Source organism: Benincasa hispida, chromosome 7 (assembly GCF_027475165.1).
Source record: "Benincasa hispida cultivar pf3 chromosome 7, pf3_genome.v1.1, whole genome shotgun sequence".
In the NCBI taxonomy this organism is placed as follows: domain Eukaryota; kingdom Viridiplantae; phylum Streptophyta; class Magnoliopsida; order Cucurbitales; family Cucurbitaceae; genus Benincasa; species Benincasa hispida.
The window spans coordinates 42372512-42433388 of record NC_143484.1 but is presented as its reverse complement, the minus strand read 5'-3'; the positions used below and the strand labels follow the sequence as shown (position 1 = coordinate 42433388).

The following is a 60877-nucleotide window of genomic DNA, read 5'->3' as shown; positions in this document are numbered from 1 at the left end:
TGTGATAAGTTACAACACTTGTGACCATTCCACAAAGTGAGCCGCATCTGTAGCGTTACCAGGATAAGGTTTCCCTCCTATATCCATATACTACAAACCATTTTGGTTATCACTCAAGACATGATCCACTTGTATGTCACCACATACATGCTTGAGCCACATACAGATAACCAGAGATTTTATGTTTATTGGTTCGTGGTAAAGAAAATAAAACAAACAATTGAGCAAAAATTCAAGATGTGAAGTAAATATCATATATTAACAACACAAGCGTTCGTACAAACTATTTACAAACTATAGGACAGGAGATTTTAGGGCATCAACCCCAACAAAAATCATATGTTATAAATATAATCCGATAAATTAGTTATTATATTTATTTATAATAAATTAATTATGAGATAATTGATTTTCGGTTTTCTCCAAATAACCACATTAGTGGGAGGTTTCAATCGGTTTATAGCTACTGTTGGATAAATATGAAAATTGTTTTCATTTTTCATACAACGCACAGAAAGGATCAAGTAATCGGATTACTTGTTAAAAGAGTAAACGATAAGAGTATCAAGTATTCTATACGATAGTTACTCGTTACTAAACGATTGAATACTCAAGTCTACACGATAGGCTTATTACTTCTGCCGCCTACTCAATTGTCTAGTTCCTCTATCCCTCTACCCAAATTCATACAGAGCCCACACTTCCTGGATTCTCACATCAAGAATACAAAGGTAATCGATTGGTGGTGTCGAGTTTCTGTTCGAAGGTCGAGGATCTAGTTTTACTCGATTGTGATCGAGGATTTACCAGTTCGTGTTGTTTGCTGAGTTTACTCGTCGTGTTTGTGTTGATCAACGCGTTCGAGTTTGATTGAGGAAATACTAGAAGAAAGGGTTATTCAAAGGTATACTTACTCAATTTAACTTAGAATCATGTTATAATTTACCTTTTATGTATAACTGTTTTATTTGATTGTAAATGTTATTGTTCTTTTACAATTAGGTTTGGAACGATCTGCTTCCGCTCATTGGTTCTATAGTAGAGTTCCTTCATTGTTGAGGTGAGAGGCTCTTCAACAACTTTCGATGAAGATTTAGTAGTTTCTTTGGAAAGCTCATTCAACACAATTATGCTTTTAGGTTTGTGCTCCCTTATATAATCCCTCTCAAGAAAAGTAGCATTTTTCGATACAAACACTTTGTTTTTTTTAGGATCATAAAAATAACCTCCTCTCGTTCCTTCGGGGTAGTCTACAAATAGGCATAACCTTGAACATGGTTCCAACTTCTTAGAATTAGCCTCAAGCACATGTTATGGCAACCCCAGATACAGAAATGGTGTAAACTAGCTTTACAACCATTCTATAACTCAAAAGATGTTATGGCAACACTCTTGGAGGGAACACAGTTCAGAATATAAGTTGCAGTTCTCTACTGCAAAACCCCAAAATGAGTCAAGTAAGGAAGCGTAACTCATCATTGATCGAACCATGTCCAACATGATTTGATTTCTCCTCTCTAATACACCATTTTGCTGAGGTCTACCATGTGCTGAGAGTTGGAAACTATTCCATATTCTATCATATAGTTTTGGAATTCTGAATCCAAAAACCCTCCACATCGATCAGATCAAAGTGTTTTGATCGTTTTACTTAATGCGTTTTCAACTTCAACCTTGAACTCTTTGAACTTTTCAAAGGACTATGACTTATGTTGCATTAAATAAACGTACTCATACCTAGAATAATCATCAATGAAAGTGATGAAGTATTCATAACTTCCCTTGGCTCGCACATTCATCGGACTACAAAGGTTTGAATGCACGCTTTAGAGGCTTTTTGGCCCTATAACCTTTTCTAGTAAAAGGCCTTATAGTCATCTTGCCTTCAAGGCATGACTTGCACATAGATAAATAATTTTCTTTAACTCGCTTATAAGTCCATTTTTCACCAATGTCTCTATCCTATTGAGATTAATGTGCCCTAAACGTAGGTGTCAAAGTTGGGCATTTTCTTTAGGAGAAATTTTAAGTCGTTTATTTTGAGTTACGACAGTTTTAAACATCTTTATGTTATGGAGGGCATTCGTTGCTAACGACCTTAGCACATACAAATTATTTTCCAGTTAAACTGAAGATACATCAACACCATTTTTCGAAATAAACACTTTATTAACTGAAAAAATAAGTTAATATTTACATTCAAGCAAAGACATTATAGAAATTAAGTTCTTCTTTAACTCGGGAACAACATATACATCATTCAGAATGATAAACCTATTCTGTAAAGTTAACCGAAGACCTCCTACTGCCACAATTGAGATGGCATGCCCGATTCCAATTTGTATCGTCTCATCTCACCAACACCAAGCTACCATTAGGAACTAATTCCCTGAAATGAAGAACAAACATGATCAGTGGCCCTAGACTCAATAATCCAGGCAGAATCACCATTTTTCACTAAACAAGTTTCCAAAACTAGTAAATCACATTTACCTTGTTTGACCTTCTTCTTTTCAGCCAAATAACGTGGATAGTTCCGCTTCGAGTACCTGTCTTGGTTGCAATGGAAACACTTTCCTTTGTCACTGTTATCTGCCCCTTGGAGCAGCAGGTTGTGGGTTAGCAGGCGCTTTCCCCCTACCACCCTTCTTCTTCTTCCACTCTTTGGTGCTGGAAGAAGAAGGTGCAGACTTAGTTCCAGAGGTCGAATCTTTATGGAACTTTTTGGAAGATGAAGCAACATTTGCCTCACCAACCTTTTTCTCCTTGCTCTTCAGCAAAGATTAAAAACTTTGCAACTCATTGAGTAGAGTCGTAAGGTTGTAGTCATCCCTGTTTAGAACAACGTTACTTACAAAGTGAATGAAGTTTTTTGGTAATGACTTCAGAATAATGTTAACCTGGCTAGCCTCGTTGATGTTCGACCCATTAATCTCCACTACATTGAAGTGGACCATCATATTGAAAATATGTTCTTAAACAGATGTTCCCTCCTTAACGTGTGAATTAAAGATGTATCTTAGAGCGTCGTGCCTGAAGGAACTCTTATTCAAGAGTATCTACGAGCGGAAGCGGATTTTTCTAATTTAATGTAACAGAATTTCCACATATACATTCAAACATACAAATATTCATTCATAACGCTAAATTACTGGCATGCTCAAAGGAACAATAAACAAGAGACCGATAGATCATACCAATTGAAGACTTTTTCCTCACGGAAATCTCGCTTTCACTGGAACGACAAGCTATCGTTCAGCAAATCCCAATCGTCTACCTCAAATAGTCTCCACATGAACAGAAGGAAACGAGGATGACACCACAACTTAGAGCCCTCAGTATTCTCAGAAGTGAGAATCAAAAGGGTGGCTTTGTTCGAGTTTGGTAGAGGGGAGGAGATAAAGATATCGTATACAACGATCAAGCAAGTGGGAGAAAGGCTCGTCTATCGTATAGACAAAATGTTTGATCGTTTAGGTGAAGTATACAAACATGTAAGAAAAGGTATGTGATCATCTAAATGATCGTGTAGGAAAAGCTAAGTGATCGTCTATACGATCGTTTAGTAAATATCGGGTGCTAAACGATTGCTTAGAAAAAAGGTAAACGATACGTTTAGTAAATAGCGCACGCGAATGTAAGCATTAAACGATCACTCAGCACTATCGTATAGGTAAGCGATTGTTTAATACTATCGTATATGCATTGATTTTACTAAGCGATGACACATTTCAACATCATGTCGCACATCCAATGCTTAACACGCCGTGAGCTATTTAAACGTCTCAAAACGATTTTTCATATTACTCATCCGTAATGAAAAACAGAAGAGACGCCGACCAATTATCCCTTAACTGTCCAATTAATAGACAATAAATATAATCACATTATATTCATAACTTATGGATTAATATCATATATTAACCATAGTATTTTTCCTCAACTAGATATAAATCACATTTATATCCAATTTCCTCCAAATTAATGTATCTCATACATAAAGTTAATTCTATAATATATAATCAATTAGTTTAATTATATTATATAATCGAACTTCCTCTTGTCAATTTGAACATTTCAAACTGACCCAAAAATGATTCTCAACTTGTATCCAAGCTACCAAAGGGACTTTATGGACCTATGACTCAAAGCTCCAACAGTACATGAATAATTGACTAAACTCTTTAGCCACGATATCCACCATCCGTTAACTGCCAGGCATTCCACTAAAGACCGACAGTTGAACTCTTCTTACCATAGATATATTTCTATGTCCATTGGATATAACCAATCATCAGTACGATGACCTTTCGTAGATGCTTGTAAGTACAGTTGGGCCAATTTATCGTTTTGCCCCTGTAGTTACATCTTACTCCTTAAGTACCACCGATCCCTTTAATGAACAATACAACATAGTCCTACTATGTGTAAACACCTTTCGGGCCATAAGAAGGTGTATGACGTCACATCGTTCAAGCCCCGGGATCAGTCCTTAAGAGAGCAATCTATCTACTTACCCCTGCTTCAGGGAAGGAGTGAATTCCATCTTGTGAAGTTGAGTTCTCAGCTCCCAAATCAGACGAATCCCCAAAGTGGTAGGTTTAAGTCGGCGCTCTGGTTACTCGCACCCATGAAAATCAAATGACCATCCTTAATGGCAGGAGTTTCCAACTTATTCAGGATTGAGGTCATATTATTTAGGTCATCCTAGTGAAGTGAAGTCTCTATCATGAACAAAGTTATATGACGAGATGTTAACACTCTGTGGTTAGGTCTTATACAAACTCTTTGTACAGGACGCCCCCGCTCGTATGTCCTCTACACGAATGATCAGGATCAAACCATCTGTAACATGTCACAACACTTGTAATTATTTCACAAAGTGGCCCGTGTCCGTAATGTTACCAGGATAAGGTTTCCCTCCTATATCCATGTACTACAAACCATTCTGGTTGTCACTTAAGACATGATTCACTTGTATGTCACTACATACATGCTTAAGTTACATAAAGACAACCAGAGATTTTAAGTTTATTGGTTTGTGGTAAAATAAAAATATCTAAATGTGCAAAGTCAAGAAGTGAAGTAAATATCATATATATTATACATCACAAGCGTTTGAACAAAATTTTTTACAAACTACAGGACACGAGACTTTAGGACATTAACCCCAACAGTGCCTGAGCTGCACAAACAGTTGTCCGAACATTCCCCTCAGTGACTCCATGATCTCGCGTGTAGTGATCATGGGCTCATGCTTCTTGGCCAAAACATCGTTAAGGCTAGCCAAGATATACACTCGAACCTTTTTGTTCGTCCATGTCCAACGCTTATACGCGTCTCGAACGTTTCGAGCAGCGGTAGAATATGGAGTAGAAGGACACTCCTCCATGAGGACGAACCTCAGGTCATTGATGATAAGTATCGTGTTAATAGTATTCTTCCAACTAACGTAATTTTCGCCATTCAGTTTGTCGGCGGCAAGTAAAGATAGAGTAGCGGTAGCCATTATTTAAAATTGCTGAAAAATGAACAAACGTAATAAGTCTACTTGTACTAAACCACTTTTAGAAACCAATTAAGTTTTAGCAAAATAGTTCTAGTGTATCCTAAGTGACATCTATTTTGCAATTATGCTCCAGTGAGGCAGAAAAAAGTCATCGTAAGATGATCAAGTGCCCCTTCACTGGAATGAGACAATTTCAACCATTAGACAGAAACAACTCTTTGTAACTGAATCTAACAGTCACCATTATTCAGTCCATAATTTGTTAACATCCTTAACAATTATGTTTAAGTGTAACCCCTCATTTTAGGCCTTAGAGTCCCGCCCTAATAAGCCAACCTTAGAGAAAAGTCGATTAGGACAAGAGACTAAAGCAACCCTATCCATTTATGGAGATCAAATAAAGAGATGTGCAAAACTACCATCCTTTAGGGGGACATTCCCAGGATACCACGAGGCGATGCACTAAAACTTTATCCCAATGAGAGAGATCGAGAGAAATGTTGTCAAACATCCCGCTCCCACTCATTATAAACATTCTCTCCATTCACCTTGGTATTGACCTACCTAAATGCCACCCATAGGGGGACACTCCAGAGGTGCCTCGAGGCCGAGGATAGATCTTACGGTGTGAACTTTTAGGGAGAAACATGTGAAAGTAAAGTGAAGTATCATATACCTCAATTACCTCCCACTAAATGTTCTACCTAGGGTTCATTAACTTAGAAAATCCGGCTATTAATTTTAACTAAGTGGTTTGTTTATTTTGCTAAAAAACAACACTTGATTTTGATGATTAAACAAGTTTGATTCGAGTCTTATTAAATACTTTAATAGACTTTCATCAAATTTGTATGCATGTAACAAATATATCTAATTCACCTTTCTAGGTTGGTTTCCAAGTAGGGGTGCGACGTTTCCATCGACTTAAGTACTCCAACTCAGCCAGAACCAACCTTGGCCAAAAGGTCCCTTATGAAGGAATTTTTAAATAAGAAAACCATTGAGCGGAAGCAAATTGTTCCAAACCCATTATGAAATAATAAAGCATTTACAAACAAAGAACAACAGTTATGCATCATCGAGTAAATTACAGCATGCTTTTAAGTTAAATATACAGGGAATCGAGTGACATACCTCTGAAGAGCTCTTCTTCGAGTATTCCCTCGATCAACAACAATCAAATGTCCAAGCAAACTCGATCAAGTGCATGAACGCAACGAACAACCAGTGAATCACACAAACTGTCCAATCCTCGAACACAATTGAGTAAGACTTGATCCTCGATCCTCGAATCAGCAAACTCGACACCACCAAGTGGCTACCTTGGTATTCTCGGTGTGAGAATCGAGAAGGTGTGGGCTCTATATGAATTTGGTGGAGGGAATGAGGAACTATATGATCGAGTAAGTGGGAGAATGGCTAAGTTTATCGTATAGATTGGGTATTCGATCGTTGAGTATCAAGGAGCCGTCGTCTAGCAAACTCGATGCTTGATTGTTCACTCTCTAAGTGGCTATTGTATAGCTTTTCTTTTTACCCGATTTTTATGTCTTACACCCTGAAAAATGAAAACCATTCTCATTTTTATTGTTCAATTATTAAAACCGACAGTAACTTCCCACTCAAACAGTTAAAAGAGAAAAAATGAACTAACCAACAATTATCTCATAATTGTTTTATTATAAATAAATATAATAACTAATTTATCATTATATTTATAACCTATAGTTTTAATATCACATCATATGTAATATTTAAACCATACTTCTTTTTCTCCTTTATTGCGTTTAATATAAATCATATTTATATTAGTTCCTCCAATTAATGTATCTAATACATCAAATCAATTATATCATATATAATTGAATCAATTTAATTATATCATATATAATCAAATACCCTCATGTTGATTTGAACACTTCAAACTTACCCAAAAACTAATTCTTAACATGAATCCATTGAGCTACCAAGGGGACCTTATGGACCTGTAGCTTAAAGCTCCAATGGTACGTGAATAATTGACTAAACTCTTTAATCACGATATCCACCATCCGTTAATTGTCAGGCATTCCACTAAAGATAGACAATTGCATTATTCGCACTACATATATGTTTATGTATCCATTGGATATAACCAATCAATAGTACGATGACCCTTCACAAATTGCTTGTAAGTATACCTGGGCCAATTTACCGTTTTGCCATTGTAGTTACATCTAATTCCTTAAGTACCACTGATTCCTCTAATGAACAATACATCATAGTCCCACTATGAGTGAACATTTCTCAGGCCATGAGAAGGTGTGGCGCCACATTTTTCAAGCCTCAGAATCAGCCCTTAAGGGAGCAATTTATCTACTTACCCCTGTTTCGGATCCCACAAACGAGTGAATTCCGTCTTATGTAGTTGAGTTCTTAGCTCCCCAATCAAACGAATCCCTAAAATGGTAGGTTTGAGTCGGTAATCTGGCCCTTCGCACCCATGCAAATCAAAGAACCGCCCTCATAGGTAGGAGTTCCCAATACATTAAGGATTAAAGTCAAGTTACCTATGGTCATCCTAGTGAAATGAAAGTCTCTGTCATGAACGGCGTTATATAACGAGACTAAACATTTCGTGATCTGGTCTTATACAAACTATTTTGTACAGGATAGCCCTACTCGCATGTCTCCACATGAATGACCAGAATCAGATCATTTGTAGTACTTTACAACACTTGTAACGTCTATAGAGTAGGCCGTATCCGTAGTGTCACCATGATAAGGTTTCCCTCCTTTATCCATATACTACAGACCATTTAGGTTATCACTTAAGGCACAATCCACTTGTATGTCACCACATACATGCTTAAGTTATAACGATAACCAGGGACCTTAGTTTATTGGTTTGTGGTTAATGCATCTAAAATATCTCATATTTCATAGGCAGTAGTGAATAAAAATATCTCATATTATCACAAATGTTTGTTCATACAGGTGTTTACAAACTACAGGACCCTACGAGATTTAGGGCATCAACCCCAACACCTTATAGATACATTTGTTACATATTTAATCTTTTATTGGTCAATTTAATCTTATCAAACCAAATTAAAAGATTAAACTTAGTTTTCTAATCTCATTAGAAATAAGATCTTAGGTATATCTCAATCAAATTTTAAAACATTTTTAAAAGATGATTAAAGCCTAAGATGTGCATGCAACTTTTTCCTATTGATTTTAATTCTAATTTCATTAATTATAACTCTTATAACAAATGAAACAATTAAAACCATTCACATTGCTAGCTAGATATGCAAAAGGTGTTTATAACATTTATAAATAAACCTAAGTGTCATGCTTTGTGCAATGTTCATTCATTACTAATATATAACTTTTATATTTAAGGAAATCAGACATGAGGATTTCCATGAGCAGCAGAATGATCGTTCCAAATTCCATTCGAAATTGAACATACACAATTACAGTACACAAAGAGAAACTAACTGGTCATGCAACATATGAAATTACACCATGCTTTAGTTAATCAAGGGATAACAAATACATACCTTTGAAGACTCATTCTAAACTCCCTCGATCACGAATGCTCGTTCAGTCTCCAAGACAGCAGTACATGAACGCTTGAACACAATGACCGCAACACAACACGATCAATAGCAACCACCACATGAACACTGCAAACACACAACGAACGACCTCCAAAACCTCGAACTCAGTTGAGTTGAGTGAGGACACCACCAAAAAAGTTACATTGGTATTCTCGGTGTGAGAATCCATAAGTGTGGGCTATGTGTGGACTTGGTTATAGGCAGAGATTGGAGGATCAACCATCGTGTAGACGATTGAGCAAGTGGGAGATGAGAAGTGTCTATCGTATAGACGAATGCTCAATTGTGTAGAATAAGGCAACCTATCTTATTAATAATGCCCTACGATCGTTTAGCTATGACCAACTAAGTGAACTATCGCATAGCAACACTCCACGATCGTTTAGTCTCTCTGTGAGCTATTGTTTAGTAAAACAATTTCACTTGACAGTAATCCGTGAGTTCCTTTCCGAATTAAGCAACTCTTCTAAATTTAAGAAAATATTTTTCCTTTTATGTCACAGGTACCATAAAAGCACCAATAACTTCCCATTAAATTAGTTATTAGAGAAAAATAGATAATTATCCAAGAATTAATATTATCATAAATAAATATGATAACTAACTTACCATATTATATTTATAACCTATAATTTTAATATTTTATCTCATGAAACATATAAACCATAACTATTTTTCTATTTTATGGTATTTAATGTAAATCACATTTACATTAATCCCCTATTTAATGTATCTCATACATCACACCGATTATATCATATATAATCAAATTTCTTCTCGTCAATTTGAACACTTCAAATCAACACCAATGACTGATTCTCAACTTGAATCTATTAAGCTACCAAGGGGACCTTATGGACCTGTAGTTTGAAGCTCCTACGTGAATAACTAACTAAACTCTTTAGTCATGAGATCTACCATCTGTTAACTGTCAACACTCTACTAAAAATTGACAACTGTGCTCTCCTCACTACAGATATATTTTATGTCCATATCAATCAATCAACAGTGTGATAACCCTTCACAGATCGCTCGTAGTACAACTTGACCAATTATTGTTATGCCCATGTAGTTACATCTAACTCCTTAAGTACCATTGATCCCTCTAATGAACATAAGTCATAGTCTTACTATGATTGAGTCCTCTCTTCCAAAGAGAAGTTTTGGCCACTATGTTCAAAACCTAGAATCAACCCTTAAGGGAGCAATCTATTTACTTACCCTTACTTCGGGGAAGAAGTGAATTCCATATTGTGTAACTGAGTTCCCAACTCCTAAATCAGACAAATCCCTAGAAAGGTAGGCTTGTTAAGTTGGCAATCTGGCCACTCTCACTCATACTGATCAAAGGACCGCCCTAAAATGCAGGAATTCTCAAAACACTCAGGATTAAGGTCATGTCACCTATGGTCGTTTAGGTGAGATGTAAGTTTCAAGTATCAACGGCATTATATAAAGAGACTATTCATCTCGTGGTCCGATCTTATAAAAACTCTTTGTATAGGATATCTCCACTCACATGTCTCCACATGAATGGTCAGGATCTACCATCTGTAGTAGTTCATAACACTTATAAAACCTCTTCAAAGCGGGTCGTATCCGTAGTGTCACCAGGATCATGTATCCCTCATTGATCCTCATACTACAAACTAGGTTATCACTTAAGGCATGTCCACTTGTATATCTCATATACATGCTTAAGTTTACATACAATAACCATGGAACTTTGTTTATTGAATATGAGTAAATGCAAAATAAAACAAATATTATTTTATTTATAACAATGTGTATAGTTCACAAATTACGAGACTCTAGGAGAATTAGGACCCAATCCCAACAATCTCCCACTTGTCCTAATGCCTTGGGAGACTAATGTACAATACATGAAAAATACAAGTACAATATACAATAATCTAAGGCATACTCAATACCCCAGTATCATCTCCCACTTGCCTTAGATAAGATGTCGCATGTCCCGTAGACCTAGACTCTCCAGATGTGATCTTCGTGACTATCACATCACCACGATACACAATCTCCCTAATCAAGTGGCATTTCTGTTCGATATGCTTGTCTCTATGATGACTCTAAGGTTCCTTCGAATTTGCCACAACCCCACTATTGTCACAATAAAGAGTGATTGGCAAATCCATATTTGGAACAACTTCCAGATCTGTAAGGAATTTCCTCAGCCAAACAGCCTTCTTAGTTTCTTCACAAGTGGCTACGTATTTGGCTTCCATAGTGGAGTCTGCGATGCATTCTTACATGATGCTTCGCCACACTACAACCCTTCCATTCAGAGTGAAACTGTCTCTAATGTCGATTTACGAGAATCTCTATTAGTCTAAAAGTCAGAGTCTGTGTATTCTGTAAGGATCAAATTCTTATCTCCATACATGAGCATGTAGTCCCTCGTTCTCTGAAGATACTTAAGGATCGTCTTGACCGCCGTCTAGTGATCTAATCCTGGATTGGATTGATAACGACTGACAATCTCTACTGCATAGCAAATGTCAGGTCTGGTACACAACATTGCATACATTAAGCTTCCAAAAATGTAGAACTACTGACTGCAGTTAAAAACTAGCTAGCGACCCAATTCCAAATGAAAGATTTGGGAGAGGCTCAGTTTGTTCTTGGTATTCAGATCTTTCAGGATCGTAAGAACAAAATACTAGCACTGTCTCAGGCATTGTACATTAACAAGATGTTGCTCAAATACTCGATGTAGAAGTCCAAAATGGGCCTACTGTTTTTCAAGCATGGAGTTAATTTGTCTAAGGAAATGTGCCCTAAGATGCCTCAAGAGGTTGAGGAGATGAGACGGGTCCCATATGCATCTGTCGTTGGCAGTTTGATATATGCGATGCTTTGTACTAGACCAAACATCTGCTATGATGTGGGAATAGTTAGAAGGTATTAGTCTAACTCAGGACAAGGTCACTGGATCGTAGTCAAGAACATCCTCAAGTATCTTCGGAGAATGAGGGACTACATGCTTGTGTATAGAACTAGGGATTTGATCCTTACTAGATACACGGATTATGACTTTCAAATTGATAAGGACTTTCGGAAGTCCACTTCAGGGTCAGTTTTCACTCTTAACGGAGGCGAAGCACTAAGCAGGGGTGCATCGCCGCTTGTGAAGTTGCTAAGGAGGCCATTTGGATCAGGAAGTTCATGACGGATCTAGAAGTTATTCCAGACATGTTTAGACTTATTATCCTCTATTGTGACAATAGTGGTGCTGTGGTGAACTCCAGGGAGCCCATGAGTCACAAGCGCGACAAACATATATAGCGGAATATCATTTCATCCATGAGATAGTGCATTGAGGGACGTGCTAGTCACAAGATCACTTCAGAGCACAACGTTGCTGATCCGTTTACAAAGGCTCTCACGACTACAGTTTATTAGGATCACCTTCAGAGCATGGGTCTACGGGACCGTCCGCGTCTGGATTAGGACAAGTGGGAGATTTTTGTACTGGGTCTTAGTGCCCTAGTTTATTGTTTTGTACTAGTTGTTTGTACACCCTACTTACTTTGGGACGATCGGGAGATTGTTGGGGTTGATGCCCTAAACTCTCGTTGGGTCTTGTAGTTTGTAAATGATGTATTGAACAAACATTTGTGATGTAATAATATATGATATTTTCTTCACTATTGTCTATGGAATATTGGATGTTTTATTTGCTTTGCCATAAACCAATAAACTAAGATCCATAGTTGTCGTTGTAACTTAAACATGTATGTGGAGACATACAAGTGGATCATGTATTAAGTGATAACCAAAATAGTTTATAGTATACGGATATAAGAGGGAAACCTTATCCTGGTACTATGGATGCGGTCCACTTTGTATAATAGTTACAAATGTTGTGACTTGCTATAGATGGTCTGATCCTGATCATTCATATGGAGACATGCGAGCGGGGGCGTCCTATATAAAGAAGTTTGTATAAGACCGGACCACGAAGTATTATAGTCTCCTTATATAATGTTGTTCATGATAAAGACTTCACTTCACTAGGATGATCATGGGTAACATGACCTCAATCCTGAGTGAGTTGGGAACTCTTGCCTTTGAGGGCGGTCCTTTGATTTACATGGGTACGAGTGGCTAGATCGCCGGTTCAAAGCTACCACTTTGGGAGCTGGGAACTCAGCTACACAAGATGGAATTCACTCCTTCCCCGAAGCAAGGGTAAGTAGATAGATTGCTCCCTTAAAGGCTGATTCCGGAGCTTGAACGATATGGTGCCATACACTTTCTCATGGCCCAAGAGATGTCCACACATAGTAGGACTATGTTGTATTGTTTGTTAGATGGATCAATGGTACTTAAGAAGTTAGATGTAACTACAGGGGCAAAATGATAAATTGGCCCAGCTGTACTTACGAGCATCGGTGAAGGGTTTATTGGTTATATCCAATGGACACATAAATATATATGTGGTGAGAAGAGTATAGCTGTCGGTCTTTAGTGGAATGTCTGGCAATTAATGGATGGTGGATCTCGTGGCTAAAGAGTTTAGCCAGCTACCTCTTGGTAGCTCAATGGATTCAAGTTGATAATCAATTTTTGGGTCAGTTTGAAATGTTCAAATTGATAAGAGGGAGTTCGATTATTTATGATATGATTAAACTGGTCAATTATATATGATATAGTTGACATGATGTATAAGATACATTAATTGGAGGAAAATGATATAAATATGATTTTACATCTAGTGGAGGAGAAAATGACTATGGTTCATATGTTGCATATGATGTGATATTAAACCATAAGTTATAAATGTAATATGATAATATATATATATATATATATATATATATATATTAAACAATTATAAGATAATTGTAACGATTTTTCTCTGTAACCGAATGAGATAGTGGGAGGTTACATTAAGTTTTCGTAACTGAAGGATAAAATGAAAATGGTTTTCATTTTGCAAGAGATCAGATATTCGCTCACCGAATTAGTACACTGCTCATAGCCTAGTAAACTGAGAGCATACACGACAGCTTAAAGTTACTAAACGATTGTGTACATGCGCGCTTTTCCTAAACGATCGTCTAGCTTATTCTAAGCGATCGCACGCCTAAGTGTTTTACTAAATGATCGTCTATACGATCAGCTCTAGTTTACTATATGATCGTGTACCTTTATCTAAACAATCAAGCATTCGTCTATACGATAGACTTCCGATATCTCCTACTTACTTGGTCGTGGCAAACGATCGTTCCTTCCTCCTTCCCTCTACCAAATGCAACAGAGCCTACACCTTCTGGATTCTCACTCCGATAATACTGGGGTTTTCGAGTGGTAGTGTCTTCCCTTATTACCTTGTTCGTGATGAGTCCATTCGTGGGTACACAACAACGAGATTTTGTGGACGATTGCCTGGACGATTTCAACGACAACAAGATTTGTTTCCTTGACGAGAGCGAGATTTGAAAGGCGAAGAAGAGTTCTTCAACTAGTATGTATATTGCTCTTTTGTTGTTTAAAGTTTCAAAACATGCCGTAATTTGTTGTGAATGCGGTATTTCGGTCACAATGAGTTTGAAACGATCTTACTTCCGCTTAGAGGTACTATTTGATCAAAGTTCCTTCAAATTATAGATCACATCTATAATTAAACATATTATATTAATCTCATTAACATGTAATTGATTTAAACAATTCAAACCATTCATCTTATATATCATTTAGTGGGAGCTTCGATGATATAAGATTAATTAATTAACTCTTTAATTAAATCAATTGATTTTAATTAACTACCGGTCATTTCACTAAAGACTGATGGCTGCACTATTCGCATTGTAAATTTTTTATGGGTCCACAGATATAACTAATCAACAGTGAGTCGACCCTTCACAAATTGCTCATAACTATAGTTGGGTCAAAATACCGTTTTACCCCTGTAGTTACATTTAACTTCTTATATACCACTGATCTCTTTAATGAACAAACAATTTATAGTCCAACTATAAACTAACACCTCTTAGGTCAATGAGAAGTCAGGTCTCGATGTTCAAGACCCGAAATCAACTATTAAGAGCGGAATTTATCTACTTTCCCTAAGGTCGAGAAAGGAATGATTTTCATCTTGTGTAGTTGTGTTTCCAACTCCCTTTTTAGACAAGTCCCAAAATGGTAGGCTTGTCGAGTCAACTGACAAGGTCACTCTCACCCATACAAATAAAAGGATTGCCCTCGTAGATAAGAGTTTACAACTCACTTAAGATTAAGGTCAAGTCACCTATGGTCATCATAGTGTAATGTAAGTCTCTTTTAGCAATGATGTTATATAGTTAATTGATCAATAAATAATGTAAATTGGAGGTAATAAATATATGATATTTATGATAATGAATTAACTGTATATTAAATGTGATTTAATATATGTTTATTTAATTAATGTGCTAATTAATCAAATAATGTGCCAATTAATTAAATAAGAGTTATTTAATTAATTAGCACTAATGGTATAAAGTGAAATACTTGGAGAAGGGGTTAACCCTTCTCCAATATATCCTTATAGTCCATTTAGGACAAGGGTTTTTATTACCAAAAAAAAAAAAAAAAAAAACTCCAAACCTCCATCTTCTCTCTAACTTTTAGAAAATTCTCTACCCTTTTCCTCCTCAAAAGTTATTGGAGATCACTCTTCCAAGTTTTTTTGAAATCTTAGAGAATAGCAAGGTAACTTTGTTGGTGGTATACTTCTTTATTGGAGAAATTCGAGATCATTGATAACACTAGAATAGGAAATCTAGAAGAATCAACAAATATGAGTTTTTATTTATTTTCTTCTTCATTTTTTTCTGGCATGCTTATAGTCTTGTTTGAATGTTTATCCTACAAATGCATATTTTATTTTACTATTTTTGTTTCCAAAAAAATCGAATGTCTAAATGCAAGGTGTTCACACGCTTCTGCGAGAATTTGATTCCTTCACTCTTCATGTTAAGGTTGGTGATTTACTCCACCTTAATGAGACTTCGGGCGAGCCTTCTAACTTTATAGAGCTAGTTGACCTATTCGAGCAAGTACAATAGATTGTGGTTGAGGTTGGAGGGGATGATCTAGTGACTTGACTCCATTGTCATTATCGAGCGTTTTTTTTATAGCTAGTGCCTGATGGTATTTGTGCCATAATCATCCTGTGTGCTTCAGTCTAGCCTTTCTCAGTTTGGAAGCAATATATATATTTTTTAAATTCTCTTTCATTGTCTGACTCACTACTCGGAATCAGTTACAAATGTGTGGTTGTACTAGGCAATCGTGTTTCGATATCCTTAGTGTATGTGCACTAGTGGAGTTGAGTCTAGGAGCCTTTATTTTTTTATTGCTCGATTATTTTGGTGCAACATGCTATTAGGGAAGGGTGTTCCCATAGAGTAGTCTCACATTATGATATTGAGCTCAATTGATTTTGTTACCACATGCATGTCATCAATTGAAGCACAAAATCTAGAGAGTCGCTTGTTGTGTTATTATCTATCATATTTGGCATGTACAATCTTTGTGTCTATGAAGCTACCTTTGTCCTTCTCACTTAATTAGTTAGATTATGTTATTTGAGGTTTTTCTTCGTTGTTATTAAAGGGATTAAATCACAAGCGGAAGCGTGTGAATGTCGTATGATTCAATACCAATTTGAAATCAATATAAAAAATATAGAGAAAAACAAGTTTATAGGATAAACAACAATAGTAATAATAATAAACACAATATGCTTGAGAGAAGAAAAGGAAGAAAGATCTACTTATCCATGTCGAATTCGCAAACTTCACGTACTCCTCTCCGTTGGTCATTGTAAGATCACGAATGGCCACGTTTCCGGCGTCACCTCCTCAAGCGTAAAAATCACATCAACAAATCATACACCATCATTAAAGCTTTCTCGTTATTCTCTAGGATGAAAGTCAAAAATGGAGTTGTGGGCTCACTCTATGATCAATTTTGGGAGAGGGGAGTAGAGATTTTTAGAGAGAAAATTACAGAGAGAATTTTTATAAGGACCTAGAGAGTGAAGCATTGGAGAAGATGATTGAATCCACTATCTGTAAAAAACATGGAACCTTTTCACGTATGGTGTGAATTGTAAATAAAAAATATTTTGAAATTTAAATAAAAAAATATAATAACTAATTGTATTATATTTAATAAAACTATATTATATCACATATAACATATAACTTATAGTTTATATTATATCATATATAACATAACCTATAGTTTATTAATCAATCATATAACCTATAGAATTAATATGAATCACATTCATATTAATTTTAATCTATAGTTTTTATATAAATCATATTCATATAATTAATATTTGAATCATATTCAAGTATTTCTTCCCCTATTAAAACTTAACATATACATTATATTAATTGTCTTATATGAATCATATTTGTATAATTAATATTTGAATAATTTCAAATATTTATTTCTCTCATTCAAACTTTATATTATAATGTATCATATACATTATGTTAGTTATATCTTATGTAATCGATTCCCTTCAATTAATTTTAACAAGTCAAATTAATCTAAAATTCGATTCTCATTATTCCTAATTGAGCTAATGAGAGGACCTTATGAACCTATAGATTAAAGCTCAAACGGTACTTGATTAATTAATTCAACTTTTCAATTAAATTAATCAGCTTCTATTAACTACCGATCACTCCACTAGAGACTGGCAGCTTCCCACTATAGATATATTTATACGTCAATTTAATATAATCAATCAACAATATGTTGACCCTTCATAAATTGTTCGTAAGTACAACTAGGCCAAAATTACCGTTTTATCTCTGTAGTTACATTTAACTCTCTAAGTACCATTGATCCTTCTAATGAACACTTAGTTGTAGTCCAACTATAACTGAACCCACCTTTGATCAGGAAAGGGTATGACGTCACATTGTTAAAGCCCCAGAATCAGCTCTCAAAGGAGAAATTTCTCTACTTACCCTAACAATAGAGAATCAATTAATTCCTTCGTCTGTAGTTGCGTTCCCAACTCCCCAATTAGAAGAATCCTCAAAATGGTAGGCATATTGAGTCGGCGAAATTGGCCACTCTCACCCATGCAAATCAAAGGGCCACCTTCATAAACAAGAGTTCACAACTCACTCAAGATTCAAGTCAAGTCACTCATGGTCATCTTGGTGAAATGTAAGCCTATTTTAGCAACAGTGTTATAAAGAGAGGCTATTCATTTTGTGGTCCGGTCTTATACAAACTCTTTGTATAGGATACCACTGCTCACATGTCTTCATATGAATGATCATGGTCAGATCATTTGTAGCACCTTACAACACTTGTTACAACTATGAAATGGGTCGTATCCATAATGTTAATAGGATAAGGTACCCTACCTTATCCATCTACTACATACTGTTTAGGTTACTACTTAAATATCATCCATCCGTATGTCTTCATATACATGTTTAAGTTACATAAAATAACATATGATCCTAGTTTACTAGATTGCGTAAATACACACGAAATCACAATTGTTTTATTGATAAAAAATTGTTTACAAAGGTTTGTAAACTACGAGAATACAAGAGATTTAAGACACCAATCCCAACAGTTATATGTAATTCGTGACTTATATTAAGAGGACTCAAGAGAACTTTTATGTTTGGGACATTTTTTTTTTCGTGTGTGTGTGTTTTGGTTTTTGGTTTTTCCCCTCAATGTGGGTTTAGTTGGTTTTTGTCGATGTTCTTTTGTTGGGATTTTTGGCTATGATGTTTTCCTGCCTTGACCTCTAACGAGACCATTAATGGATTTAGTATAGGCTTAAGGGAGACCCAAATCCCCACTCAACTTTATGTTTATATATATATCTAAGCTAACATAGTTACCATTAGCTAACCCAGTGGTAAATTTGTCTTCCAGTCCCCTCCAAACCCAGATTCAAGCTCCACTCCTTATATTTGTCTTTTCATATTTTCATTCAACAACCTTCAATCTTCGAAAAAACCAAACAATAATTACACACTAATTTTCATCAAATACATATGAAAATTAAGAAAGAAGTCATCAACTATTTAACTTCAAATTCAATCGATCTTTAGCTTTTTAATTTTTTTCTTGAACTTCTCATTGGCTTCTTCTCCAACTTATTCTCCTAGTTTGTGAGGTGAGTGCTTTTTTTTTTTTTTAATTTATTTTCTTCTTCTATCTAAGATTTATATGCATTTGGTTTTAATATTTCTATCATTTTTATTTTTTGTTTTAGTTTTTAAAATTTTTTCTTCAACTTTTTATTGGCTTCTTCTTCAACTTCCTCTCCTAGTTTGTGAGGTAAGTTTTGTAATTTATTTTTCTTATTGTTTTTAAGTTTTTTTTTAAACAGTTTTATTCATATGTATTTGGTTTTCATATTTCAAATCATTCTTATTTTTTGTTTTAATTTCTTTGTTTTATATTTATTTTGTTGCTTATGAAATAATTTATGGATCTTAAGTAAACATTTCAAACTATGCTTATTGTTGTCATGTTTTCAATCTATTCTTGATTTATTATCGTTACAATGTTATTGTAAATTTAGTTTGAAATCTAAATGGAGATATTGTGATGAACGAAAGTCGGTCAATTTATGAATTTTTAGAGCTACTCACTTATAAATTATTTTTATTGAATTATAAAATCTTCCGTCAACAAACTTATAGAAGAAAAATTATGGATCCACCACTAAATGAGACCTCATTCCCTTTATTGCAATTCATGTCATGTTTGAGAGCGATTTTAAAATGTTAAAATCATTTTGTCATTTCTAATATCATTCAAAATCAATTTTAGTAGTATGAAAAATGTGTTTAAGGTGTAAAATTAAAGATTGAGTCCATTTTGAGTTATTAAAAGTATAATTAAGAGTGACCTTAAATATGACAAAAATGATTTTAACTATTTCAAAATCACTCAAATAAAGTTAACAAAAAATTCAGTGGATACTTGCCCTAGTTGGAGCAAGAAATTCCTTGTTTAACGGATGATGGAGTCTAACTGGAATGCAAAATGGGGAACGGGGAGAGCATCCCACCCCGGATATATCCACACACAACGTTAGTTTTCTTTAAAACAAACAGAATATTATAAAAGAAAAGTTTAAGAAAAAAGAACATCCATTTTTAAAAGCCAAACAGAATACTATAAAACAAGATACTGTATTTTTATTTTAAAAAAAATTTAAATTCATTTTATAATATAATTAACTTTAATTTTTATTAAATTTACAATAAAAAATGCTGAAACGTTTTTTAATTGTTAATTTAAATAAATAAAATAATAGTAATACTATTTCGTTACTTGAATATTTACCATTTTAATTTAAATACAATTTTTAATTATTTTAAAATAAAATAAAAATAGAAAAATTTTCTTCATGGGATCCGATCCCTTGGGATTCCCCACCCCCGACCTGAACTCCTCAAAATGGAGAATAGGTGGAGATGAGAATGAAAAATCCTCACGGTGATGGGTGATGGGGATGAGGAGTGCATTCTAACCCTACCCTGCCCCATTGTCATCTCTATGTACAAACAAGCACAAATAACTTTGTAAAAAAAAATGAAAAAAAATATTTTTAAGGAATATTATTTTAAATGACAAAAAAATCACAAATAATAGTTTATCACAGTCATAGTGAGATTTTGCTATATTTATAAATATTTTGATTCATTTCCTATATTTGAAAACAATCTTATTTTATTAATTATTTATGCGAAGGTATCATAATTAAAGTGTTGGTGGGGAATCAAACCTCTAACCTCAAGGCTGATAGTACGAGTATTATGTCAGTTGAGTTATGTTGGCAAATAACCCTATTTTTAATTTATAGAACTTATGCAAATTACAAAAACAATAATAAAAGGGTGCAATCAAACTAGTTCTAATCTATCAAATTCCATCAGAACTCCACAATTAAACATGTTTGAGCGGGAATAGTATTAAGTTAAGTAACCACTTGAGAGGTGCTCGTGTTGTATTCCTATTTAAAAAATAGCGAATTTAACTCAACAATAATTGACATGATATTCCATCATAGAGGTAAGAGGTTCGATCGCAGATTCCACCATTGTTTGTACTAAAAAAATTTGTAGAACTTAAAAAAAAATAATAATAAATAAAAAAATAAAAAGATAAAAAGGGCGAAAATGCAATTTGACTGATACAACTGTTTGTTTAAATAAAATAGTCAAAGCGTTTTAAGAAATTATTAAAGACGGAAAAGGAAATTTTGTAGGAGAAAACAGAAAAGGGCAAAACAAGTGTAAACTAAAAATAATCATCCTCTTCCAATCCCAAAAATTTCCCTCTCGGTTTCAGTCCCTTCCCTGAATCTCCCTCCCTCTCGATAAAACTTCAGTTCGAATCCATCCTCTTTTTTGTGTTCTTCGCGACTGATTGCATTGGAATTCGTCAAGATTCTCGTACTTTCTTATCGCTTTGCAATTAGAAAAATAGTTTGTTTTGTTTTTGTGCTGTTTTAGTTTTTCTTTATTCTTTTTTTCGTTCTGATCTCCTCGAAATTTTGTTCCCGGGTTTCTTCAATCGATTTCTGATCGACTGAATCCGGAGCGAGAAAGTTACTGCGTTTAGTGGTCGATTATTCATTGTTAGACACTTAAGGATAGATTGGGGACTTGATTTTGGTATTATTTTTGCGAGTCCGTTAGGGTTTTGCATCTTTGCCGTAGAGAGAATTGGTTAGACTATATTACAAACCTTAATCGTTGCTTATAAGCTTATGTTGCGCTCCTCCGGGATGCTAATTTGACGATGAATCAAGGCGGCAATACTGAAACCTTAGTTCCAGGGCAACCCAGTTCGCTCGAGGTAATATATGTATTTCATTGCATAGGTGATCAATGTTGTACACTGTGTGTTATTTATATTGAATTTAGTGGTTTACTTAGAAGTTAAACTGGATATGAAACTTGAAACAAAAACGTGCTTGGCTCATTCATTAAGTTGGAATTGGAACCGCTCTCTGTTTTGATACTTAACGAGGTCTATTGTTATGCCCGTACGAGTAATGGAAGCGTGACCTGTCATCTGTTCTTTTAGTTCTCTAGCTCTATATTGATTCTTGTGTTATTTCTACCTTGAGATCCGTTGAACTTGAACCTAAGTACATAAAATGTTTGCTTTGCTTTTTGCGAAGAAATATTTGAAATAGTTGTAAATGCAATTCGGAACGAGGGGGGATAAATGTGACTGAGTATATTGTTTCTTCTTTCTTTGGCATGATTTTGGGAAATCTTGACTGCATTAGTATAACACCCTAACCAAGTTGTGTGAATATAATTATATTCTAGTACTAGTACAATCACAGACGATTAAGGGATTATAGAAGAATATTGGGGCCTTAGAATGATTAAGATTCTATTTACTTGTAGTGCATACAAAAATTTCACCATACCAAGCGGCGATTCTAGCTTATGCTCATAGACGACTGTTATTTTATTTCATGCGTGTATGCATATTGTGTTTATTTTATTGCTGGTTTTGTTAATTAGGGACATGAAATCAATATTTTTGCCACTTCCATGGTTATTTAGATTTTCAATGTGTACAAGTTCATGGATTTGCATGCATGATGACAATGCTGACCAAATATATTTCCATATATATTGTTTTTCAGAACCAACACGTTGGTGATGGAAATCAATCGGTGGCGACATCAACATATCTTCCTATGACATCTGCTCCAGAAGCCATAACATGGGCTAATCACAAGGTGGATGGCAGTTCCAATGAGAATGGGTTGCTCCCAAATTCCACTTACCAATATAATCAACAAGTGCTCCCACCTGCAAGAAATGTGCAAGATGGTCTAAACGTGTCTTCTGTTGCTTGTAGTTCATCAAGTTTTGTGACATCAAATGCACCGCAAGATTACAATGCCTATGCACAATATTCCAATTCTACCGATCCTTATGGTTATGCAAATGCCGGTTACCAAGGTTACTATAACAGCTATCAGCAGCAACCCAACCATTCTTATTCACAGCCTGTAGGAGCATATCAAAACACAGGTGCTCCTTATCAGCCCCTTTCCTCATATCAAAATACAGGGTTTTATGCTGGGTCTACAAGTTATTCAACCACTTACTACAATCCTGGTGATTATCAGACAGCTGGAGGTTACCCAACTAGCAGCTATAGCAATCAAACTACCTCATGGAATGGTGGCAATTATGGAAATTATGTTCCTAATCAATATGCTCAGTACACATCTGATTCAAGTGGAGCTTACAGTTCCAGTTCTACAAATGCAAATTCTCTACAGTATCAACAGCACTGCAAACAGTGGGCCGATTACTACAGTCAAACAGAAGTTAGCTGTGCCCCTGGGACTGAAAAACTGTCCACTCCGGTTACTGCTAATGCTGGGTATCCGGTCCATGGTTCAGCCAATTATCCTGCACCAAACAGCCAACCTCCACCTTCATATACTCCCTCATGGAGACCAGAATCTGGTTCATCTGAACTGGTTTCTGCTCAGGTTTGAATTTCATTTCTACCATGTACATGATTGGAATTACTTCTTGTGGAAGGGCATATACATTGTTTAATTTTGCTTAGTGTATTTGTGGTATAATTGATACAACGTTTATTTGTTCCATCTTAAATGTATATTTCATGCTTCTGTGAGCCACGATAGGATGGCCAAATGGGTGATGCTGTCAGCACTTAATGCTGTTAGTTTAACCATGAGAATCTATATTATTTTTCTGCTCCCTTTTTTATTTTCACTCTTATTTTTATGCCTCTCTTTAGTTGTTTGGACCTTGATGCATGTTGTCTCCTGTAGACCCTTGTATTTAAATATTGAATTTTGATGGTTTGATAAAAAAAAATTGGCCAATGGTCCATGTTATTTTTATAATCTTTGATTTTTTCCCCTGGATACTCGAAATTCTGCTCTTAGTAGTTAGATGGATTTACATTGATGTTGATTACTTTCTAGACATCCTTAAATCATTGTAATTTATTGCAGACAATGCTTATACTTGGTGGTTATTTATATTTATAAAATTTGCAACGGTTATTTGGTCAGTTGAACCATTATTCTTTTGCCCTTTTTTTCCAGCCTGGTGCTGTAAGTAGTGATAATCATGATGGTTACTGGAAGCATGGGGCTCCAAATTCTCAAGTGCACCTTACTAATGCTACTCAACCTCACTTTGAAAAGCCTCTAGATTTAAAAAATTCTTATAATAGCTTTCAGGATCAACAGAATAGTGCAGGTCCCCAGGGGCCCAATTTACAATATCCAGCACATTTGGCTCCCCAGAGCTATCAATTGCCCTCACAATCTGTTCCACCTGTAGAAGCGAGAAGGACCAAGCTGCAGATTCCAACAAACCCTAGGATTGCTTCCAATTTGAGCATACTAAAAGCCAGTAAGGATAGCTCCACAGCTGATGCTGCTGTACAACCTGCTTACGTCAGTGTTTCATTGCCGAAGCCAAATGAAAAAGAATTGTCCAATGATACTGCAGAGTCTGTCCTGAAGGTTCTTTTCCCGTTTACTAATTTCTTTCTGAAAATAAATGCACTATTTTATATATTTATGGGCCAACAATGTATTAATCCAAAACTCAGTAGCCCTCACGTTGTTTCTAATTAGTCTGAAGGATTGATATCCATAACCAAAGAAAGGTAGCAATGACCATTCTTTGTGTTCTTTCATCTGTTTGATGTTGAATGTGCGAAATAGAAGACAGATTTTATTTTATTATTTTTTATTTTATCATTATTTTTTTTAACAGTAGAGAGCGAAACTACAAGAGCCTAATGCTTCATATCTGAGTTTTAGCTAGGATTTCACTCATACTTATGAGTATGATAAAAGAAAAAGGTGGGAAGTCTTCGAGACTTGAGAGCATTATGAACTTGGTGTCCCTTTTCAAAGTCGAGAGGGCTATATGAATTTTTTATTTTTTTGAGCCCTGGAGTTCCTAGATCCCTGCCACAATATTTTGCTTTTATTATATTATAAGATGTGTATTTATATATATTTTTAACTTGCAGCCTGGAATGTTCCCTAAATCATTGCGTGGTTATGTTGAGAGGGCTTTGGCACGATGTAAAGATGAGAAGCTGATGACATCTTGTCAATCAGTTCTAAAGGAGGTACTGTCCTATGATTGGAGTTATTGCAGAAAGCATTATAACTATTTGAGCTTTTATAAATTATCTTCAAGCTTCAATTTTGATGAAGTGTGTCATTATCTTAATCTTTCAGTTGATCTGTTTTTGTTAATTTTTTCAACCAAATATACGTTGGCTAATTCCCCCCTTATTTAAAAAAATTTAGTCCTTTATCCATTAATTTTGAAAATAATTATGTTACTTTAAGGTTCATTTTTTGGTGGCTTCCTGTAAACTATTTATTGTATAAGCTACACAGTTAGCTATCTTTTCTTTCTTTGTAGAGCATCTAAATATTTGTGCATATTGCCTTCGCTTTTTATTTCCTGTATTGTTCTTCATTTGGCTGAATAGCTCTTTCTTTTCATTTCAGATGATCACGAAAGCAACTGCTGATGGCACGCTTTATACAAAAGACTGGGATGTTGAACCTCTGTTTCCGTTGCCAAGTGCGGATGCAGTTAATACAGAGTATATATTTATCTCTTTATGCTTATATTGTTGTCTATTTGAATTGATGTATGCAGTCTTACCTGATGTTTTTACCTAATGAATTCTTGGCTCTTCCCTTTACCCTCCCTATTGAATATTTGTTATATGAGACTTTAACTGTTTTTATTTTTTTATATGGTATTATACCATCATATTATGAAAGTTGTATTACTTTCAATTCGCATGAAAAATCTTGGGTCGATAATCATGGTTCCTTTTTTCTTTTTTCATCTAAGGAAGTGGCTCTTCTAGATTTCTTATAACCCAAAAAAATAAAAATATGAAGGACCATGGGTTATCTCTCTCTCTCTCAACAGGAAGCTTTTAAGCCAAAAATGTCCCTTATATGGATGAGTACATTTGGAGAACACGAGAGTTTTTACATTCTTCAATCAGTGGATATAGAAAATTATTATTTAACCCATATATTCTTATTAGCATGGGCGTTATATACTTTGGGTTGGTTTTGAATGAAATTCTCAAGTACAAGTGGTCTAAAATTTAATTTCAGTGCTGATATTAGTAACAATTTTTATCTTTGAAATTATGGAAAACATTGGAGTTTCCATATATCATTCATATTCTGCAATATGGAAACAGAATCTGAGGTTTAATTTTCTGCAGCAATTTACAGGTTTCAACTCCTCTTTCTTCATCGTCAAAGTCCAAGAGAAGCCCAAGCAGAAGATCCAAGAGTAGATGGGAGCCTTTACCAGTGGAAAAACCAGCTGAAGCACCTCCTCCTTATAGTAATGGTGCTGCTGAAAAATATGGTGGCTGGGCCAATGTTAGCGAAAGGGACAAAAAGGTAAAGGTTCATTCCTTACTTGCCTATGGCTATTACCCTGCCATTCTATTGACAGTTTCTCTCTCTTTATTTGTATGACGTGGTAATAGTCAATCTTGATTGGTGTTATATAATTCATGTTGCTATACACTGGATATGATACATTTTCTGTTTCTTGCCCCATTTTCCAAATATGGAATGTTTGTAATTTATCAATGTTTGGTTTATAATTTTGTTTCTTAAATTATAGTTTAAGCTGCTTGATTTGAGAAATCACATGCAGACTTTATCTGGAAATTCTGAGACAAAGGATGTGAGCAATTCGAGATTTCCTCTCTGGGATCAGAGAACTGTGGGCAAAATTTCCCAAGGACCAGCAAAGAAGCAGCGAGTTGCTGATGGGAGTGCACCAGATAACGGTGGGGCATCAAGTGATAGTGATAAGGAGCAAAGTTTGACTGCATACTACTCTGGGGCCATGGCACTCGCAAATTCGCCTGAAGAGAAAAAGAAACGGGAAAACCGATCCAAGCGTTTTGAAAAAGGGCATGGCCATCGGGGAGAAAATAATCTCTTCAAACCTAAAAATGCTGGAATTGGAAGCTTGTATACTCGAAGGGCCAGCGCCTTAGTTATTGGAAAAAGTTTAGAAGACGGTGGCTGCAGAGCTGTTGAAGACATTGACTGGGATGCTCTTACCATTAAAGGGACTTGCCAGGAAATTGAGAAACGTTATCTCCGCCTTACTTCTGCTCCTGACCCAAGCAGTGTGAGTATTAATAAATTTATATGATGTTCTTTTCAGGACAATCATAATTGAGATTGAATGAAAATAGTAGCTAGTAATTTTTTCTATGAAATTTATCGTGTTCATTTTGGATCTTTACTTTACAGGTAAGACCTGAAGAAGTTCTGGAAAAAGCTCTCAATATGGTTCAAATGTCTCAAAAGAACTATCTATATAAATGTGATCAATTAAAATCCATCCGTCAGGATTTAACTGTACAGAGAATTCGCAATCAACTAACAGCCAAGGTATATCTGTCATCTCTCTTATCTGGTTATAAAGGATATTGTTCTTATCGGCATTATATTGGTCATGTGCAATTCCATGTTCAAACCCAACTTCTGTGTGGAACCATTAATATTTGGTGAAACCTCTTAGGTATACGAGACTCATGGTCGATTAGCCTTAGAAGTTGGTGACCTGCCCGAGTATAATCAGGTTCGTGTGGAAATATAATTGCTAGAGTTTCAATTTGAATACATTGACACCAGCTTCTTGACTTTTCTTTCTTATTTATTTTTATTATAATTATAATTATATTTTAAAAAAGACAACTTCAGGCTACTGTTTAATTTCAAAGTCTAGTATTTCAGTTTTATTACTTCAACGATTTTGGAAATCTTTTACATTTTATGAATCCAAAAAAGGAATTGTCTAAGAAGATTCAACTTTCAAGTCTCTGTTTTCTGTTCTTTCAGTGTCAATCACAGCTAAAGACTCTGTATGCTGAAGGAATAGAGGGATGTCACATGGAATTTGCTGCTTATAACTTACTCTGTGCGATCTTGCACTCTAACAACAAAAGAGATCTTTTATCATTGATGTCAAGGTTGGTGGAGAGTCATCTCTTGTTTTTGTACATTTCTTTATTTTGTTAATTGGTGCGCCTAGCATTATGAAAGACTATTCCCTTGTCTTGTAATATTTGAATATTTACTTTTAGTTTCTTTGGATTTAAGTTCCCCAAATCGAACCATGAAAATACTATGTGATCATGGAAAAATGATTCAAGGTAGGCCAAAATAGGGTTTTTAATTCCTTCTAACCCAGGAGGTGGGCCAAAATAGGGTTTTTAATTCCTTCCTCATACTAGCTGCTACATTGTTGAAGTATCCTTCAAAACAATTTCTCGTGAATCTAGGTATATCCGAGGTCAAGATACTCTTTAAGAACCAATGATGAATTAATGTCTCTAGAATGATTGAAAGCATATATATGCCAAGACCCTTTTTTTTAAATTTTTTTAATTTTAAATTTTTCCAAAATTTAGTTAGCATGTGACTGATGGTTATAGTTGTATTCCACATGACAGCACTTATAGAATTTAAGTTGTATTCCACTTGCTCCAAACCTTTAAGACCAAAGTTGATTTTGTTGTTGAATTTTCTTGTCCTGAAAAAAGGTTGTCAGATCAAGCCAAAAAGGATGTAGCTGTGAATCATGCTCTCGCAGTTAGTGCTGCTGTCACCTCTGGGAATTATGTCAAGTTCTTCAGACTGTATAAAGCAGCTCCCAACCTAAATGCATGTCTGATGGGTGGGTCCCTTGTATATGAAAGTTACTTAATTGAGAAATGTTATGCTGGTAGATGGCAATTGATTTAAAAGACGAGCTGTTAATTTCCCTTTTGCCTCATTGTAGATCTCTATGCAGAAAAGATGCGTTACAAGGCTGTAAATTGCATGTCCCGGTCTTATCGCCCTTCTCTACCTGTTCCTTACATTGCTCAAGTCTTGGGCTTTTCTTCTTCATCGGGAGATGAAGTTAGGGACAAGGACGTAGATGGAGTGGAAGAATGCACGGAATGGTTGAAAGGGCATGGAGCTTGCCTCATAGCAGATAATAATGGAGAGATGCAGCTTGATGCAAAAGTAAGTTCATTCTCACCTTTATGATTGATGACCCTGGAGTTCTTGTTTACATTTATTTTTATGTAATGAAAAACTATGAAAAACTAAGCGCCCAATAACAAAAAACAGCCAACTGGAAGAGATACCATATATATCTCGGTTTGATAAAATATCCCACTGGAAAAAGCATGGAGTCTTGTTGAAGTCCAGAAATCTCCAAGGTTGTGCCACTTTAAATTTCCTTGTTAGTAAAGAGCTGGGGGAAGATAAGGTTTATGTGGGGGGTTTAATAGCCTACAAGTTAGCTTGGCAACCAGATGGAGTGTCTTAGAAGAAATGAACAGGACACATAATTTGCAAAATGAATCAAATGTCACACACACATATATTCACGACTTCGCAATCTGAAACTTGTTGAATATCTAGAACTTTCCAGAAGTGGTTTACAACGTAAATCTGAAAATGACTGTCTTGTGTTTGAATGTGATGAATTGATTTCCTGTTTGCAGGCTTCATCTACAACTCTCTATATGCCAGAGCCCGATGATGCGGTAGCTCATGGAGATGCAAATCTTGCTGTGAACGACTTTTTTACACGAACATCCTCATAAAAGAAAAGAAAGTATTTTCATCTAGTTGTTCCTAGCTTGTAAGAGAAACTGGCCAATTCTGTCCTCAAACAAGCTGATGTACAAAACAACGGATGCTTCATATTGACCGAACTTTCGGAGGAAGATTACACTATTCCCGTCTCCGGTCTGTAACAATGTAGAAGATGAACAGGTACAGTGTTAAGATTTGAGTGAAACTATCAATCAATAGATGGCTTAAATGGAAAGAGAGGAGCTAAGAACACATTGTAGCAGAGAATAGCATTCTGTTCAGGAAATCATAACTGTTCATTATTTATTGGTATTACTTAGCAAAGATGGATAGAAATAAAAGTAAATTGTATTTTAACATTTGTATTAGAATCTTATGTGATTAGAATTTTTGCTTTTACTTTTTTTCCCCTCGGGAAGGTTTGTCGAGTGTTTTGAAATTAGAATTATAATTCTATGTGATTAGAATTTTGTTTTTGTTTTTGTTCTTTTTTTAAAATATCAAATTGAAGTAAATATGAAATGTTATCAAGCATGATCTTAGTAATTAAAAATTTAGACAAGACGTGACTTTTAATTGTTTGATATAGGAGCTGGTTTGCCGGAGTTTACAGCTTGCTTAGATTGAAATGGCTACAACTTCAATTAAGAGTACAAATTCTATCGTCCTTCAAGAAAAAAAAACATAATAAATAGATAAATTATAAACACATTTTTTAATCAATTTAATCGAGATTAATTTTCATCTTTTTCCCTATCAAATTGATGGAAAAGTAAAGTTTTAAATGTGAATCAAGATGGTAATTTCAATAGGCAAATTATATGTTATAGATAAAATGGAGTAAGAATTTATAGCTGATGGATTTTACTGATTAATCCGGCAATTAACATTGTCTCAATTTTTCAAGTTTCCATCCGACTTAACACGCTTAATTTATATATAGTTGATTCTAGACTTGGGCATTCACGAACTAAAATGAGGAATTTGTATTTGATGACCCTCATTTAGGAGATCAACTCGAAATTTGGTCTCATTTTAAAAAGTCCAAAATTTAGCCTTCTACTAATGTCATCCATATGTGAAGGTGCCTATTTAATCTTACGTCATCCACATGTAAAAGTATCCATTTGACCTCAGGCCTATTTCTAGCTTCTCACTCTTAGCTCCCGCTCCTTCGTATTGATCCTCATAAGACAACTGCAATATTTTTCTTCAAATTTTCTTTTCATTTCAGATTCTTCTCATTTTCTTGCTCCCACTCCCCGCTCCCCGCTCTCGCTCCTCTCCCCTTCATCTTGTTCTTCATCAAACACACATGAAACTTTTTTCGTTGAAAAAAAACTGCAAAACGAAGAATAAAATGAGAGAAAAAAAAAAGGGCGACAAAAATAGAAATCGCCAGAGAAGAAAAAAGGAAAATTGCTCATAGGACGTCGTAAATGAAAGAAATTGCTGAAAACGAAAAAAGGAAAAAACAAAGGAAAAACGAAAAAAAAAAAAATAAAGACTGCAAAAGAGAGGAGGAACGTAGAAGAAAGAAGGGTTAAATTTGGTAAATTCACAGTATGATGACATGGGCAAAAGACTAAATTTCATTTATTTGTAAAGACGATGCCAAATTTAAACCCCTAATAAGATCATCCGTACAAATTTTCCAACTAATGAATGCAAGAATATATACAATTGCCATAACAAATCTGAAGAGAATTGCTATAACAAAGGACAAACCGTTGAGAAGAGATACGAATTAGGAGGTGTTTGGCTCACAAACATGAGTTGAATTGAGTTGATATAGTATACCAACTCATTGTTTCACTCACCAACTTTAAATGTTGGCAGACTTGAGTTAGTATATTTTATCAACTCACCTCAATTCTCCCTTCTTTCTATGTTTTCAATGGCTCTATCTATCAATCACTGTCACACTCAAAGAACTAACTTTGGACTCCAACAACCACCTCCAATGACAACTCTGTCGACTAACTCTAGACTCCAACAACCACCTCTGATGACAATTTCGACGACGAAATCTAAACTCTGACAACCACCTCCAGTGACCCAACTCCGACAACCACCTTCCCACTACCAACTCTGACGACCAATTGGCTTTGACAACAAACTCCAATGACCAACTCCGCCAACCACCTTCGTAGGCTCCGACAACTACCTCCGACTATAAACTCCTATTAAAATCACCTTCAATGATAACATTTGAGGGAACAACTCTGACGACCAACTCGAGGCTTCAACAACCACCTTCGACGAAAAACTCTGACAACCAACCTTAATACCACCTTCATGCGACTAACTTCGGACTCGACAGTCACCTCCACTACAATCTCCAGTAAAAAACATCTTCGATGGTCAACTTCGACGACTACTTTCGCCCGACCAACTCCGGGATTAAAAAACCACCTCCGATGACAAATTTCGACAATCAACTCTAGTACACCTTCATGTGACCAACTTTAAGCTTCGACAACCACATCCGACTACAAACTCCAACAAAAATCATTTTCAATAATCAACTTCAACAACCACTTCTGACTACTATAAGACTAATGATGGTTAAAATATGTTGTAGGGTTGTTGATTATATATAAAAATATATTATTTTGACTACATTAGTTACAATATTTATATGTAGTAAATTCACATATCAAATGAGTGTTAAGAATATTTAGATGAAAAATATGTATGTAGTTCAAAAGTATGTAATATATAACAAAAAAAACCATTAAATGAAAAAAAAAAAATTCCTAAAACATTTTTCAACAAGAATCAGTGAAAAATAAATATTTGTTCTTTGATGATCCTTCAAATTTAAAAGAAATGAAAGTGAAACTATTAAAAGAAATGTTGTGACATTCCATTGGTTGTTATGACGATGGTAGAGATTTAATTAAAAAAATTCACAACATAGTAAAAATATAGAACAATAAGAAGAAGAAAAAAAAGATGATAATGAAATTCATGGAGAAAAAATAACTAGAATCAAAAGTTTTGATTTCGCTTTAGTTTCTCATTTTATTTAATCATATTTTTACAAGAAATGTAATGAGTTCATTATTGTTCATTGCCCAAAAAAGAAAAAAAAAGTTTTAAAGATTAAAAGAAAAAAAATTACAATCCATATTTTATTCAAACAAAGATGAGTAAAATTATTAAATAAAAAAGTTTCAAAACAAAAATAGTAATTATAAAGACATATTATTGAGTTCAAAAAACTATATCAAATACCCAGATATATATATATCAAATACCCAGATATATGAATTCAACCATGCACATCAAACACAGAAACTCAGACCAAATAAATTTTATATTCCAAACACAGACATGTGAACTCTACAAACATATAAACTCCAAGTATCTTATCTCAACTCAGTATTCCAAACCGCCCTTAGCGACATTACAAGGTAGTCTCTTGAGGCAAGCTATTTAATAAAGCAAGAAAAATTTTAAATTTTCCAATAAACATTTAACATAATTTACAAAAGTAACTTGGTAAAAGAATTAATGTGATTACATATTCCTTTTAATATTTAGGTGTCTCGTGGATAAATAATTATAATTAATGTTAAAATTTTAATATTAATTTCAATATATTTGGATATATATATATATATATATATATACACACACACACATACATATAAATAAATATAACAACACTTTTAAACACTTCTCTCAACCTAAACCCTATTTTAATTTTTTATTTTTAAAAATTAAACCTAGTTTCTCTCGATTTCTTACAAATTAAAAGAGTTAGAATTCTTAACAAGTTAAACTTTTTTTTTTTTAACAATGATAAAAAATAGATGACAAAACAAGAAATTAAGTAGAAAAGGTGTTTATAAGCTTATTTAAAAAAAAAAAAAAAAAAAAAAAAAAAAAAAAAAAAAAAACCAAAGCCTTAATATGACGTCTGAAAGCAGAATAATTCGAAGTGACTCGGACGCTTAGAAATGCATCATGCAAAAAGACGGCTTCAGAACACTTGTAAAGTTTTTTTGGCCTACGAGTTCTGATCTAAAACAACTTTAAAAGCATTATGGGAAGTATAGAACCAAACCTGGAAAATGATACACTAGAAAACACTTTCGACTTATATGTGCTTATAATCAATTTGTTTCAAGTGTTGGAAGTTTATCAAATTTAAATTTTACTTTTAAAGTATTTACCAAAAATGAACGTATATAACTGAGACGAACTTATTCTGTCGACGTTGAATGTATACGGAAACTATTATGATGGTAAAAAAATACCAAGATGTATCAAACTCACTCACCCTTAATCATAACTCAACTGATGAAATTCAATTGGTCAGAGCTTTTTCGCCATGGATTCAAATCTCCTACGAACCTACAATTAAAAAGAAACAAGATAAAACAAGGAAGAAGAGGATCAACCAGAAAGTTTACAATAACCGTAGGGCAATAGTAGTTTTTAAAAAAAGTACTAAGTACCTTTTTGTTTGAGAAGAAAATTATTTATAGCCACCCCCCCTTCATCTAACTAACCCAATGGAATGGATTGTCAATCATTCCTCAGTTATGAAGGGTGGAGAAAAGAGTCACAACTCTAGATTCTATAGAAGTACAAGAAATGAAGACTATAAGACAAATACTGGACATAATACCCGTTTCTCGAGACAGTCTTCACCGATAAGATTTCAAAGTTCTGCTCGCTACCCCAACTGATCACCATCGATTACAACGTATTTCTCATACAGAAGTCAGTTGTGATTCAAGAAATCCGCAAAATTCCCGAGAACTCATCCGATAGGTGAGTCGGAACATAATGAAATCTTCCCACCTAACCTATGAATAGAAACAGGTAAGACTAGCAATACTGTGATGATATATTCGCTTCGAATGTTTCTGCATTTCTGCTTCTCAAACATACAAGACACTGAAGCAAATCATCAGCGAATTGCATCAACTACCAGTGCAGAAGTTAGATTATATTTGATCGTCGGAATAGTTAACAGCAAAATCCCAATAATGACCAACACCGGCATCGGCAAAAATCTTTCGAGCAGCTGCCTCAGTCATGCATTCCTGGATAGAGAATCTATTGAAGCTAGATTTGGCAACACTTCCTTGCCATACCAATGAACATTTGTTAACGGGCCTGTCATCATTTTCCTCCTCTTCCTCCTCTTTCACAGAAGCGGCCCAATTTATACGCCTGAGCATAAGCTTGCCATACCTCTTGATGGACTTGCTTCCCCCTTCAACGACCAGAACACTGATGCCATCACATATCACAGCACATCCAGTCAAACGGTTCTCTCTAGCATTAACATCGACTTTAAACCGGGCCTGTGGGTGTGATAAATCGTTGATCTTGTAAACAGACACAAATGTCTCAAGTGAATTTGAATCGTCAAAAAGTTTACGTTCTTTCTTCTCGCGGCGCTCTGCAGGGGTAAGTTTTCGTGCAATATTTCTATCTATGTGAGCTTGTTCCCTCTCAGCAGCTGCAGCACGAATCTCTTTCTCAAGTTTAGTAGGATCTTGGGTTGCTTCTGAGCCAAGAACTTTCATTAAATTGCTCATTTTAACTTTTGGTTTAGGTGGTTCTATCAGTCCTTGTCTGATCATCTCCTGTCTATCTTTCTCCTTTGCTAGACGACGCTGTGTACGGAGTTTTTTCTGCTCCTTCTTTGTTAGCTTTAGGGGTTGAGGAGGCGGGGGAGCTGGCTCTGCAGGAGGTTCAATAGGACGAGGATGCTCCACATAAATGGTAATCTTATCCTTCCTTAATTTGTCATCAGCCACAAAACCATCTCCCACATCCTCGTACGTGCCGGAATGCAAAAGCGGGACATCCCTAGGTATTTTTTTTTAAAAAAAATTGTATATTAGAATTGAATATCCGAAGACAACCCAATATAAGCTACAAATTAACAAAATGCTAGAAAATTAAAATGACTATGGCAAGAGGAGAATGGGAAAAGGATGTATGCAGTTTTCTCAACTCTTAGCTTACAGTCGTTTAACTAATAAAATAGAATACACAAGTTCAAGAAATACCATAATAGAAAATATCAGCTTACCACCACTCAATTTCAGGAATTGGTTCTTTTGTTTTTTCCTTCATCACTCTCTCTGATACCTCGATCAGATTCGGATTTATATCAGGTGCAGCCTTTGCCTTGGCCAATTGTGCCTGTTTTTCTTTTCGTTCTTTGGCTTGTGCCTCTCCAAATTTACTCTATAACGAAAATATAGGGAATCTTAAAAAGTACGTAAACAGTCTTTTACCAAAAACAACTATGAAAGAAACAACAATAAGTACCTTCAATTTTATGGTTTCAGCCTCCTTAGACCATTTCCCTTCCTCAACAAACTGGAAACTCATTCTCTTTGGCCTCAGCAGTTTAGTTTTATTTATACCCATTCTCTCATCAAAATGAGGGTTTGAATCTGGATCCACATCAAGTTCAGGTTTAAGAATCTGAAATGCATCCTTTTTTTGCTTGTTGATATTAACCTGCGGATTTAAAAATATATACAAGGTCAATCCATTCAAAGTTCAATGTTAATAAAAGAACAAAATCTCCAAAAGAGATGTAAGTTCATTCCAAACCTTAAGAGTGCTAAGGTTGCTGGGTTTGGTTATATTGACCACATTTCCTTGTTCGTCAATTTCCCTGCCAAGTGCATCAAGACGAAGAACAGGGGCCTTGGTTGGCTTCTGTGGAACAGCAACGTCTGTTGCTATGTTCCCTGGAAACAAATTTATGAGAGGAGCAAACTCTGGATCCTGGCGAAATCCCATCCTGGCAGCGAGCTCTTGTGCACGTTTGACAGCTTCAAAATGGGGTATAGAGGTAAGGCCAGCTGGAACATTAATCCCACCATCAAGTGCATTGGCAGCAGAAGGTAATGTCGATGAACTTGATGCTACCCCAGTCGAAAGACTCGTAGCATCATTTGTAGTTGGCAATTGCCCCAATACACCAGCTGGTGGTTTAGGTTTCTCCTCCAATTTCATAACTGAGCTACTTGCAGAACTTGAACCCCCAACCTTCTTCATCTACAAGATCAAATAGTAACACGTGATACACAGAGGAAACACCCAATACACACATGCACGTATGCATCCATATATATGTAAAACAAACATCTGAGTGTGGGGGATAATAGCTAACATGGATCAAAGTACCACTGTTGCCTAACTTACCAGGGGAATTTTCTTCAACTTCTCAGCCAATTCTTTCTGCATCTGTAAAGCTTTCTTAGCTTTTGCTAAAGCATCAAGAGAGAGATTTCCACTTTTCCCAGCAGTTGCAGAAGTCCCATCTGTACTAGATTTTCCATGAACCTCATGAGATCTGGTAATACTAACTCCCTTATTTTCATTTGTGGTAGAAATTGAAGATACCTTGATAGGAAGGGAATGACTAGGGTGTATCAAATTCTGTGGCACACTTGTTGATGACATATCAGTAGGTTCCACCATAGATCCCTGCAAGATTATGATGTTAGTTCCTTAAGTTCACTACTAGCCTAGCACTACCCAAAGGCATCATAATCATGGAAGAATTTCCTCAATATTATAGAATTAATCCATGTATACATATTAAAAATACAGATGTAAACAAGGTACAAATCACTATGGGGAACCTGTGTGTGCGTTGTAAACCAAACAACTAGCATAGTTACAAAATATGTCAGCTCTTACATCCAAGAAACGTCAACTAATGCTCAGTCTCACTCCCGCTTCAAAATAATGGCTAGAAGATTGCCAAGATGCTTAATATACCAAAGAATGAAAAAACATCCTGACTTGGACATAAACTGCTTGAAACAGAATACAATCACCTCAAAGCTTGAACTTAGAAAATCCATTATGGTGTAACTTTAATTAGCATAATTTAATCAAATAAAATTCTTGAGCTTATACCATCTATCAACAGCACCATATTACAATAAGACTTGAGAACATAATTTGTTCGCAACTAAACAATTCAAGATCCTATGAATAGTACACATCCTGGCAATTACAATTCTTAGGCTTCATAATGTCTATAGAGAGATGAGTCTTCCCACACGAAAACCAACTCTCAGAAAGAAAAATTCAAGCCAAAAGGTCACACAATGACAATAACACAAATAAATACATCATAAGAGACAAACTGCTTCATTGAAGAAACAAAGAACAAATGAGAACACCATAACGGGCCAACACAATCACATTATATGTGTGTGTGTGTATTCTGTCAGTTCTAGAAGATAAGGGTTTAGTTACTCTCTGCCATTTGGCTCTGAAGGATATCCCTTCAGATACAATACATTTACACGTGAATCTCTAAAAGGGAGGAAAGAAAGGAATGCCAAGCAGGGGAATTAGTTAGAAGGAATATTAGTGTGAGCCCAAGCCCATTTAGTGACCTAAGCCTAAGGGGGAGGAACAACCGAAAGTGGCAGAGAAGAGTGAAGTCACTCGTCAGCAACAGAAAGAACCTTGATGTGTTCCGAACAGATAAAGGAACTCTGGAAGTCTCCTCAAATGTACTTTGTTCCATTTCATAAACAAGAACACTTTCCCCGCCATTGATGATTGAAAACAACGTGAAACTAGATTGAATTGCCAAATGAAATGTAAAGTAAAACACAATGCAATCATATATGACAGAACTTGATTGCTAAGACCTATTTGATAACCATTTGATTTTTTAAAATTTTATTCTTCTCGCAAATTCTTAATCAAGGTTTTCATCATCTTGAGATTTTGAAAAGCCTCCTAAGATTTAGACAACATAGAAAGAAACTAATGGAGAAAAATGGTACTTATAGGCTTAATTTTCGAAAAGCAAAAACAAAATAGTTATCAAACAGCTCCTAGTGAATGCTGGTGAACAATTGTCGGTTTTAAATATCGATGCCAATGCTGTATGAAGAAATTATACTAGTGTAATTCATTAAGATAAAATGTAGCATTTGCAGTATGGAACTTACATTCCCCAATGACCCTTTTTCATCAGTGGTGCCTCCAAACTGAACTTTCACATCCCCGACGTCCCCCTTGGACTTTAATTCATTCACTTTCGCATGCCTCTCATCAACATTTCCACCATTATCTTCTTCCTTTACCCGATCCTCGAATCGTTTCCTCTCCCTCCTTCCCCTACCACTCAAATTTGCTTCCTCATCTTTCTCACTGTCAGCAAATCTCCTCCGCTCCTTTTTCTCATCCATCTCAGCTCCATTCACTTCATTTCCACCTTCCGAAGCCCTAGCCCTCTTCTCACCGCCATCAAACCTGTCCTCACTTCCTCCCCTCTTCTTCCTCTTGTTTGAACCTACAGAATTGTGAATTGGCTCCAACGATCCTTCCCGTTCACGCTCATCTTCTGATTGCTCGCGCCTCACCTCGCGCAGCTTGCCCCGCTCTTCGCTGCCCGCTCTCAACCCTCTCGGCTCATTCGACCGCTCTCGCTTAGACGAATCCCTATCTCTACTTCTTTCTCTCTCCTCCCTAAGATCATGAGACCTTTCCCGCTTAAAATCGCGGTCTTGGGAGCTTCCGCGCTCATCGGGAGACCTATCACGCCGATGTTTGTGTTCGCGCGGCTCATGCGAACGCTCACGCTTCGAATCACGGTCCGATCGATGGTGCCGCCGGCGATGGTGGTGATCGGATTCACGATGCTTTTCATCCTTGGAGAAATGCTTTTCCTCGGTATCTCGACTTCGATGCTTGTGGTCTCGATCGCGTTCTTCTCGAGAACGCTTGCTTGATTTCTCCTTCTCGGAAAGCCTATCCATTTCCAGGGCTCCACAGCCTCTGAACCTGAACGTCCTTCTCCTTCTTCTTCTTCTTCTTCTTCTTCTTCCTCTTCCTCTCTCTAGGGTTTCGCTCTATCTACTCCTGATGAGTGAGAGAGCTCGTCCGGGCCGGATGGGCAACGCCATTGCGGCTCACGTTTATGATGAGAGGTTTTAGCGGTTCTTATGAACCGGTTCAATTGGTTTATTTGTGACTCTTGAACCGTGACATTCATGTTCTTTGCCCACCGCCACTCCACGCGTTGGAAAATTTTGTGATAATTGCAAGCTATCCAATTTTTTGGCCCAAAATGAAATTTGTATTTTAAAACATTTTTTTAACCTTTTTACTTAGGTCATATCATCGAGAAATTATCAAAATGAATTATCATACATGTAGATTACGATCTTACTCTCGTTATTTTTTACTTTTTTATTTTCTATTTCGTGATGATCAAATGTTACAAGACAAGAGAGTAAAAGTGAAAAATTAAAGCAATAACGAGAAATGAGATGTAGAATAAAAGATCAAGAATGAAAACTGACAAAGAGAAGAAAAAAAGAAGCGAGAGTAAGAGCATGAGCCCAAAATGTTATCGGGTGAATATGGTAAGTTACTACAATAATAATATTGAGGAAAATTCATATAACCATAGTTTTTAGAGTGGACCGAATCTCATTTGAAATTTGGGATAATTTTTTTAGATCATTCATAATAAAAAAATATGAAAAAATTATTATATTATAACACTATAGAAAAATTATTATATTATAACAATAGAGATACTACTCTCAATTGCCTCATCATAATTATTTAAGAATGAGAAATCTTATAAAACACAAGCAGTACCATGTGAGTACTAAAAAACAAATTCCTCAAGGCAAAATTGGTCTCTTTCAATCAAAATTTAAAATTATAATAAATTTATTACAAATTTTGAATTTTGTTTTTTTTTCTCTTTTGAAAGAAGATTGTGAATTTGGATGAGCATAATTTAGTGAACAATTTACTTGCCACCACTTCAAAGATGTATTGTTAAATCTTCTATGCTAAACTACTAGGGTTCAAGGTTTAATAACAATTGTTCACAAAATTGTGAAGGAAGATCTAAACCTATAACAAACTATTTCTTAAAGAAAACCCCCCTTTTAACAGATTATTAATACTCTAACTACTAAATTTATGTTGAAATTAACTCCAAAACTTTGATAGTCTTTTTTCTTTTTTTAAAACGTAAACCTTTGACAATTATATTAGTTTCTAACTTCTTTAAGAAAATTATAACATTCCTAGATTATGAAGTAGAGTTTAATGATTTTTTTTTTTTTGCTAAATTACCCCCCCCCCCCCAAAAAAAAACTCTTGAACTTCGTCCCTAAAAAATACATATTGTAATATTATTTTTAACCTTTCATAAAGACTCCAACAACCACAAACCACAACATTTTAGGTCACCTTCATATGCCTGTTTTCTCATTCAAAATTCTAAAAGATTTATATTTTAATGAAAGTTTTAAAACATTTATGGAAGCTTAATGGTAATATTACCACTCCTGAAAGATTGTGAGTATTTTTCAAACAAATGACACTGTTACAAAGTTACTTTTTTTTATTTTTTTGCAATTTGCCAAAAAATTATAGTAGGGAAAAATACACTCGTTCTATTCAAGTTTAGACATATTGTTCTTTAATAATAACAAACTATAAATTATAGTACCATAGTACATTTCTAGATATAGAGCTATATTAACTAAATAATAACATGGTATACGCATTAGATTAATATCGTTTTGATTTAATATATTTAAAAAAAGAATAGACAATTGGACAAAATAAATAGGTATCTTACTTGACTTTTTTTTTTTTCTTTTTTGTGGACAAGGTTCTTAATATCTATCTTTTTTGTCATATCCCTCGAGAGGAGAACAAAGTAACTCATACTATTGTGATTTTGACTTTCTCTTAAAATAATGAGGAGGTTAAGTTGTAATTCTTCTTGTGTGTGGTTTGTCTAGAAAAGAAAAACCAAACACATATAAAGAAAACAAAGGTTATTAGTAGTAAATAAACTTATTTGCTATCGAACAGGTATAGAATTTCTTCAACTGTTTTGTTTTTCAAAAGAATTACATAACATTAATAAGGAAATTTGGACAATCAATCTTTTCAATGTTTATATAAAGTATGTATAAATCAACAGGCACACCTCTAACAATATGAGATGCACGATAACAGGATTGAACTCTTTCACTTTTATACAAAATATACTGATGATTCGTGTGTTCTCGAATACCAGAATAAGAGAGTAGCCTATCTCATATCTTCCTTCACCATTTGAGCAAATACCTTACTCATCGAAATACCAGCGATATCGACCGCGCTTCCTGTGCTGAATTGAGTCGTCGATACGCTCACCTCCCAGTGGTTGGAAAGATCAGGTTGTGATGATGATTCCTTTCCACGAGGAGACTTTTCATCCCCTTGGAGTTGGAGTGCACACTCCAAATTCCATAGAACGTTTCCCATCGTTGGGCGATCCATGCCACATTCTGCCAAGCATTTCTCGGCTGTCTCTACATATTTTTTCAGAGATTCTAGCTTGATTTGCTCGATAATGCGAGCGTCTACAATCGCCTCCAGTTGATCTTTGTCCTTCCTCCTCATTACCCATTCAATTAAATTCACTTTTTCCCTTGGAAGAGATGGATCAATGACAGGCCTACCGCAAAGGACTTCAAACATAACTACCCCAAAAGAGTACACGTCTGATTTCTCGGTCAGTTGCTGTGTAGTTAAATACTCAGGATCGAGATAGCCAAAGCTTCCTTTCACTGCTGTACTTACATGAGTCTTGTCGAATTCGGGGCCAGTCTTCGAGAGTCCGAAGTCTGCAACTTTGGCCATGTAGTTTTGATCAAGAAGAATGTTTGCAGTTTTTACATCTCTGTGAATGATTGCCTTTGTGGAGCCAGTGTGAAGATAGTGAAGTCCTCTAGCTGAGCCAATGCAAATATCAAGTCTTTGTTTCCAGCTTAAACTTGGAAGTTCTGATCCATACAAATGGTCCTTAAGCGTCCCTTTTTCCATATACTCATAAATTATGATCATCTCGTTTTGCTCGTCGCAGTACCCAATCAGAGAAACTAAATGACGGTGGCGAAACTGGGATAACATCTCAATTTCCGTTCGAAACTCCACAAGACCTTGCTGGGATTTAGAAGTCCCTCTTTTCACTGCCACTTCTGTGTTGTCCCTCAACATTCCTTTGTAAACTTTCCCAAACCCACCAAGGCCAATGGCTAAACTTTCACTAAAATGATCTGTAGCTTCCTGAATAGCTGCAAGAGGATATCGATAACCGATTTTTGAGTTCGAAAAGGCAACAGATCCAGTGATATAGTTGCTTTCTCTACCATTCAGACCAAAATTTTCCTCTTCCTTCAAGTGACGAACAAGCGCTGATCTCCTTCTTCTGCACAACACAATGACAAGAGTGGCCAAAACAGCAATAAGAAGCAATCCAGCAACCAAGCCTGCTATGAGACCAACTTTCACACTGGAACCTTTCTTCGAGTTTAAACCAAACGAGGGTTCATCGAGGCTCCTCCGAGAATCACTTATTTTCATGATCTCGAGCCCGTTAAGAATGGCAGTCGAATAATCATGAAAACTGGTAGGGCCAACACTTATTTTGAACTTAGAGCTGTCGATTGGACTGGCTATGGTGTCCAGGACATAGGGTGCACCTGGGATATATGAAGTGAGATTATCAAGATCAAGATGAACTTTAACCTTCCATGAGTTAACATAAACATTGAAGACCATTGATCCAGGAGGAAGATCAATAATATCACAGAAATGATAACGAATCAGATAGTCATATCCTGGATCGACGTTGAATGACCACGATACATTGGCATTAGAATTCACATCCGCATCAGCTCCTAACAGAGTTGCTGTTCCATACACGGCACGAGGAGCCTTAATTTCAGAACCTTTTGTCATATTCACCTTTGTGAGATTTGACACAAACTTTCCAACAACCACCTGATCATTATGCACCAAAAATTGACCATCTGCAACCCAAAGGCGTGAGAGAGTATCCACTTTTGGAGACACGGTTTCATTGCCCATATTCACTCTAGCAACTGTCTCCAATGCCCTGTTCCCCAAACTATTTTCAACATTCTCAACACTGGAGACAGTAAAGGGAATCAGTTCATTAGGAACAGAAACAACTTCTAAGGCATTGATGAAGGCAAATGAATTCACCATGGGAGTAAATGTAAGACCAAGATTACTGGACGTGACATTCAGAGAATACTCCTTGATTACCCAACCGATGTTGATTTGAAACTCTTTGAGAAGGGTGATATTTTGAGCAGAAACTGAGAATCTGGCTAAACTTAAGTTGAAGGTCCCAGAGACAAAAGGGTAAAAGTAGAGGCGGATCCAGTGCCTACCCTGTTTCTTTATTTTGAAGTTGTATTGGGAAGTTGATTCAAATACTTTTGCAGTTCTAAATAGAGGTGAGAATAAGTCTAATTCAGATGAACTAGATACTTTGCTTGTAGTGGAAAGAGATTTCCCATGTGGGTTGGAATCATCAGACAGAAATAGACGATCTCCCACTGTATTATTGGAGGATGATCCACAATCAAACAGATAATTATCATCAGGAGTGAATTCTGATGAGAGAGAAGATGATAAACACAGAGTACAAAGAATCCAGATGAGAAAATTGGCATTTGAAGCTCTCATGGCGGCAGCTTTCAGAGACAAAATAATTCGAGATTTACAAAGAAGATGATCAGACTACAGAAAAGAAGTTGAAAGAATCAGATTGAAACCAAACAAATCCGAGAAGACAGAAGGAAATTCCAAGAAAAATAAGTGATCAATGAGCGAAAGAATCAATCATCTCAGAAGGAAGCCGTTATTGTCCGCCATTAAAGCAAGAACGAGAAACAACCCAGAAGCAATTTCACTCTTATTACCAATCAACACTGAATAAAACTCAATTCGATCGAACAAATTCAGAGATGGAAGTCGAAAAATCAGATTGGAACAAGAAAACTCCAAACGAAACGAATCCAATTACCAAATATAACAAGATCCCAGAAGCCAATTCTCAGAAGAAAAACAAAAACGAAGTGAACAAGCAAAAGAATCACCTCAGTTCACAAAAAGGAATCCGTTACCATGCGCCACTAAAGCAAGTACTAAGAAGCAACCCAGAAGCATCTCACTCTTAATACAAATCAAGAACTCCAAAAACTCAAGTCAATGAAGGCAATCATAGAAGCCAGAGCGATAAAGACAGATTAAAGTTGGTTTGATTCAATTTCAAAGCAGCAAAAAGCGAAACAATAAACAACCCATCACGTTATGTTTTGACAAATTCACAGAATACGACTGAAAAAGCCAAAAAGGAAATGGAAGGATTGGAATTGGATAAGCAAGAGTGGGGTCAAAGAAATTTGAACGAAGAACGCGATGGAATAGAAAGAGGAGGACAGCTATGGCGATCTGTGACTCGAAGAGAAGGGACTCGAAGGCCCACAGTTGGTGGAACTGCCATTGTTAGGTATGAAAATGGCGGAGAAGCTTCGTGTTGGTGCGAACAGTGGAAAGGATATGAAGGAATATTTTTGTCCGCCAAAACAATTAAAGAAATTCTATTTTTAAATAATAATAATAATTACTTCTATTTTGGTTTTACTTTTCTTCTTTTGTTTAGAATCAATCAACGTCTATAATCTATCTCAAAATAAATAAATAATCAATGTCTATATTCATTTTCTTTTTCTTTTGTTTGAATATTATTTTATCCCTTCACAATATTTAGGTCTATCACTTAAAATTTTTTCTTTTAATCCTACTACTTTTAAATGTTAAATGTTGTTAATTATCGACTACATATCTCTACAAAGTTTTTGTAGTTTTCTTTTTTTTTTTTACAACGTATAAGATAGAAGGATCAAACTTCCGACTTCAAAGTTGATGATACAAGCACTATGCTAGTTCACTTATGCTCATTTTAACAATAAATTCATATGGACATTGTACCTTTAAGATGTGAGTTTTCGTTTTATATGTTTATAAGATTTTAATATAAATTTTATACGCAACGGATAATTGTGACTACATTATAAGAAGTTTATATTTGTATAATATTGAGTTGTACTAAAGTTGTGACAAGAGAAAAAAAAATATGATAATTAATATGAATGAACTAAAATGGTTGTCAATATATGCATAACTCAATTTATTAAGATAAGTATGGAAGTCATAGGTTCAAATCTTCGACTTTATATATTTTTTTAGTTTATTAAATGTAAAGGTTTTTTTTTAAAAAAAAAAAATCGTTTTTTAAAAATATATGAATCAAAACTAACTAAAGTAAAAAATGAAAGTACAGCAGTGTTCATTTTTTTACTATGAAAAGCAAACATTGAAAAAGTTGGAGTAGAAAAGAATCAAGATTGGGAAATTAAGGAGAATAACAAAAGAAAATAATAGACCTCTAAATGAAATAGTTTTCATCCTCAAATATAAGAAATAAAATAAAAATGGTCTTAGGTTCCATTATATCTGTGACCTATTTGATTAATTTGTCTCTTTCTATTCTCCCATCATGTTCCAGCATTAATTTTGATTAAAAAAAAACTTATCAATCAAGCGTCATAAATCTGAGTTGATAATAATTTAGTTCTTGTAATTTTAATTTATAACCATTTGGTCTCTAAACTTTAATACGTAACAATTTAGTTTGAATACTTGGTTATTCTTAATTATCTAATTCCATAAAAAATCTCTTCAAAATTAAGTGTCAATTTTTATTATTTAATGATCTAGTTTTTATAGTTTATAAAAAATAAAATTGATGCCAACAAGAATATAGCTCAATTCGCATAATGTTTATACTATCGACCTTGAGATTAGAGGTTCGATTTCCCATTACACACTTTAATTACAATACCTCTGCAAAAATATAATAAAAAAATTCTATTTGTTACAATTTTTACTATTTTACATTCATCATTTTTTAGAAAAAATCTAAAAAATATTTACATTTGATAGCAAAAAATTCAAAAAGTGTTTGTACTTTTGAAACTTTTTGCCATAAAGTATAAATTTTTTTAAATACTTTTTTATATTTAAAAAGAACTAATTTTTTTATTATTTATTACATTGTTTACTATTTTTTTTCTCAAACTAAAATAGTTTATCCCTCAAACACATAATATTATAATCTAAACTAAAAGGTTACTTTCATAAAAATTTAGTGATACAAAGTGTTTTTCTTTTAAAACTATTATTAATTGATTTTGAAATATATGCTCCATCTATTTATTTGTTTGTTTATTTTTTCGTTCTCGTTTTTTTTTTTTTTTTATTTGATCTACAATCTACTCCCAAGGATTTTGATTCCTCCAAATCTTTTGATTGTAAGGGGGGAAACATTATTCTACTCAAGTTTCAAATTATATTATGTTATTTTAAATGCATAAGTTTTTTTTAGTACAATGTGGAATAAAATGATAGGAAGTGTTCATGGGTTGGATTGGGTTTGGTTGAAAGACTTTTTAGACTAAAGTTGTAGATTTTTTCAACCTAAATAATCCTTATTAAAAAAATGAATCCAACTCAACTCAACCATGAAATATTTGGGTTGGATTGGTTCACGTTAATCGGGTCATTTATTTAAAATTTTGTTTTAAAACTAAGTACAATGTAAATATGTAAAAATCTAATTTAATTATTTTCATATATTGAATTAAGATTAACAACTCAATTTTAATTTATATAGTGATTTTTTTTTCTAAAGTGTAAAGAAAATACTTTTTAAAATTGTTGAAGGACAAATTATTCAAAAAAATTTGGAATTAAATAAAATTAAAATCAATATATGTATAAATAATTGTGTTATAAGTAATAAAAAAATATATTTTAAAGTTAATAATAAATTCATATTGGTTTGGGTTATATTAGATGAACCGATGAACCAACCCAACCCATAAAATTTTCATTTATTCGAACCCAACCCAACCCAACCCAAATGACTTGATAACCCAACCCAAATCGCATGGATTGGGTTGGATTGATCGGTTTTTTTTTTTTGTCATCAGATTTTTTGAACACCCCTAATTGGAACTATAACTCTCTTGGTTATTAACACACTCTATGTCATATGAGTTAAACTCACCTTTTACATTTTAAATGTATGATTGAAGCATTTAAAAAACTCAAATGTATAATTTAAATCTACATCTTATGTTACATGTACTTCTATATTATAGATTAATTTTTATTTGAATGATAATTAACAAAAAAAAGTATTATTTTAGATCATATTTACGCATTGATAAATGTAATTAGTCAGTGATAATAAAAAATGTGGGCATTAGTTACGTTTACTGCACTTTACCGTGAGAATCAATTGTGTGCCTCGCTCTACAAAGTTTATAATCATATACAAGATAATCTTATACACCCAAAAAATTCAATCATCTCATTCTCAATGATTATTACGTAAGACCTACAAAATCTCGTCGACTATCCATTATCTAACATTTATCTCTAGATTCGTACTCATACAAATGTCAATAATTTATATCCATAATCTATATCGATATTAATATCCACGATAAAAAAAAGTAGCAGATTTTTCCACTTTTATTTTATTATTATTATTTTTTTTTAGAGATTCAAATCCATCAATGATCTAAATCCATATCAATATTCATAATTAAAAGTTAACATTTTGTTCCTTTTACCCATTCAGTTTTTAAAATTATACATTTACTTTTAATTTAAATATAAAATTTTGAATAAGTAAATAATAACAAAAAAAAGTTTTTTTTTTTTTGTTTTACCATATGTGAGATGGAGAAATCCAACCCCAAACTCTGAAGTTGATAGTACATGTACATATAACTACTATGTTTTAATTAAGGAAAAATTTCATAGATAGAAAAAATGTCAAACTATTTAAAAAAAGAATAAAAAAACACATATAGACTTCTAACAGTGTCATCACATATTTTCATGATAGACTTTTATCAACTTCTATAATTGATAGACTTCTATCAGCGTATATATCAAAGAATATTAAATTTTATTATTTTGTGTAAATCATTTTCCTTATTATTTTTTTTTTGAAATCCCTTTAATTAATTCGAAATATAATAAAGATATCTTGATAATACTCTATTCTTTTAATTACGACAACCTATTTGTATTAAACATCATCAAAGTAATTGATTCAATTACTATTTGTTTTTATTACGATTAGACTAAATTATCCTTGTGGGTGCGTAAACATTATCTTAATTCAATTTTTAAATTGTAACTCATAGGTCTAAAAGTTTATATAAATATTATTGAATTTTTTTTAAAAGAAAAGAAAAGAAAAAAGAAATAACAGATATTATTGTTATTATTAATTATTAAAAAAGTAAGAGAAGTTGTCAGTGTCAGAATTGCGAAATAGCGCGTTTTTGCTAAAGCCACTGGCCGCGGCATTGTGCTTGATTGATGGTTTGATACGGAAGGAAGATTTTTTCAAATTTATTTATTATTTATTTTTTAAAACTTTGTAATTTATTATTTGTTTATTTTCAAATGAAAATATTCCAACATACACCTTTCCAAGTGTCACCTATCACAATGTCATTGTTTTTTTTTTTTTTCTTACTTATTCCCCATTTTAATTGCGTTTTAATCAAGTTACAATTTTTGTACTAGGATTGTTTTAATTGCATTTTAATTAAGTTACAATTTTCGTATAAGGGTTGTTTGGGCCATGAATTTGTTGCAATTTGCTGTTATTACATCTGAGTTATAATAGTTTGTGGATTATAGTAGTTAATGTTTGACGTATAAAATATTTTAGTATCAATTATAATAATATGTGTTTGAAATCTAGATTATTTTAGCATGGATTATAATAGCCCATGTTTGATGTGCAAATTATTTTAGTATGAGTTTTGATTTTTTCTACTGTTTTTTTTATTATACAAGTAATTGTATGTGACATATCATATTTTGTCAATCACATAAATTAATTGAACTTATTTATTCATATGTGCATATATAAACTAATTAAAGTATATATCCGTGATCAAGAGATAAAAAAATTTTAGGACACTCAAACTTATTCAATTATTGAAATTGAACCCCAAAACTAAAAATAATCATTTCGCTTCATTTTTTATACGTCCTCACACACTTATATGTCACTTAGTTATATTCGTTTTGGCACCCAGTTTTAACAGTTATAATATATACGTTTGATGATTTAATTTTTACCACTGAATGTTTGGAAGTCCAATTTCTATCAATACATAAGTTTGATGGTCAAAATATTACAATTATATAAGTTTAAGGACTCAATTTCTATAATTGAAAGTTTGAAAGCATAACCGCAATTTTCGGTATACTTAGAGTGATTTTTGTAATTTTTCCTATAATTTATTTAATTTCATTTTTTAAAGAACTAAATTGCCAAAAAAAAAAAAAAAAAAAAAAGTATGAAAGAGAAAGGAAATAAATATATTTTGGGTATAGTTTCCATTTGGTCCTATGCTTCAAAACGTTACACAATATAAACTCGTCGCCAAATGTTTCAAAATGGTCCTTAGGTTTTTTGGGTCCACCAAGTTTATTTGATTTGCTATACTCAAAGTGTTTTTATTGATGTCAAATTACTAAAAAAAAAAAAAGAAGATTATTGGACACTATGAACTCGTCGCCAGAGTGATCGTTGTAGTTGGTCGCATAGACGTTCGTCAGAGGTGCTCATTGTTGGATATTTATAGTGAAAGAAAGTGAAACTTTTGGAAATAATCGAAACATATAAATTGATTTAATTGTATAGATTAAATTAATTGTTTAGAAACTTTCATATTGGATTGAAACTTTAAATTAAGATGATGTTTCATGTATAAGTTTAACATGTATGAAAGTTAAATTTGTAGTTTCTTCAATTTGAACGAGTTTATATTTGATTCTGATCAAGTAACAACTAAACTGAGTTAAATTTGAAAAATGTTTCAATTTAATATTTATTTGGTTTTATTTTGTATTTTGGAGAGTTACTAAGTTACTGGTCTATAAATAGCAACTTAGTTATTCATTTATAGCATCGTACTTCAAATTGAAGAGTTCTCTCATTTCTTTATTTCTTTATTTGACTTGAGTTGAGTTGAGAGCAAGTGTCCAAGAGTTCTGCCAGATCCGAGTAGTTCGAGATTGCAGTTCTATTGGAGTTAATTTTTGTATCACGCTAAGTCAATCATCGTAGTCTACTTGCAGCCCATCCAAAGTAAATAATTGTCTTTAGGACAACGCCTATCAGAAGCGTGCCTCGACTATGTTTTGAAACTTCAAAGGTTTTGAGGTTTTTTAAATATTTGATTATTCCATATCTAAGCCTTATTATATCATCTGACTCACGTTTGAGGTTGAATAGTATACATTGAATGAACTATTTGTAGTTAAGGTGTAATTAGTTTACTTGTGTATTCAATTATATATCATTTCCCCAACAATCGTTAGAGTTGGTCCTGAACAGGAGTCGTTGGAGCTAGTCCTTGAAGGTGGTTATCGTTGAAATTGGGGTCGGAAGAGGTCTAGAGTTGGCCGCTACCAAAGTTGGTCGCATAGGTGATCGGTGAGAGAAGATTGTTGAATTGGCCATCAGAGGTAGTCATTGGAGTTTGCCACCCGAGTGGTTGGAGGTGATCTTTGATGAGTTGGTCGGTAAAGTGATCGTCGAAATTGGTTATCAAAAGTAGTAATTGGAGTTGGTCTTTTAAGAGTTTGATCATCGGAGTCAGTAGTCAGTGGGTGGAGTCACTGAAAACATTAGAGACAAGGAAAGTTTATATTTTTACCGTTGAGTTATAAATAGTTTTATTTTTAACAAATCGAGGGTTAAAGTTACCCTTACTCCCTATTATTTTACACACGCACCACAAACCCTTAGTGGGCTATTATAGCTCGTTCAACCCGCCTCAAGTTGGGCCCCAAACACCCCATTAATGTTTAAATATCCTTTTTATTATTTAAATTATTTTTATTTTGCTTTCAAACTCTAAAAATACTTATTTTTAATAATACGAAAAAAGTATTATGGTATCTAAATTTTGAGTCTAGTTTTAATTTAATCTTTATGTTTTTATCATAATTTTATTATTGAGTTTTGAATAATGTTTCCATTTAGTCTCTATGCTTTTATATTTACACTTTATCATTGATTTTTCATTAAATGCTCACTTTCTATCATTCATATCAATGTTTCTTAATTATTTTTTGCTTTTTTTTTTATCATTGATAAAATCAATCAAAAAATTTCACACCATAATTATTTAAATTAATTAACTAGATGTTTATGTTAAAGACTAAAAGCAAGCATTAGCAAAAACTTGAGAATTAAAGTATAAAATATTGAAGCTTAGCTAAAGATCGAAGGAATGATATACTCAAAACTCAATGATAAAAATATAACATTTAGAAATCTAATGATTAAATAGAAACTGAACTCAAAATTCAAAGGTAAAAGTGTAACATTTTGAATTCTATACTCGCATTATATTTTATTTTAGTTTTTAAACTTTGAAAAAAAAAACTATTTTGATAATCAATTTTGTTTTTTTTACCTAACATTTGTTTATTCAATATTTTTCTCAATCTAACTTATGAGACTCTAATACGTATATATCACATACTTATAAGTCATATTAATTATTTGTTAAGAAAATTCAAAGAAGCGAAATGGTAATTTTGAAAACACTTAAATACCAAAATAGACGCCCCTAAAAGTTTATGGATAATTTTAGAATTTTAACAATAAAAAAATTGTAGACATCACTAACCCTCAAAGATTATACACGTTATAAAAGGTGTCGCCTATTTCAAATAAAGCTTCCACATTCAATTTTATGTCTAATACGTCATTTTATCCAATAAATTAACTTTGTATCTAATAATTTCCTTTATTTTTAGTTTCTATCTAATAGGTCGTGACATATTTAGTCTTTTTTATTTAAAAAAAAAAAATTAAAATACCACTTTGATTCATATATTTTGAAGTTGGTTCAATTTTAATCTTATATTTTCAATTGTCCAATTTCAGTCCATATACTTTCGATAAATTATAAATTTAGTCCTCAATGCTAGTTTATTATTGATTTTTTTTTTTTGTTATCCTTTAGTATTTTAATTATAAAATTTGAAAACATATTCCCATATTGTATTTATTTGTGTGAAAATTTGTATTACTATTTATCCAATTTCGTTAAAAGTTAACTTTGAGAGACTAGATTTAACATTTATTGAAAATACATAGACTAAAATTGAACAACTAAAAGTACATGAACTAAAATTAAACAAATTTCAAAGTATAACGACCGAAAGAGTAGTTTTAACCTTAAAAAAATCACGAGCCAATTGGACAAAAAAAAAAAAAATTCAATATCCAATTAGATCCAAAATTCATCTTTCATTTTAGAATAATTTTAAATATATTAGAAATTACGTAGACACAAAATTAAAAGTTGAAAGATATTTAAAATCATTAATTTTTAAATATATATTAATTAAATACACAATTAAAAGCTCGAAAACCGTTTTCGAAATTTTTTAAGTTCATAGAACTATTTGACACAGATATAAAAGATTAGAGATTAGATTCGTAACGTAACATAAATTTAATTATATTCATTATTAATTTAGAAAATATTTAGAACTTTTCAAAATAAATTACTATATAATCTAAACGATACACTTGAAAATTAAACAAATACATGATTTTTCAACGATAGGGTTTGATTATAATATGGCATCGAAGGCAGAATGAAGACCAAAATGCTTTCAACGTTCCCAGTCCGACGGCAGCTCACATTTCACAAAAACCAGTTTATTTTATTTTATTTATTTTGTTTTTTGTTTTTTGTTTTTTGTTTTAAATTTGTGGTCTTTGTTTGCATGAATGAGAATTTTCTCATGGTAATGTCAAAATCACACATGAGTTAAGTGTGCATTTACTTTAATTGGAAAAATGTGTTAATATCGGGGCCACTTGAAATAAAACTTAGTTGACTTCATGTATCTTTTTACTCATGTAGAATTGAGTATATAATTTCAATGTCATAATATCAAATTGGTTGGGAGTTACAGATAACCAAAAAATAAAAATAAAAATAATAAATATTGAGAAACGAACACGAAAACAATTAGGTTAAGATATTAATATCTCACCATTTTTAAGAGATTTAAATTTTTTTTACAAATGTGTATTGTATTTCTTTATATCAAATGTTGATCCACCAAATATACTTAGATTTGTCCTGTTTAAGATACAACAACTCATCTAGAATATTGAATTGAATTCAAAGCTTTGCAATGCAAAAAAACGCTCATCTTTTTGTTTTTCTTAATATTAAAAAGAAATGAAAATATTCTTAGTTTGTTTATTTGAAAAAAGGTTTAAACACATTTCATTAATTATATATTAAATTTCTACGGCTAAAATTCAAGTATAGATACCCTTCTCGTGACTCTCAAATATACAACAACAAAAATAAGATATTTAATCTTCTCCTCTCTACTTTCTCATATTTTTCTTATATTTCTCTCATTTTCTTTTCCAAGAATGAAAACCATCTTTCTAACTCTCTCATTTAAAAGTTATATAATAGATACAAATATTAAAAATGTAACAATAGAAATCAGTTTATAGAGGAATATTTGTGGTAAAAAAAAGTATGAATTAAAAATAATTTTGATAATACCATTTTAAATAGGGTAATAATTCTAAATTAACAAAACTGAAATATTTTTCAATATAGTAAAATTGTATTGCTATCACTGCAATGAAATTTTGTTATATTTATAAACAAGTTAGCTCATTTTACTATTTGAAAATAGTCTTTAAATATCATTTTTTTTAATTAAAGTATTTTTGGTTAGTTTATAACATTTTATATTGGCAAGGTGAACTTAACTCAATAATAATTGATATGCACTCTCTCCTTAAAATCAAAGATTCAATACTCATTCCAACAGTCGGTCTTAATAAAAGAAAAGGGAAAAAACGCTTTAGTTTACACTATTTAAAAATTTACTCATGGACCTATTTGATTGACAATGTGGTAGAAAACAATAAACTCAATCGATCAGAAAGCCACATCCCAAACTAATTTATTTACAATGACAATAAAATGAAGCAATAGAAAAATGAGCTTGTTTTTACGAGGGTTGAATCAGTTACTGTTAGATATTTGGTGGATTGTTTGGCTTTTGTCCTTTGAGTTGTTTTCTTGGTTGTCTCTTTAGTGTTTAATTTGTTGAGTTTCTATCGTGGTTGTTCTGATTTAAAATAATAATAACAACGGCGGGAGTTTATTAGATCTTTGGAATTGGCTATATATTTGTTTAAGGTTGCTGGAGTTTGTTTCTTGGATTGCTTAAATGATGTCACAGAAGTTGTCACAGAAGATGTCACACTCTATAATTTATATTTTTCTAATTTGAAAAAGTCTGTAAAGTTATTTTTTCTAGATGCTTTCCTTGTTTAAGCTTTGCAAAATTTAAATTGGGTTATTTTCCTATTTTCCGTTGTGCATATTTAAGAGCAAGTTGTGTTCTTTTTAGGGTTGTCACTTTTACATCGTTATGTGGAGACCTTTTGATTTTGTGGTGGTTGAATGTTATAACTTCGATTCTGAATTATTATTGATCTTGAAGTAGTTGTTGTAATTCATCATTGAAGCTTTTGCTAAAAGAAGATTGTCTCGGTCTTAGGGAGAGTCTAAGACTTCAACATTCGAGCAAGGATTGTCTACCTTAGGGGGAGCCTAAGACATCATTACTCGTGAATGAGTTTTCAAATTTAAGGAGAGCCTAAGTTCTTCAAGTGAAGGTGCATTCACAAGAAGGTGGAAAGATTAGGTTTGAGAAGGAGTCTCACACTCAGGGAGAACTTAAGTAGTCATTAACTAATATTCTTATAATTAGGGGGAGCCTAAGGGCCCGTTTGGATTGACTTAAGAAAAAAGTGTTTTTCAAAAAACTCATTTTTATTTAAACATTTTTGACAAAAATTGATTAAAATACACTTGAAAAACTATTTTGAGTGGTTGTCAAACACTCAATTTTTTTCTAAAATGACTTATTTTTTAAATTAAACACTTGAAAATATAATCCAACATACTCTTAAGTATATCGAAGATGAGAGGATCTCACACTTAGGGGGAGCCTATATTTCATTGAGAGGGAGTCTCACACTTAGGGGAAGTCTGAGTGATCGTTCTCTAAGTTGGGTTATTCAAGTATCACTGTAATTGCGGTCTATTTACAGATAAGTACATCGTTGTAGTTGTTTAACTTTCTATTAGTGAAAATATCTTTCCACAGGCACACAGGCTCCCCAGATGTAGGTGGTATTATATCGAACTGGGTTACTAAACTTTGTGTTTTGTTGTGGTTCTTTAATTTTCTTCATTTATTTATGATGTTTCTGGAAATGCTGTAATATCTTGTGTAACAAGTTCTTCATATGTTAGATAACCAAGATTTCAATTACAATAAAAATTTATTATTATTTTGGAATAAAAGATTATTGCATAAATTATTATAGCCGTTGAACAATGTTCATGTTGTTAAGGCCGCGAACATAGTTCAACTAGTATACAAATGTGTTAGCGACCAAAAGATTTATAGTTCAAATTTCTCTATTCCAATTATACTAAAAGAAAACTATGTTGGTGTTAGTTCCAAATGTAAAATCAAAACCAAGCTAATTTATCAAAATTATGTTAATTATTATAAAATTATGAATACTATGATAGATTAGTTATCAAATTTATCATTTAAATTTTCACATGACACATACAATTTTATTTAATACTAATGTATATAAATAATAGAAGAGATATAATAAAACAAAAGTTATATGTATAATTATGTGCTAGTGGTCAAATTAGTGACGAAAGTCTTAACAACACAACTGATATTTTAAATTAAGATTGAAAATGATCGTGAAAGGCAGGAAAAAGATAGCTGTTTGTTTGCTAAACTCAATTAGATAAATTATGATAATAATAGCCAATTTGTAGCTTTCAACCAAAAGTCAAATGTCAATTTGTCTCGTGCCTCACACGAGGTTGATTTTTTTTATTATTAAAAAAAGGATAGTTCCACCTTTTATATATGTAAGGCTAAATTATGAATTAAGATATTGAATTTTTATGATTACATTATGTTATTCAATTTCCCATGGGAACTTTAAATTTAATAAATCGCTAATATTATTAATTATTATTGTCCTAGGTGATTTTTTGGACTAAAAAATAGAAGCTTATATAACGAAGAAGAAGTTACCGGAGCAAAAAATGATAGTAAACATACAAACAACTGGGTCAAGAAAATTAGATAGACTTAAAGAAAAGGACTAATTTGGCTTTGAGCCAAAGTAGCCCAGTAGGCCTTGACCTCGTTTGGTGAATGGAGCATAGTACACGACCTAGCTACTTGGGTCTTAGGAAGAGGATAGTTTGGACAAAGAGTCTAAACTATCCTCCTCGGCCTCGGCTAAGGATGAGGTTGAGGCTAAGCTTCAAAATTTGATAAACAGGACATACTAAATGCATGCCATAACCTATTTAGCTTAGGACTTAACTTAATATGACTCATAAATTCATAGATGGACATCTTAGACTAGAATTTTACTATAAATACATTACGATGACTATAAAGGAAGTAAGTCTATTTAATACTCAAACTCTCTACTTGCTACACAATTACACAATTTTATGATTAAAATATTGGAGCCTGTAACGTCACACTAATGTGTAGATTTTTTAGATCACGTTGTCAATCTTCTCTCTAAAATTTGGTAACAACAATTATAAATATCGATGAAAAGAATTGATAGAACTACAGAGTTATGATCAAACCAAAAAAGTAGATCAGACAGATAAATGAAAGCAAATGAAATAATAAAAAGATAGACATGCTGGGTTTACCCTCATGGCATTGAGTCGTGTTGCCGTGCTTAATGAATCAAATATTCAATTAGTATATTTTATCTATCATTTAAGTAATTAATAAAATGAATACTTTAATAGTACAAATTAAAAGTTTAACCATGATTTGATAATCATTTCGAATCCGTTTAGTAACCATTTCATTTTTTTTTAATTTTTAAAAATTAAACTTATTTCCTCTCGATTTTTTAGTAGATGTTTGGAAGTAGTTTTAAAATGGTCAAATTCACTTTTTAAAAATCAATAAAAAACACACTTTAAAAAAAAAAATAATTAAATTTTATACTTTTAAATGCAATTTCATATTATCAAAATCGATTTTAAAAGATTAAAAATACGTTTCATAGTGATTTTGAAAACGACAAAAATAATTTTAACCAGTTTAGCATCACTCCCAAATATGTCCTTACAATGGTTTCATATTTCGTAAGTACAAAAGATGAATTCTTAGCCAAATTCCAAGTTTTTGGAAATAATTTTTTTTTTAGTTTTCAAAATTTGGCTTAGTCTTTGAAAATCTTGGTAAAAAGTAGATAACATGCAAAAAATTTAGATGTATAATGAGTGTTTATAAACTTAGGGTGTGTTTGGGACAAAGATTATCATAAAATTATAATAACCACATCTTGCTACAGTAAATACTATTTTATACCCCAATTGGGTACCGTCAACGCTATTTTAAAACTCTCATTTACTATAGTTTTTATTGTCTTAAATTTGTAACGACCTAAATTTTCGAGTACTCAGACAAAGGCATTGCACATTCTCATTCAAACATTTTGACCATCATAACGTAAATTTAGTGAAATATTGGAGTTAGCATGCAATTAGCGGAAGCAAACAAAATTATTAGACACTCTAATTCATCAATTTTAGCAATTAAGAAAGCATGTTCATAAGAAAAAAATTAAGATTTGATGAAGACCTTCTCCAATCCACAAATTCAGCTTCAATCTTGATTCCAAAAGTGTAGTAGACCACCATTTGATCTTCTAAACTATTCTCTTGGACCTTAAGTTAGGTGATGGAACCTAAAATGAGTTGTCCTCAAGGGAATTTTGGTGGGGAGAGTTTATTTTCTGCCGAAATTGAATAACCCTTCTTCAATTGAATTTTTAAGCAAAAAATTACATTGCCTCTCCCACCCATCTCAGCTGAATAATCCTTGTATTTATTCAACACGTTCATGCAACTATATTGCATGAAGAGGTGACACCAATACCACTCAATTTGAATGGAAAATGAGTGTTTAAAGATGGAAAATCACACTACGATGAAATTGAATCATTTTTATTTCAAAATCAAAATTTCAATTTTTAAAATTAAATTTCTAAAATTTGAATTAAAACAAAACTGATATTATTTTTTTAATTTTCATAAAATTCAATTTTCAATTTTAAACAAAACTCATTCAAATAATTAATTTTAAATAAAATTTAATTAATTAATTAAAATAGTTTAATATCCAATATTAAATTATTAAAGCACCAATTCCATGATCAATCTCTATTCATGCAATTAATATTGAAATCAAATTTAAATATTATCAAATTATCCAATTTCGTTTAATTTCATCAATTAAACGTGTAATTATATTGTATATAATTAATAATTTCCTCAATTTGAATTTGAACATTTCAAATTATCTCATCACGCTATTATAAGGTTTAATCTGTTTGTGAACAAGTAGGGGACCTAATGGACCTACAAATCTTGGGTTCCAACAATCTGATATTAACCAGCTATGATCTTTAGCCCGAATTAACCAACATTCGTTAACTATCAGGTAACTCCACTAAAACCCCAGTAGTTGCACTCCTTTCATTGTAGATATATTTGTGTCCACTTAATATAATCATAATCAGTAAGTCAACCCTTCACAGGTTATTCGTAATAACGGCTGGGTCATAAGTTGTTTTACCCCCGAGATTACATTTTGTTCCTTAGATGTCCTTGTTCTCCTTTTGCCTAGTTTTTCCACTTAATTTTACAACAATTTTTTTTTTTTTTTTACTTTTTGTAATTTAAAAACTAAAATATAACTCCTATTGATCCTCTAATGAACAATTGGTTTGTGATCCAATCACTAAACTGAGTCCCTCTCGGACCAATGAGAGAGTGGGTCCCCTTGTTCAAGACCCGAAGTCAAGACTTAAGGGAACAACCTTTCTACTGTCCCTAAAAGTGGGTAGGAGTGAATTCCATCTTGCACCCTATGTCCCCAACTATTTACCCCTGAAATGGGAGGCTTATTGAGTTGGTGCTATTGAGCCACCCTCACCTATGAAAATCTAAGGATAATCCCAAATAAATAGGAGTTTATAGTTAGCTCAGGATTAAGGTCAAGTTACCTAGGTCATCGCTTTGAAATAGTCAATCTTAAACAGTAAACAACGTCATAAAGTAAAAGTGACTTATTTCTTGGTCCAACCTTATACAAACTCTTTGCATAAAACGCCCCCACTTGCATATCTCCACATAAACGAATCAGGATCACTTTGTTGTAGCACTTTACAATAATTGTAAATCTACAAAGTGGGCCGCATCCGATAGTGTCCCCAGAATAAGGTATCCAACCTTATCTGTATACTATAGACCATTTTGGCTATTTACTCGAACTTGATCCACTCTTATGTCTCTACATAAAGGACAAGTACTCATGTAATAGTCATGGATCTTAGTTTATTGGATTTAGGTTATTTCTAAAACGAAACGAGCAATTCATGCATTCAATAATAATTTTATTGAATCTAACTTCAATAACATCTATATTGATTAACATAATAAGTTTATTGTTTACAAACCACAAGTTTTAGGACATAAAACCCAACACAAAATCATAAACAACCATTCTAAACTGAAATATTAATTTAATAATAAATCTGATAACCAAAACATTTAGTTGGAATCCCAAATAAAACGTTTATAAAGAAAAATCAAAATAGTAATAATAATAAAAAAACCAGTTCATAAAAAAAAAAATGTCAAACTCTGATAAAATAAAGATAAGACATCTGACTAAAGTATATGAAACAAAACATGAACTATGCGGAGGCGTTTTCTATCGTCCCCGTATGGCTCTGTCTCGGGTCCCTTTTGTTCCTTGCCAGTCCGTTCTTGTTGTTGCTTGAAAAACATGAAAAAAAAAAGATGAGTACAACTATAGTAAGTGACCCGCTACTAGGTCCTCTAGGTTACATGTTAG

At 33.4% G+C, this 60877-nt stretch overlaps 3 protein-coding genes across 6 annotated transcripts; 1 reads left to right on the top strand and 2 right to left on the bottom strand.

Annotated features, from left to right (window-relative positions):
- Positions 1-21394: 21394 nt before the first annotated feature.
- On the top strand, positions 21395-30235 carry SAC3A (SAC3/GANP/Nin1/mts3/eIF-3 p25 family). Of its 2 annotated transcripts, XM_039037320.2 has the most exons (14): positions 21403-21993; positions 22802-22923; positions 23020-23665; positions 24254-24679; positions 25198-25299; positions 25691-25788; positions 26434-26617; positions 26880-27365; positions 27491-27631; positions 27762-27821; positions 28082-28212; positions 28786-28919; positions 29025-29254; positions 29743-30235. In XM_039037320.2, the coding sequence occupies exons 1-14, from the start codon at positions 21937-21939 to the stop codon at positions 29842-29844; spliced, it is 2919 nt and encodes a 972-aa protein (XP_038893248.1). In that variant the 5' UTR covers positions 21403-21936; the 3' UTR covers positions 29845-30235. The 2 variants fall into 2 exon arrangements, with proteins under 2 accessions (XP_038893247.1, XP_038893248.1); XM_039037319.2 differs by having other exon boundaries at positions 21395-21993; positions 22802-23665.
- A 563-nt stretch (positions 30236-30798) lies between these two features.
- Positions 30799-39775, bottom strand: LOC120082096 (Pre-mRNA-splicing factor 3). 3 transcript variants are annotated; one of them, XR_005483038.2, is made up of 8 exons: positions 38809-39775; positions 37031-37315; positions 36434-36883; positions 36143-36337; positions 35901-36058; positions 34306-35674; positions 34128-34201; positions 30799-31177 (listed from the first exon to the last, which is right to left on the bottom strand). XR_005483038.2 is itself a non-coding variant. In XM_039037321.2 (6 exons), exons 1-6 carry the CDS (start codon positions 39616-39618, stop codon positions 34801-34803), a joined length of 2772 nt encoding a protein of 923 aa, XP_038893249.1. In that variant the 5' UTR covers positions 39619-39775; the 3' UTR covers positions 34240-34800. The 3 variants fall into 3 exon arrangements, 1 of the variants encoding a protein (XP_038893249.1); XR_005483039.2 differs by having other exon boundaries at positions 34479-35674; XM_039037321.2 differs by lacking the exons at positions 30799-31177; positions 34128-34201 and having other exon boundaries at positions 34240-35674.
- A 1940-nt stretch (positions 39776-41715) lies between these two features.
- On the bottom strand, positions 41716-45279 carry LOC120081421 (Protein kinase superfamily protein). Its single transcript, XM_039036269.2, has one exon. It carries the CDS (start codon positions 44378-44380, stop codon positions 41930-41932), a length of 2451 nt encoding a protein of 816 aa, XP_038892197.1. The 5' UTR covers positions 44381-45279; the 3' UTR covers positions 41716-41929.
- Between the last annotated feature and the right edge of the window lie 15598 nt (positions 45280-60877).

What these genes read in the sequence shown, in the direction of transcription:
- SAC3A (XM_039037319.2), top strand. Translation starts at nt 21,937, where the DNA reads ATGAATCAAGGCGGCAATACTGAAACCTTAGTTCCAGGGCAACCCAGT. An exon ending in GGCAACCCAGTTCGCTCGAG is followed by an intron (nt 21,994 to 22,801) that starts GTAATATATGTA and finishes ATTGTTTTTCAG; the next exon opens with AACCAACACGTTGGTGATGG. An exon ending in ACCTGCCCGAGTATAATCAG is followed by an intron (nt 27,822 to 28,081) that starts GTTCGTGTGGAA and finishes CTGTTCTTTCAG; the next exon opens with TGTCAATCACAGCTAAAGAC.
- LOC120082096 (XM_039037321.2), bottom strand. Translation starts at nt 39,618, where the DNA reads ATGGATAGGCTTTCCGAGAAGGAGAAATCAAGCAAGCGTTCTCGAGAA. An exon ending in AAAAAGGGTCATTGGGGAAT is followed by an intron (nt 37,316 to 38,808) that starts GTAAGTTCCATA and finishes ATAATCTTGCAG; the next exon opens with GGATCTATGGTGGAACCTAC. An exon ending in CTGAAACCATAAAATTGAAG is followed by an intron (nt 36,059 to 36,142) that starts GTACTTATTGTT and finishes TTTTCGTTATAG; the next exon opens with AGTAAATTTGGAGAGGCACA.
- LOC120081421 (XM_039036269.2), bottom strand. Translation starts at nt 44,380, where the DNA reads ATGAGAGCTTCAAATGCCAATTTTCTCATCTGGATTCTTTGTACTCTG.